At 32.9% G+C, this 72,089-nt stretch overlaps 5 protein-coding genes and 1 long non-coding RNA gene across 7 annotated transcripts; 3 read left to right on the top strand and 3 right to left on the bottom strand.

Moving 5' to 3' along the window:
- Nucleotides 1-31,907: 31,907 nt before the first annotated feature.
- LOC139863423 (uncharacterized) lies at nt 31,908-32,952 on the bottom strand. Its single transcript, XM_071852061.1, has 2 exons — nt 32,777-32,952; nt 31,908-32,574 (listed from the first exon to the last, which is right to left on the bottom strand). Exons 1-2 carry the CDS (start codon nt 32,950-32,952, stop codon nt 31,908-31,910), a joined length of 843 nt encoding a protein of 280 aa, XP_071708162.1.
- Nucleotides 32,953-33,394: 442 nt separating this feature from the next.
- LOC139862320 (uncharacterized) lies at nt 33,395-34,891 on the top strand. Of its 2 annotated transcripts, none has more exons than XM_071850914.1 (4): nt 33,395-33,551; nt 34,087-34,174; nt 34,348-34,413; nt 34,488-34,891. In XM_071850914.1, exons 1-4 carry the CDS (start codon nt 33,427-33,429, stop codon nt 34,572-34,574), a joined length of 366 nt encoding a protein of 121 aa, XP_071707015.1. In that variant the 5' UTR covers nt 33,395-33,426; the 3' UTR covers nt 34,575-34,891. The 2 variants fall into 2 exon arrangements, with proteins under 2 accessions (XP_071707015.1, XP_071707014.1); XM_071850913.1 differs by having other exon boundaries at nt 34,063-34,174.
- Nucleotides 34,892-34,970: 79 nt separating this feature from the next.
- On the bottom strand, nt 34,971-37,768 carry LOC139862318 (CASP-like protein 5A2). The gene is made up of 3 exons (XM_071850912.1): nt 37,304-37,768; nt 35,534-35,666; nt 34,971-35,436 (listed from the first exon to the last, which is right to left on the bottom strand). Exons 1-3 carry the CDS (start codon nt 37,516-37,518, stop codon nt 35,245-35,247), a joined length of 540 nt encoding a protein of 179 aa, XP_071707013.1. The 5' UTR covers nt 37,519-37,768; the 3' UTR covers nt 34,971-35,244.
- A 15,851-nt stretch (nt 37,769-53,619) lies between these two features.
- Nucleotides 53,620-54,525, top strand: LOC139861409 (uncharacterized). The gene is made up of 3 exons (XR_011763752.1): nt 53,620-53,841; nt 54,094-54,331; nt 54,485-54,525. It is a non-coding gene; the product is annotated as an uncharacterized lncRNA (long non-coding RNA).
- An 84-nt stretch (nt 54,526-54,609) lies between these two features.
- On the top strand, nt 54,610-56,271 carry LOC139862882 (ribonuclease MRP protein subunit POP4). Its single transcript, XM_071851515.1, has 6 exons — nt 54,610-54,682; nt 54,770-55,014; nt 55,090-55,158; nt 55,251-55,309; nt 55,443-55,544; nt 55,663-56,271. The coding sequence occupies exons 2-6, from the start codon at nt 54,830-54,832 to the stop codon at nt 55,758-55,760; spliced, it is 513 nt and encodes a 170-aa protein (XP_071707616.1). The 5' UTR covers nt 54,610-54,682; nt 54,770-54,829; the 3' UTR covers nt 55,761-56,271.
- Nucleotides 56,272-60,352: 4,081 nt separating this feature from the next.
- LOC139862172 (cytokinin riboside 5'-monophosphate phosphoribohydrolase LOG3) lies at nt 60,353-65,689 on the bottom strand. The gene is made up of 7 exons (XM_071850733.1): nt 65,363-65,689; nt 64,718-64,815; nt 64,475-64,505; nt 63,455-63,554; nt 61,009-61,079; nt 60,759-60,902; nt 60,353-60,675 (listed from the first exon to the last, which is right to left on the bottom strand). Exons 1-7 carry the CDS (start codon nt 65,480-65,482, stop codon nt 60,583-60,585), a joined length of 657 nt encoding a protein of 218 aa, XP_071706834.1. The 5' UTR covers nt 65,483-65,689; the 3' UTR covers nt 60,353-60,582.
- Nucleotides 65,690-72,089: the final 6,400 nt, after the last annotated feature.

Raw genomic sequence — 72,089 nt, 5'->3', positions numbered from 1 at the left:
CACACAAACAAGCGAACAGCAAATAGAATAAAGTGATCAGGAATGATCACTACGCCGACCTATAAATAAAGCAGGTCGATATAAATAACTAACTTAGGTCAAGTCTTAGTATGACAGCTATTGTACATGTTGCAAGTAGACATAGAACAATACTCGGCAAGCATCGGTTTGACTGGAACAGCGTACGGACACATACATTCTATTTTTAGAAAGTTTCTATTTTTAGCAGGTTTCCATTTTTGGAAAGTTTCTATTTTAGGAAAGTTTCTATTTTTGGAAAGTTTCTATTTTTGGAAAGTTTCCAAATTTAGAAAGTTCTATTTTTAGAAAGTTTTTAAGTTAGGAAAGTTTCCTTATTTAGAAAGTCAACAAAAGTCAACTGAAAGTCAAAGTCAACCGAAAGTCAACTCAAAAGTCAAACTTGGTCAAACATAGTCAACGTTAATTTGAAAAGTGTAAGTTATAATAATAACATAAGTTATAATGTTTATTAAAGTTAAAAGTGTATAATTATGTCATAACATAAGTTTAATTAAATAAAATGAATTATTAAAGTTAATATAAGTTGAAATGATATAATTAATATAACATAAGCATTTAATTAATTAATTAAATATTAGTTATAATATAAATATTATTAATTAATAATAAATTTTAAATCATATCATAAGTATTATTAATTAATAATGAATTATTAATCATATCATAAGTTTCTAAATATAATTATTAAATCATAAGTATTTAATAATTAAATCATAATTAAATAATAATTAAGTCTTATAATAATTAAATAATTATTTAATCTTCATTATAAGTCTTATAATAATATTCTTATAAAATAAATTTAATACTTATCATAAGTATTTTCCATTAATAATAAAAGTGTCATTAATCATAAGTTAAATTAAAATGTTAATTAAATCACAAATAATAATTAAATGATATAATAAATATTTATATCATAAGTCTTAAATAATAATAATTACTTCTTTTATCATAAGCAATTAATTAATAATGAATTTTATTATTTTTATCATAAGTTTTAGAATTAATCATAAGTTTTAATTCAAAAGTTCATCGGGTCGTATCTTGAGCCCCGGGTGTCGATTTCTGGCGAGCCTTATATGCATCTCCGCCTATTCAAACCACCCGACACAATGGTGCACTCAAGAACTCACCAAGAACAGTCCACAAGTCGTGGTAATCAGCCATGACACCACTTGGACCTTCAATTTACTCAAAACCGTGTTTTAGTCGTACCGGGTGAACCGTGGCTCGGATTTAGGTGACCCGAACATGAAAGTTCGTCCCACCATCAGTCCTAACACACTAACAAACCCTAAAGACACCAAGGATGGTCACAAAGTCGGACGAAACCTGTTTCATGTCAATCCACATTTCAATTTTAACAAAATAGTAATTTGATCATAACTAGGGCTCCGGGAATCGAAACGACATGAATCCGGAGTCTAAAATTAATGTATTGATGAGAGGAACTCATTTAGATAGTTTATTTTAACTTTTATCTCAGTCACAAACCCAGAATACACAAAATAGCTGCTGTCCAGAATTTAACAAACCGAAAACATGCAATTATGAGTACATCTATGCATACAAACACCATTACAATAATCCACAAACATCATACTACTAAATAAACATAAAAATACAGAAAATAATTGAAAAATTGAAAGTTCTAGGGTTAGGGTTTATACGCTAATCGAGAAACGAGAAGTATGAACGCGTAGAGAAGAACGAGAGGAACGCGTTTATGCTATTCAATTGATGATCCAAGCTCCAAAAATTGATGAAGATGATGATGTTGGGGATGAGGGGCGACGGCCAAAGGGCAAGAAAAAGGGAGAAGGGAGAAAATATTTGGAGTTAGGTTTTTAGAAAATTTTATGAAAGTGTAAATGGGAAATAATGGAAAAAAAATCAAAGTACTCCCCCCTCTAAGGGGGGTTTGGCCGAATGGTGCAAGGGAGGTGGGCCCCATGGCCCAAAATTGTTAAATGTTTAAAGTCTTTTGGCCCGAAAGCCCAAACGAAACCCGAAACGCGAAAACGCACTTACGCGATTAAAAATTCGGAAAGATAACAAACGCGCGACGAAAAATAAATATAAATACACTATATAATAATATGATCTTAAAATATCATATTTAAAATATTTAGGATTTAAAAATCCCGAAAACGCGTCCGTTGGTTTAAAAACCGAAAAGATTCGCCGGATGGAAATCCGCGAGACGTAGAAACGTATAAATTAAAATATGAATACAAATATTCACATAACACATAATAATTAATATATATATATATATATATATATATATATATATATATATATATATTACAAATAATAATATAGGTCATAGAAATGACGTGGCACACTAACAGTTAACGGTCGTTAAATAATTAACTGAAAAAGATAACGAAAAAAGTAGGGTCGTGACACCTCGAAACATGGTTTTGGGTGTGTGTTGATGCAACGAACGAAAGTCATTGCTTATGCTTCTCGACAACTCAAAATTCATGAACGAAACTACACGACACATGATCTCGAACTCGGAGCCGTTGTCTTTGCACTTAAAATGTGGAGACACTATCTTTATAGAACCAAGAGTACTATCTTTACCGATCACAAAAGTCTCCAACACATCTTCGATCAAAAGCAACTAAACATGAGACAACGAAGGTGGATTGAAACCTTAAACGATTACGATTGCGAGCTTCGTTACCATCCCTGAAAGGCAAATGTAGTAGCCGATGCCTTAAGTTGAAAACAAAGAGCGGTGCCTCTTCATGTTCGAGCTTTAAACATCACCATCTACACCAACCTTAATAGCCAAATTCGGGTAGCCCAAGATGAGGCTCTCAAGGATGAAAATATTTCACACGAGCTCTTGAACTTTCTCGTCTCTCGATTCGAAACTAAGGAAACCGGACTCCGATATTTCGCCGGAAGGATTTGGGTGCCTAATTATGGGGACCTACGAAGCCTTATTTTAGATGAAGCCCATAAGTCACGATACTCGATTCACCCCGGTGCCAATAAGATGTACCATGACCTTAAAGGACAATATTGGTGGCCGAACATTAAAAGAGACATTGCTACTTATGTCGCCAAGTGTTTGACATGTTCCAAAGTCAAAGCCAAACATCAAAGACTGTCCGGACTACTTCAACAACCCGAGATCTCGCAATGGAAGTGGGAAAGGATAACGATGGATTTTATCACCAAACTACCAAAGACGGTTGGCGGTTATGATACTATTTGGGTTATTGTTGACCGACTCACCAAATCCGCGCACTTCCTAGCCATGAAGGAAACCGACAACATGGAGAAACTCGCACAAATTTATATTAAAGAAATCATAGCCCGACACTGTGAAGACCCGTCCTAATCCATCCGGACGAAGTCCATATCGATTATAAACGATTCACAACAGTTGATTACATCGCGAGGTACTTGACCTCTATATGATACATTTTACAAACATTGCATTCGTTTTTGAAAAGACAAACTTTCATTACATCGAAAGTTGACAGGCATGCATACCATTTCATAATATATCCAACTATAATTGACTTGATAATAATCTTGATGAACTCGACGACTCGAATGCAACGTCTTTTGAAATATGCCATGAATGACTCCAAGTAATATCTATAAAATGAGCAAATACACAGCGGAAGATTTCTTTCGTACCTGAGAATAAACATGCTTTAAAGTGTCAACCAAAAGGTTGGTGAGTTCATTAGTTTAACTTAAACAATCGTTTCCATCATTTTAATAGACCACAAGATTTCAGATTTCCATTTCTCATAAACATACGTCCCATGCATAGAGACAAAAATATCATTCATATGGATTGAACACCTGGTAACCGACATTAACAATATGTATATATAAGAATATCCCCATCATTCCGGGATCCTCCTTCGGACATGATATAAATTTCGAAGTACTAAAACATCCGGTACTTTGGATGGGGCTTGTTGGGCCCGATAGATCTATCTTTAGGATTCGCGTCAATTAGGGTGTCTGTTCCCTAATTCTTAGATTACCAGACTTAATAAAAAGGGGCATATTCGACTTCGATAATCCAACCATAGAATGTAGTTTCACGTACTTGTGTCAATTTCGTAAAACAGTTATAAAAGTTGCGCATGTATTCTCAGCCCAAAAATATAAAGGGTAAAAAGACAAATGAAACTCACGATACTGTATTTTGTAGTAAAAATACATATGACGTCATTGAACAATGCAGGGTTGGCCTCGGATTCACGAACCTATATCAATTGTGTATATATTAATACGTATAATGTAAGTTACAAAATTTCATTTATTAATATGTATTATTTATATATTATAGTTTTGTAGAATTTATTCTAACCTTTATTTTAAAACGTATACTTATATTATATTTTAAGTTATATTTATATATATATATATATATATATATATATATATATATATATATATATATATATATATATATATATATATATATATATATATATATATATATATATATATATATCTATTTTATGTATATATATCTATAATGATTTACGTTTATATAAATAGTGACATTAATATATTTATATACATATATTTGTGGTTAGTATTGTATTTATGAAATTTTATTAGTTTGTTATGTGAATTATTAATACAATCCTAGTATATACCATAAGTATATATATAGTGTACAAAAGATTTATTTGTTAAAATAATAATTTAGATAATAATGATTTACTAATAATAATAATAATTTTATTAATAATGATAATACTAATAGTAAAAAAAATGAAAATGATAACTGTTAATGATACTAATAATAATAACTCTAAAATAATATTAATACTAATACCATACTTATGTTAATAATAAGGGTTCTAATATTTATAAAATGATAAATGATAATCATAATAATACTAGTAAATATTAATGATGATACTGATAAATATGATATTATTAATTGTAAATGTACTGATGATACTATTATTTATAAACCGGTACAAATTCTAATATTGATGATAATAATATATTTTTATTTCCTTCATAATAATAATAATGATAATCATAATCATAATCCTAATGATGATAAAATACTAAAATGATAAGTTTATTACTAATAATAATATTATTAATACCTATCATAATAATAATAGTAATGTCTATAATACTTTCAAATATGATAACAAGTATGATACTAATAATAACAATAACAATAACAATCAAAACAATCACAATAATAATAATAATACTAATAATAATTAATATATAATAACAATAATAAAATTAGAAAAGAAAACTACCTCACATGAAAAGAGTTTCAAAAAAAAAAAAAAAAAACTACCGTCCTCTGGACTCGATCTCGTGACCACATGCTCACACGCAAACACTCTCGACCATCCCACCAATTCTGATTCTCTGTACTAATATCGAATTTAAATTTTATATATAAACTGTTTTTCTTCTATTCCTCTTCTTCTCCACAAGTCTCATGGATTCAACAAAACATCAATAACCAAAAAAAAAAATCGGGGTTCCCTTTAAAGCTTCAAAACATTACAGAAAAAATAATAATTTGGGTTCTAAAATAATAAAAAAAAATACTAAAGGCCTACTGCAGCGTCGGTTCTTGGAACAAAACAAAAAAAATTGATTTCGTAATAGATAACATTATAGATAATGTTTATAACACGAAATAGTTTTCTAAACATGTATAAAAACTACTGGAATCGTCAATTTGATCAGAAACATATACACGAACGCGAATTTGTCTCAAGAACAATTGTTGACTTTTTTTAAACTAAACTTTGACTTCAAAATTCAAGATCGATATAAAGATTTGAGAGTTGAGATTTTGCAGATAGATTCAAAGAAAGATTTCTAACCTTTCTGCATTTTTAGATTTTGAAACTTTATTCGAAATTGAATTAAGAGAAAAAAAAAATTGGAACGTGCAGAGAAGAAGAAAAAAAAAAATATCGCTGTGCTCTTTAATCCCATTGGATTTCCTTTTTATTTGATTTGCAATTATACATAATCATGTTGTAATAATAGAGATCGGTTGATAAAAAATGGAGAAAATGTCAACACAGGTTCACGAGTTGGGAGCAGGAAAGAAACAAAAAAAATAATAATAATAGAGATAAAGGATACAGAGGTCACGCGTATAATATAGATCCCTACTGTTTTTTTTTAATTAATAATAATAATATATAATAACAATACTATTAATATCTAATAATATTAATAAAATTAATAATAATGATAAATATAATATTAATGATAATAATAATTGTAAAAATGATAATAATAATATAATAATAATAATAATAATAATACCATACTAATTATGATAATATTAATATTTTATCGATAATAATAATATTAGTAATAATAATCTAATTTATACATCCAATTTCATCTTTATATGATATAAAGTGATATTATGAATACAAATATTGATATTTGACGATACAAATAACATTACTACAACAACTATATTTGTATTTAAATTTAATTTATTAATATCATCTATTATTATGTAATATTTAATAATTATGTAATATGTATTGTAACATATACTGAATATTATATATTTATGCATTTTAATATAAATATATTATAATATTTATTTACATACTAATTATATTATACTTATGTATGTAATTATGAAAAATATAAATTTTTTATATATGTAAGTATTATATATATTTATTAAAATAGTACATTATTTCATCATAGATATATTATAAATTTCTACATATACATAATATAATAATTATGTATAAAATCATATATATATAGTTATATTTATGTATATATGTATACTACCATATATATAAAATCATGTTTTAAATGTTGAGTAGATGATTAATTATGTATATTAAACAATTAACTACAAAGTATAACATTGTACATTTAATATTTTGATAACGTTGGTAAAATATGTTTGAATCATTTATATACAATATACTATATATATTCAAAATGAAAATCTTTAGTTATTAAATGTTATCTTTTATAATAACAAAATTACTTAATAGTTCATTAATACTAATATAATTAGTTTTATATATAATTATTTATATTTACATTCTTAGTTACAATTAAAGGTTCGTGAATCGTCGGAAATAGTTAAAGGTCAAATGTTATCATGAAATAGTTCAAACATAATGAGACTTGGTTTAATAGACTTTGCTTATCGAGTCGAATCATATAAGATTATGTTTAAATTTGGTCGAAAATTCCCGGGTCATCACAGTACCTACCCGTTAAAGAAATTTCGTCCCGAAATTTGAGTGAGGTCGTCATAGCTAACAATAAATATGTTTTCCTGACGAATATGAGTTGATAACTTGAGTTTTATCATCATTGAGTAATATGGATAAAAATAATTCGATTATTCGAAGAGTGCAAATGAAGCTATTCACAAAAGGATGAAATGAGAAACAAAGATTTGTTTTTAACTTTTGACGTAGTCAGGTTTGAATTTAGAAAATAAGGCGCGTCTTAACTTTTGACATTGCCTTGGTTGAATTCCGGAATTTAAGGGATTTAAAGAAAATCTTGAAGATCTATAAAATCTGATTCTTCGGGATTTATGGAAATTAAGATCTCTTTAATTAAATACAGTGATCTGCCCCGATTACTACGTCTGATATTTCCAGTATAAATTAAGCTCTTCCTTTCCATTATTCTCACCATTCTTATACTTTCTTTCTTAGTTCATACATCCAAAAGATTCTGAAAATGATTAATCCAGTTCTGATCCTTGTCCTCATCCTTACTATCGCAACAATCATTCTCCTTTTCCAACTTCCACCAGAGGAATCTGCTTTCTTCTACTTCGCCCTCGGGATTATAATGTTTTTAATTCTCCCGTGTCTTTATGTTGCGATAAACATTGATATACACGGTTTGTAATTTATGTGTTGTTATCGGACTTTATATTCTCCCTTATATTTCAAAGCTCTATGCTTTTGTTTTCTCTTCCCGACTTCAAGTCAAGCGAATAATGGTCCAGAATTTATAGATATAGAGTTTCGAATGATTATAATGTTCTAAGCATGAAGGAACGTGATAGCACGATTTGATTTTCAAATTTATCAACATCACGGAAGATAGAACCATCAAGAATACATTTTCTTGATTTGTTACGGAGTTAAGTAGGATGAAAGAGTTATGTAACATGGCACATGATGACGTTATGATCTGTGAATCATCACGTTTCATTTAGAAACTCAGCATGACTTACTGTAATATAATCACGTTGATCAAGTGTCATTATATTATACTAACTCATGCATCAGTTCCCATCATTACTACAATAACATTCATATTTTAAGCTTGAAAATTTACAGAATATAGAAACTATAGTTTCTATATGATGTAATACTGATAGCACGAAAAGATTAATGATTTCAGATAAGAATAGTTATAAAAATATCTCCAGAAATATGGAGGATATTTATAATGAAAGGTACGATAATATCTCAGAATATCTAAGATCAGAGGATGATAGAAACTATTGTCTGCAAGGGTTTAGAGTAAGGAGCAAGTTATTCACTATAGACTTTAGCAGACATTGAATTATTTGGATTCTTTGAAGTCAAACTTATTCTTTGTGATTTATCCACGGCTTTCTTCATAGTTTCGCATAATCTGCTTTTCGGTACTATATTTTCTATTGAATGTTTCCAATATATTGATACACAGGAAGCACGAAGAGGTATATAATTTCGGACGAGAATATTTATGAAAATATCCTCAGAAATATCAAAGATATTGATGATGATATTTTGGAATTTCTAAGTTCGACGGTTGATGGAGAAAGATTTTCCGCAAGATTTTAACATGACTTCGGAGCAAGATATTCTCTAAAGATTTCAACGGATCCAGAATTACCTGAATCCTTTGAATATAGGATTTGGTCCTTGTATTTGTCCTTGGTCTCCTTCATGGGTAACTCAATATGTTTTTCAATACCCAATTTTCTATCGAGCGTTCCTAACACTCCTTTCTTTATCATCAAACTTTTGTCCGTTTAGACCATCTACCATTTTTCCGTTTCCTCTGCATTTAATGCTATGATATCTGAATCATCGGTTATTAATCCGAGGTGGTTTCAGGAGAATTGTGTTTTTAGATGATTAAACGCTGATGGTAATATGATGGAATATGAAAGGTTACCTGGTAACAATAAAAGAGCACGCGTATATATAAACGTTATAATAAGGTTGTTTCGTACGAAAAGTCGAAGTTGACTTGTTGGAGCTGTGACAAAATTGGCTAATTTTGAAAAGGGATCGCAAAGTTGTTTTTGTTAATAAATGCCAAAGGATCTGACGCGGCTATGTGTTGAACTTTTACTCAATTGCCGAGAGTTTCTCAGGTGCATAACTATATGCATAAATCTTTCCTTCCGTAGATGAAGTGCGGTTGATTCATCCTATCGATTGAGGTGTTTTCAAGAATCATGAAAGGTTTGAACGCAGAATGTAATCGTGAAGATACAAATGAGGTTTAAGACGAAATCAAGTGGCAAACTTGAAGAATTGTTTAGTTTCATATGTTATATTCAATATTTTAATTCATTTTAATTGTCCAATATTATTAGTCCACAGTCGATAGTCCACAGTTGACAGTGCAATCATTCATATATAGTTTAATATATAATATTTGAATTAATTAATACGTATCGTGACCCGTGTACATGTCTCAGACTCGATCACAACTCAAAGTATATATATTATTATAGAATCAACCTCAACCCTGTATAGAGAACTCGATCATTACTGCATATAGAGTGTCTATGGTGATTCCAAATAATATATATAGATGTGTCGATATGATATGTCAAAACCTTGTATACGTGTCCCGATATTTAAAGTGCGTAAAATAAATAACAGAAATTAAATGACGATAAATAAAGTGCGTAAAGTAAATAACAGAAATTAAATGACAATAAATAAAATTGCGAGAATATAAATTGCGATAAATAAAATGTAATACGGAATTAACAGTTAGCTAGAAACAGTTAGCTAGGATTTTGTTAGCGTGGTTTCTTAATAAAATTTAATATTGTTATTTAGTCTGTTTCTAATCAATTTTTATTGTGTCCATTATTTCTTCATTATGCCACTTGTTGGATTCTGATATGTCAAAATTCAAATATGAAATTGAATTTGAATGAAAATAGTTATTCTTTGGTGAATGGATAAGTATCCCGGTGGTTGTAAATAGGATAGTGAATAACTGTTGAATCAGATTCGAAGAATATACAGTGTAACTTATTAATGTGAAATTTAAATATTCCTCGGGTATTACCTACCCGTTAAAATATTTTTATTATTAACAGTTTGTACAAAAGAATTTTTAATTACAATCTTTATGAAAACATATATACATATATATTTTCTTCAAATGTAATCATGAATTTAATGAGTTAACATGATATTAAACTCATTTAGTTTTCAGTTGGAACTAGAATAAATAATCTCTAAAACATTAGAGATTACATAATCACCATGTCGAACGAAGATAACTGATGTAGAATGTCATGTAGAATGATGATTATACTCGAGGTATAGATTGAGATGTTGAGGCATGTGATATTGAAATTTGGGTTGTTGGTGGTACTGTTGGTGCCGGTGATTTGGATGAAGCTGGTACGTTTTGCACCATATTTTCCAAGACTACAACTTATGCGCGAAGTTCGTTAACTTCTTCTATTACACCGGGATGATTGTCGGTTCGGACGAGCGGATGAATGAGGTTTAGAATCTGAGATAGTATATGATCGTGATGAGATACTTTGGAAATGAGAGAGAAAATGGTGTCTCGAACAGGTTCGCCGGTAAACGTTTTAGGTTCATTGTCAAGAGGTGAATTTGGTTAGTGGAAATGATCGCCTTCTTCGCGTTTCCATTGATTAAGTCGACTACGAACCCATCTCCAATTCATTCAGAATAGATGATGGCTAATTGATCGATTCATTCCGGTTACTCTGCTTTCGGAGCTCGAGTTGAAATCCATATCGAAATAGCTGTCGGAATAACTATCGAAATAGCTATCGAAATCTGATGGACTCGAACTGGTTGAGGGATTCATCTCGTACGATCAGATGAAGGATTTTCGATAAGAAATAGATTATAGGATGTAGATTAGTACCCTGCAATACATAATTTACATATGCATATATAATACTAAAATCCCATAAGCTACGGAGGAATCTACGGAAGCTATCAGGCAAAGGTAACAATAAAAGATACGCTAAGATATGAATTTAACTATACACTGTCTATGCAATAAAGGCAGTAAGACGTGTCTTAGACTTTAAGGATGATAAGCAAATAATTTTTCGATACTAAATGATAAGCAAAACTTTTGACATGCAAACACGGTCGAAGTCCAGACTCATTAATGCATTCTAACGACTATCAGTTAGACTCACTAATGCAAAACCTGGTTCGCTAAGACCACCGCTCTGATACCAACTGTGAAGACCCGTCCTAATCCATCCGGACGAAGTCCATATCGATTATAAACGATTCACAACAGTTGATTACATCGCGAGGTACTTGACCTCTATATGATACATTTTACAAACATTGCATTCGTTTTTGAAAAGACAAACTTTCATTACATCGAAAGTTGACAGGCATGCATACCATTTCATAATATATCCAACTATAATTGACTTGATAATAATCTTGATGAACTCGACGACTCGAATGCAACGTCTTTTGAAATATGCCATGAATGACTCCAAGTAATATCTATAAAATGAGCAAATACACAGCGGAAGATTTCTTTCGTACCTGAGAATAAACATGCTTTAAAGTGTCAACCAAAAGGTTGGTGAGTTCATTAGTTTAACTTAAACAATCGTTTCCATCATTTTAATAGACCACAAGATTTCAGATTTCCATTTCTCATAAACATACGTCCCATGCATAGAGACAAAAATATCATTCATATGGATTGAACACCTGGTAACCGACATTAACAATATGTATATATAAGAATATCCCCATCATTCCGGGATCCTCCTTCGGACATGATATAAATTTCGAAGTACTAAAACATCCGGTACTTTGGATGGGGCTTGTTGGGCCCGATAGATCTATCTTTAGGATTCGCGTCAATTAGGGTGTCTGTTCCCTAATTCTTAGATTACCAGACTTAATAAAAAGGGGCATATTCGACTTCGATAATCCAACCATAGAATGTAGTTTCACGTACTTGTGTCAATTTCGTAAAACAGTTATAAAAGTTGCGCATGTATTCTCAGCCCAAAAATATAAAGGGTAAAAAGACAAATGAAACTCACGATACTGTATTTTGTAGTAAAAATACATATGACGTCATTGAACAATGCAGGGTTGGCCTCGGATTCACGAACCTATATCAATTGTGTATATATTAATACGTATAATGTAAGTTACAAAATTTCATTTATTAATATGTATTATTTATATATTATAGTTTTGTAGAATTTATTCTAACCTTTATTTTAAAACGTATACTTATGTTATATTTTAAGTTATATTTTATATATATATATATATATATATATATATATATATATATATATATATATATATATATATATATATATATATATATATATATATATATATATATATATATATATATCTATTTTATGTATATATATCTATAATGATTTACGTTTATATAAATAGTGACATTAATATATTTATATACATATATTTGTGGTTAGTATTGTATTTATGAAATTTTATTAGTTTGTTATGTGAATTATTAATACAATCCTAGTATATACCATAAGTATATATATAGTGTACAAAAGATTTATTTGTTAAAATAATAATTTAGATAATAATGATTTACTAATAATAATAATAATTTTATTAATAATGATAATACTAATAGTAAAAAAAATGAAAATGATAACTGTTAATGATACTAATAATAATAACTCTAAAATAATATTAATACTAATACCATACTTATGTTAATAATAAGGGTTCTAATATTTATAAAATGATAAATGATAATCATAATAATACTAGTAAATATTAATGATGATACTGATAAATATGATATTATTAATTGTAAATGTACTGATGATACTATTATTTATAAACCGGTACAAATTCTAATATTGATGATAATAATATATTTTTATTTCCTTCATAATAATAATAATGATAATCATAATCATAATCCTAATGATGATAAAATACTAAAATGATAAGTTTATTACTAATAATAATATTATTAATACCTATCATAATAATAATAGTAATGTCTATAATACTTTCAAATATGATAACAAGTATGATACTAATAATAACAATAACAATAACAATCAAAACAATCACAATAATAATAATAATACTAATAATAATTAATATATAATAACAATAATAAAATTAGAAAAGAAAACTACCTCACATGAAAAGAGTTTCAAAAAAAAAAAAAAAAAACTACCGTCCTCTGGACTCGATCTCGTGACCACATGCTCACACGCAAACACTCTCGACCATCCCACCAATTCTGATTCTCTGTACTAATATCGAATTTAAATTTTATATATAAACTGTTTTTCTTCTATTCCTCTTCTTCTCCACAAGTCTCATGGATTCAACAAAACATCAATAACCAAAAAAAAAAAATCGGGGTTCCCTTTAAAGCTTCAAAACATTACAGAAAAAATAATAATTTGGGTTCTAAAATAATAAAAAAAAATACTAAAGGCCTACTGCAGCGTCGGTTCTTGGAACAAAACAAAAAAAATTGATTTCGTAATAGATAACATTATAGATAATGTTTATAACACGAAATAGTTTTCTAAACATGTATAAAAACTACTGGAATCGTCAATTTGATCAGAAACATATACACGAACGCGAATTTGTCTCAAGAACAATTGTTGACTTTTTTTAAACTAAACTTTGACTTCAAAATTCAAGATCGATATAAAGATTTGAGAGTTGAGATTTTGCAGATAGATTCAAAGAAAGATTTCTAACCTTTCTGCATTTTTAGATTTTGAAACTTTATTCGAAATTGAATTAAGAGAAAAAAAAAATTGGAACGTGCAGAGAAGAAGAAAAAAAAAAATATCGCTGTGCTCTTTAATCCCATTGGATTTCCTTTTTATTTGATTTGCAATTATACATAATCATGTTGTAATAATAGAGATCGGTTGATAAAAAATGGAGAAAATGTCAACACAGGTTCACGAGTTGGGAGCAGGAAAGAAACAAAAAAAATAATAATAATAGAGATAAAGGATACAGAGGTCACGCGTATAATATAGATCCCTACTGTTTTTTTTTAATTAATAATAATAATATATAATAACAATACTATTAATATCTAATAATATTAATAAAATTAATAATAATGATAAATATAATATTAATGATAATAATAATTGTAAAAATGATAATAATAATATAATAATAATAATAATAATAATACCATACTAATTATGATAATATTAATATTTTATCGATAATAATAATATTAGTAATAATAATCTAATTTATACATCCAATTTCATCTTTATATGATATAAAGTGATATTATGAATACAAATATTGATATTTGACGATACAAATAACATTACTACAACAACTATATTTGTATTTAAATTTAATTTATTAATATCATCTATTATTATGTAATATTTAATAATTATGTAATATGTATTGTAACATATACTGAATATTATATATTTATGCATTTTAATATAAATATATTATAATATTTATTTACATACTAATTATATTATACTTATGTATGTAATTATGAAAAATATAAATTTTTTATATATGTAAGTATTATATATATTTATTAAAATAGTACATTATTTCATCATAGATATATTATAAATTTCTACATATACATAATATAATAATTATGTATAAAATCATATATATATAGTTATATTTATGTATATATGTATACTACCATATATATAAAATCATGTTTTAAATGTTGAGTAGATGATTAATTATGTATATTAAACAATTAACTACAAAGTATAACATTGTACATTTAATATTTTGATAACGTTGGTAAAATATGTTTGAATCATTTATATACAATATACTATATATATTCAAAATGAAAATCTTTAGTTATTAAATGTTATCTTTTATAATAACAAAATTACTTAATAGTTCATTAATACTAATATAATTAGTTTTATATATAATTATTTATATTTACATTCTTAGTTACAATTAAAGGTTCGTGAATCGTCGGAAATAGTTAAAGGTCAAATGTTATCATGAAATAGTTCAAACATAATGAGACTTGGTTTAATAGACTTTGCTTATCGAGTCGAATCATATAAGATTATGTTTAAATTTGGTCGAAAATTCCCGGGTCATCACAGACACGGTGTACCCTTATCGATTATCTCCGACCGAGATGGCCGTTTTGTTTCTATATTTTGGCGTACTTTACAAGAAGCGTTGGGAACATGTTTAGACATGAGCACCGCATATCATCCACAAACCGACGGACAAAGTGAACGCACAATTCAAACTTTGGAAGACATGCTACGAGCTTGCGTTGTCGACTTTGGAAAAGCTTGGGATAAGCACTTGCCTCTCGCCGAATTCTCCTACAACAATAGTTATCACGCGAGTATTAACGCCGCACCATTCGAAGCTTTATATGGCCGAAAATGTCGTTCTCCTCTTTGTTGGGCCGAAGTAGGCGACACACAAATCACCGGACCCGAACTCATTCATGAAACAACCGAGAAAATCGTTCAAATCCGAGATAGGCTTAGGATGGCCCGAAGTCGTCAAAAGAGCTATACCGACAAACGACGCAACGACCTCGAATTTCAAGTCGGTGACCGAGTAGTGTTAAAAGTCGCACCTTGGAAATGTGTAATCTGTTTCGGGAAACGCGGGAAGCTAAATCCGCGGTATATTGGTCCTTTTGAAATCTTGAAGCGTATTGGAACCGTTGATTATCGTTTAGATCTTCCACCTCAATTGAGCTCCGTTCATCCTACCTTCCATGTATCTAACTTGAAAAAGTGTCTTGGCGAACCCGATATCATCATCCCTCTCGAGGAACTTACTATTGATGACAAACTTCATTTTGTGGAAGAACCGGTTGAAATTGTGGACACCTCCGTCAAGACGTTGAAACAAAGCTGAATCCCGATTGTCAAGGTTTGTTGGAATGCCAAAAGAGGACCCGAGTTTACTTGGGAAAGGCAAGATCAAATGCAAAAGAAATACCCTCACTTGTTCGCGGTTCCGGAAACGCAAGATCCCGAGGAAGAAACAACGACTACTACGCCTACTTAAATTTCGGGACAAAATTTCTTTTAATGAGTAGGTAAAGTAACATCCCGCCTTTTTTCCGTTAACTTTCCGTATAACTATTTCAAAGTCCGTTATATATTTATAACATCTCCCTTTGATACGCGTTTAAATTATCTTGTTTAGGTAATTCACGCACACGCAACCGAACTCGAGGGACTATTTTCGCCAACTGAGCAAGGATGTGACTAGATGGACTAGTCACACCCACCTCCTTTCATTTTCCATTTTCTTTCATACTTCCACATTTTTCTCTAATTCTCCATTACAAAGATTCATCATCTAAATCAAATCTAGCAAGCTTCAATCCAAACAAATTACATATTTGAAATCCTTGCAACTTCCTCTTCGATTCCATACCAATTACATCTCATTTGGGTAACTTTCTAAAATCACTAGATTTTGTGTTCTTGATGTTTTTAACTTATAAAGTTGTTAATTAGTGTCTATGGCTCAAGTCTAACATGAATATGTGATTTATATGTTCGATCTTGTTATTTTAAGCAACTAGCATGAACATGAACTTTGGTGTGTTTGATTTGGTGATTTTGTTGCTTGAATGTTGTTTAATGTTATAAATGCATGTATTAAATGTGTTCCTAACATCACTAGCTTCAATTTGATGTGTAGGTTGCTTTAGAAAACTTCATAAACTTGATTAGTGGTTTTGATGATGTTGGTTAGGGTTTGATAGATTTAAATGTGAATATTTAATGTATTGAATGCCATGAATTGTTGTTGGTAAGTAGTTAGTTGTATTGTATGCTTGATTACCTACAAAACGGCGTGTTATATGTATGCATTAAATGCCCGAATCAAGAATGTGCATTGATGAACTTGAACATTAATGATGAGCATTTATTTGATCATTTAATTTGGAAACTCGATATTTACAAATGATGTTTTTGATTGATGAAACGTGTTTAGTTGTGTTCCTCGTCAAATTACCTTTCCAATGATATAAGATACGTATTCTAAGTGTTTACGGTTTGTGATTTGTGCTAATTTGAAGATTGAATTTTGACTTGAACAATTGAAACTGACCAGGCACCAGACCACGTTAAATGTCGCGGCGCGGCCCTCCTTGGTCGCGGCGCGGCATTTGCCGTGTTTGGGTTCTGACCTACATGGTCAAAATTTGAAAAATGTTTGCTATGCTACGCACCTCCGATTCACATGTAACTTGTTCTAACATGCTTATATATGAATAAAAACCTCAGAAAAATAGTTCGGGACCCGACCCGAACGTGTTGACTTTTTCGTTGACTTTGACCGACCAAAGTTGACTTTTAATCAAACTTAACCAAATGTTTGTGCAATCATTCTAACATGCTTTTATACTTGTATCTTGCATGAAACGTGACAATTTGACTCACATGCTTTAGTAATCGAGTCGTAATGAGCCATAGGACTAATTGAACACTTTGACCGACCGTGTTTACCGATATTGATACAACCTATTTGTTTAGGTCAAGACTAGCATTCGTTCTTGCACACGTTTACTTGTTGAAGTATCTTTATATACGTGCACTCAAGGAGAGATCATAGTCCCACTTTTACTCTTTTGAACTTACATTTGGGATGAGAAAACATAAACGTTTCTTTTTACTAAGTGAACACAAGTACATGAAAACAAACATTCTACATACGAGTTTGAACAAAAATCCTCAATTCGATTATCATTAGTTACACTTGTCGGGTGTAAGCGAGAACTTATGTTATATGGCCATATGGGTTTGACAAACCCTCATTCAAACGGTGCTGCCGGCGCATTCGTCAACCCAAACGGCATGACAAGAAATTCATAATGACCATACCTTGTTCTGAACGCTGTTTTCGGTATATCTGATTCAGCAACACAGACCTGATGATATCCGGATCGTAAGTCTATCTTAGAAAAGAATGAAGCACCCTGTAACTGATCGAACAAATCGTCTATTCGAGGTAACGGATACTTATTCTTCACTGTTCTTTTGTTCAATTCACGATAATCAATACACATACGCATTGACCCATCTTTCTTTTTAACAAACAACACCGGAGCACCCCACGGTGAAGAACTCGGCCGGATAAACCCACGATCTAATAACTCTTGAATCTGTGACATCATTTCACGGATTTCAGACGGCGCTAATCGGTATGGAGCTTTTGCAACTGGAGTTGTTCCAGGAACCAACTCAATCTTATATTCGACTTCCCTTACCGGCGGCAGACCTGGTAACTCATCTGGGAACACTTCGGGAAATTCTGATACTACCGGAATATCGGCCACTGTTTTCTTTTCTTTCTTCGCATCAATCACATATGCAAAAAATGACTCACAACCCTTTGTCATCGACTTTTTTGCTTTCATTATGGTTATCAACGGAAAATTATACCCGCCCCGCTCCCCTCGGGCCACAACACGGGTTCTATCGGTCGAACAAAGGTAATCATTTTCCTATCACACTTAATATTAGCCCTAAGCGAGCTCAGCCAATCCATTCCTAATACTACATCAAAGCTAGGAATAGGTAACACTAAACAAATCACCGGGAAAGACTTCCATTCGATCTCTATACAAACCCCAGACACATATGTTGTGACGGGTGTGATCTTACCATCGGCTACTTCTACACTAACCATCTTGGGTAACACAGTAACTGGTAATTTCAACTTAGCACAGAAATCTAGGGACATAAAACACCTATTGGCACCACAATCAAACAATACGCGAGCAGGTATTGAGTTGATTAGAAACATACCGGTGATCACTTCGCCGGTTGCTACAACATTCTCAACCGACATCTGAAAAGCTCTAGCCTCTGCTGTTGGAGGGTTCTTCCTCTTCTGCCCACTCGAGGCAGTTGACCCTCCGGCTGATGCCGAACGCGCCCCTGACCCTGCCCCGGAACTACCACTCTTCGACGGACAACTAACCGCACGATGCCCTGGTTTGTGACAACTCCAACACACACTATTTGGATACGGACATGCTGAAGACTCATGCCCAACAACACCACACTTTAAGCATCTTCTTGTAGCCTCAGAACACTGACTACTGTGAGAAGATCGACACGTGTGACACCAATTCCCTTTACCTGATCCAGATCCAGAACTACTCTGACCACTTTTACCCCTCGATTTAAACCCACTAGACTTCTTGAATTTAGATCCTGATTGACCAGATACTTGCCCACCTTGTTGTAGCACATTACCAAACATTATGTTTCTGGCGGCCTGAACATCACTTTCTACCATCTTAGCCATCACAACCGCTTGAGACAACGACGTAGCCGTTCTAACAAAAGTTCGGTACTCTGGCAAAATGATATTAACAAAATGATGTATACGAGACGCTTCGTCTGGCACCAACTGTTGTACAAACCTCAGTTTATCCATATACTTCTCTACTACCTCGTCGATCGTCATTTGAGGTGTCATCTTCATTTCAAGAAACTCAGTCTTGATTCGGTTCATATCAAACGGATTACAATACTGTTCACACACCTTCCCATGAAACTGCTCCTATGTGATCATACTCACTTGTTCTTTCGGTATACTGGATATCAAAGAATCCCACCAAATCATAAGCCCTACCTTTCAACAATCGACTAGCATATGTCACTTTCAGCTCGGGTTCACACTGGCACGCTTCAAATACCCTTTCAATTTCTCGCAACCAATTGAGAGTTACAGTCGGATCAATACTTCCAGAAAACTCGGAGGGTTTGCAATCACGGAAGTTCTTATAAGTACATCTTTTGGGTGGTTGCATGTAAGGTTGTTGGAACATTTGCATTTAGTATGGGTTCATCATCATGGGATTTTGGTAAGTAAAAGTGTTTTGTGGTGGCATATAGTATTGGTTAGGTATTTGATTCTGATACTGGTTCTGGTGCACATTAGGTATCGTTTGGGATTGCGCGGTTGGGAATCCAGGTGGTGTATCATCATTTCCAGAATGCCTCGCCAACTCAAGCTCATTAATTTTGTCTTCAGCCTCTTTTAGCTTGCTTTCTAACTGAAGGATGTAACTATTCTGATCATCATCAGACTCAACACCCTCTTCTGGTGCTCTGAATGTTCCGGGGTTGGATGAGCCAGTTGCGTTCCTATCAGCCATACCTGTGCTACAAAAATAGTTCACACAAAAGCTTAGTGGATAACAGTTAGTTCAATCACAACTAACAAACGTATATCCTATTTTCATTTAGCCCCCACACCCACAGACATGTTTGACTTGCCTCAGGATTTTAGAACAAAATACGCTCACGTACTTGCTGCTAAACCTTGCTCTGATACCAACTTTTAACACCGGCCATTTTTTTTTTATACACAGCGGAAGACTTTATTAATAAACACAGTATAGGTCACGTCATTACATTAATCCATGTAATTAAGTTTAAGTTTACACCACGGTGTTACGTTATCAAAAAACATTATTTAAACAAAAGTCCACATCAGAGTCGGGTTGTCAAACATATCTTCTGCATCAGCACCCATCCCGACTAGCAGTACCTAAACCTGCAAGGGGAGAATATGTGGGGGATTAGCGCACCGCTAAGTGAATGGAATCTATCTAACAGATATAGCTTAAGCCACACACAAGCTATATACTAACAACAACACTTGCTAACTACCAACTAGCATACAATAAGACAATACGAGGATCGGCGGCTTGTACGAGCACACGACTCTCAGCTGATCGAGCCTGAGTCTATCGATAGTCCCTGCTACTCAATTCACAGTATAGTTATCCTGATGCAGGGGATGCATCATTCACACTATACTCCACAATCAGTAGCATATAGACCCAACCTCTCCTAGGCACGGTTGACCTCATACGGACTCTAACCTCTCCTAGGCACGGTCTCGAGTCCCCAGTCTCCCTAGGCCCGACTGGTGCCATTCACACAGTGTACACATAATTCACATACAACATCAGGTAAACGATATTATTCTATCATGGCAATTCCTACAATATGCATGGTAAAAGAGTCAACCACAGTAGCATGATATGCTACTTAAACTCTATACGTAGATAGACCCACTCACCGAATACCAGCAACTAGCTCAGATAATCTATCACTGAGCTGCTTCCTTATCCTTATCACCTGAACATAAGGCAAATCAAGTTAGTTTCTGTCTGTTAACACAAAATAACACAGTACAGAAAGCAGTCACAAAAAGCGCCGCTAAAAGTCCACATAACACTTATGCATTTTCAAAATTTACATCCTGAACACCAAAATACAAACGGGCAGCATAACGGCTAAAAATCAACACTTAGTAAAATATTCTGCCCTGGACACTCAGTCGGTCGACTGACACTGACAGTCGGTCGACTGTCGACACAACCGGTCGACTGACCTTCCCAGTCGGTCGATTCACTTGGTATTACATCAATCGGTCGAAGGTAAATCTCAGTCGGTCGGTTCACTCAACAATCGGTCGGTTGAACCCTCAGTCGGTCGACTATCGACCGACAGTCGGCCGACTGTGTTCATCTTCCTTAGAAACTGAACAAAGGCTACGGACTTCACGATGAAATCCTCAAATCTCGATCTAGAGCTCGTTTTAAACACCAAAATCGATCACAACTTGTTCACTACTTGTTATAGACTCAAAACCCACGACAATTTGACCATAACAACACTCAAATCACTTGTTTTGACACAAATTCAAGCTTTTTTACAAAACTCACACAAAACATGAATTGAATACAAAAACATATGTTTCTTACCTTGATAGACTCAGTAAACGATAACAAACATGATTCTAACACTAATTTGAGCTCAAGATCAATGTTTAAGGATTAGGGTTTGATAGATGAGAGGGATGAAAGTACGGTGTTTTTTGGTGAATTTTCTAGAAATGGGAAGAAAATACAGCACACTAGTCACTTAATTGGGTTTAATTCTCACATTGTGCAACACACGGGTATTTATCAGTTATCAGATATCTTTCGTACCTCGTTAGGCGGCCCTAACAGAGTCCAAATTAAATAAACAAACCAGTTCTGTAACCCTTGTCACAAACTGGTCTTAACCAATTAATAAAATAACACTATTCACATAATTAAAATAAAAGCATATAAAACACATAATAAAACCCTAAGGGCAAAAATAGTTCACTTACAACTAGTCCGGATTTTAGTCTGTTACAGTAGTGTTAAGTTATTGTTACATTTCTAAGTTTATATAATTCAAATATTTCGTGTCAGTGCAAGGAAGAAAAGTTGGGGTTTTGACCATGACTTCAGAGGTTTTTGAGGACCCATTTCACATTGCATTTGTGGGTCTGTGAAAGCTTAAATCTTGTGAAAGCTTAAATCTTGGAAAATGTTGGTAACTTATTTCTACTTTTTATCTACTCTTTATTTGCTTCAGTTACATAAATGTACCGTGCATTAGATTTTTCAACTCTGTTTTCGTAAAATTGTTTGTTATTAGTGTTTTTGAAGATATGAGTTTTGAGGAGTGTAAAGTAGTTCTGTCACTCAAATTGGTGTAATGTCATCTATTCACAACGTTAAAAAAGGTACCTAATTTGTTTTAGAATCTTCAACTGAAAATGGCTTCTGAAACTACAGTACCTATGTGGACTGATGGACTGAAATTTGCTAAGCTGTTTTAGTGACATTTGTTTTAACATATAACTACTAATACAAGTACCTGACAATGATGTGAAGTATAGTTTATAACTATTACTTTTCATGTACATTGTTGTGGAACAGTGGCGGATCTAGAACATCGTGTCACTGGTAGCACAAAAAAATTTCACTACTAGCTTTGCGACTTATTGATACAAATTTAATCGAATGTCAAAAGACTAACGTTTGTAAATTCAAGATTTTTATATATAACACAAACATCTTAGTAAAATTCTAATAAAAGAGCTTTTTAAAGTTTTTAGTTTTTTATATATTCTTCTTTGTTTGTTAAATAAGGTTAGGTCATGGGTTCGAGTCTCGCTATGCCCATCCTATTAATTAATCTGCCTCAAATATGGATATCCAGAATGACACCAGCGGGTTTTCTCTCGGATCCATTCAGGATTTAAACCGGTCCGTCTGCCCTTCGGGATGTTTAAGTTCCTGTATTGCGATTCGGGTTTCCTCCTGAACGCGTGTGTCTGCAAAGGATGATTGTCGTTAAAATAAGATTTAGTTTTATTTATACTATAATCTGCCTTTTTAAAAATTGTTTCATAGTCAAAGTGCCTTAAATCAAAATAAAATAGTATGGAGTATTTAGTTTCTTGGTAAAAACGTCTTGAATGAGCAAATGTAACGAGCTCGAGACCTGTAACCAAAGGGCTATTGGTCCAGCGGTATCGATCCTGGACATTTGCATATATTCGTGGATAATTCGTGTAGTGTGTGTGTTTACCTTAAAAAACTTCTTAAATCAAAATTAAAAGTCGATAGATAAAATACACGGTAGATAATAAATACTATAATTAAGGGGCATATACGCAATTTACTCCTTTAAAGTACAATTGGACCATATCTCTTTCTTAATTAAAAATAGATATTCAACAAAATTAAAGGGTATATGTGCAATTTACTCTTAAAAAGTACAAGTTGGACCATATCCCTTTCTTCTCCATATCTCTTTATTCTCCGTCTTCATGAATTCGCCTCTGTAACTTCCATAAATTTCTTTATTACCCATATAAAAATATGTAAAAGTTCGAATCATAGAGGTCACTTGACTCTATTTTCCGTCAATTTCTAACTCAATACAACAAACTTGCAACTCATTTAAATCAGTGGTTGCACTTTCATATTCTTGAAGAAAACACTGAAAAATTTACACTTCGTCATATAGATTGAGTGGTAGCACGTGCTACCACTGGATACAAGGTAGATCTGCCCCTGTTGTGGAAATTATGCACTAGATTCATTATATTATGTATATGTTATACTCTGTACTTTTCTGTAGTTTCATTGAATTCTGCACAATGTTAATGTGACATGTTGTTAAATGAGAATCAGTTACTAGAGATACTTTCTTGCACGCCCTTTGATCAAACTCTAATTTGTGTATGTATTTTTCTTTTTTCTTTAACTTTACTTTCTGCCAATATTCATGGTCTTCGTTGGAAGCTCAGGTATTCAATATGAAGAATTCATAGATATCTTCGTGCCAGGTCGTGAGTTCGTAGCGCGATCGATTTTTGCGAGACCTGCTGTGCAACCTCAAGAGTTAAATTATACATCTATCTTTTATTCACGATTCTCCTTTGTGTACCATCATCATTCAGTTGCCATGTTTTGATTGTATGCCTTTTGATTATTATGAAAATTGCCACAGCAACGCGCGGCCGAACCTATTGCTAGTTAGTACTACCAGTAATAACTTTAATAATACTTAATGAGGTTACTTAATAACAAATTGATAATAACATTAATTATAGTATTTATGTCTACATAATAATAATGATAATACATATCTTAGTCGTTAGTAAATATAAAAATAATAATAATAACAACCATATTCTTAATTATAACCATAATCATAATAACAATAATGATAAATGATAACTAATACTTAAATGATAAAATTTGTAATAATAAATACATCAATAATGTTAATATTAATAATAATAATATTCATATTACTTATAATCATGGTAATAATAATAATAATAATAATTATAATTCTAATAATATTTAGTAATAATAACACTAATAAATTATAACAATAATAATAATAATAACAATATTAATAATAATAAGAATTTTAAAAAAAGTTAAAACTACCTTTAATTCGAGTTGTAAAAAAAAATTATCTGCGCCTAGGATCGAACTCGAGACCTCTCGAATACCCAATAACATGTCAAACCAGCTGGGCTATTGCCCATTTTCTGTAAGAATACTGATTCCATATTTATTTAACCCGTACGTTCCCAGTTTCCATTTATCTCTTTCAATTCTAAACCAAACGACCAGGGATCAATCCATGTCATCATCGATTTATTCATTTAGTTTTAGGTTTATCAAACAACACAAAATCGACCTATATTGTTTTTGAACTAATTAAAACAGAAAAACTTTAAGTATCTGCAGTTTTAAAAAAAACGCGAAGAACACCCAAACCTTGATTATGAATTTGAGATGTTTTTAGACAAAAGTTACAACATGAAATCTGTTCTAAATACCTTCTATAAACTTTCTGTAACATCAATTTAATCTAAAACATCACAACAAGTTCGAATTTCTTGATGAACAGATGGTTGACCTTTTAAAAACCAAACTTTGACTCGTGAATTAAAACTCGATACAAAAAATTGGAAGTTAAAACTTTCCAGGTAGTTTGAATAGGAGATTTCAAACAACTCTGCATTAATGGATTTTAAAATGAAACTCAAATTCGAAATTTGGTTGAAAATATTAAGAACAGAGGTTCACGCTTTTATTTTATGTGTTTTTAGTTTTTAATCCTGAATGCAGTAGAGTATAACTTTAAATAATGATAAACATCCTATAACAGAAGCTTACTAAAGGTGATTGGATTTATTTGTCTGCATTGTATATTGATTTGGACGGTTAACAAATTAAAGGCAGAAAATTCAATCAGAGAATTAAAAATATTAAGCAAATCACTTAATTTCAATTGATGGTACGATTGTAAACGAGTTTTGAAGACAAAAACAAAAATCATATACAGTTTAGATATATATGTGTAACCGAATCTGATTTTATTTCGTACATAAGATCTTTTTAACTATTATTGATAATTAATAATTGTAATTTTATTAATAATAATCTAAATACAATTAATAATATAATAATAATATTAATAATAAAGGTAATAATAATAATAAGTCACAGTAATAATATTAATGAAAATGATATTAATATTAATAATAGTAATAATAATAATAATATCAATGATAATAATAATAATAATAATAATAATAATAATAATAATAATAATAATAATAATAATAATAATAATAATAATAATAATAATAATAATAATAATAATAATAATAATACTAATTATGTTAATATTAATAATGATAATAATAATATTAATAATCACATTTATATATATCAAATTTTATATCTTTATGTTACATATAATGGTATTAAAAATATAAATGTTAATATTAATATTGAAAGTGATAATAGTATTACTATAGTGACTATATTTTAATTTATAATTAAATTTAATATCTTTGTAATATAATATATTGTATGATATCATATACTGAATATTTAATATTTATATTATATATATATATATATATATATATATATTTATTTATATTTATATATATATATATATATATATATATATCATTATATAATTTTGTATGTAGATATGAATATATTAACAATGTTTTATATATATGATTATTATATATCTATTTACTATATTATATTATTTCATAATAGAAATGGATATTATAAATTTTAACACATAATATTTGTATCCTTCATATAATAATAATATAGTAATTATATATGTTTATATATATATATTCTTCTTAATAATACCCTTATTACATTATATATTATTTTACATATTTAATTCTACTGATTAATTTATATTTTATTATTTCACATTATAATATATACCCTTATCTTTATTTATATATATGTATATATATATATATATACATATTTATTTACACACAATTGTTCGTGAATCGTTGGAAATAGTAGAAGGGTAATTGAATATATATGAACATAGTTCCAAAGTTTTCGAGACTCAACATTACAGACTTTGCTTATCGTGTTGAAATCATATAAATATTAAGTTTAAATTTGGTCGGAAATTTCCGGGTCGTCACAGTACCTACCCGTTAAAGAAATTTCGTCCCGAAATTTGATCGAGGTCGTCATAGTTAACAATAAAAATGTTTTCATGACGAATATGAGCTGATAAATAGGGTTTTATTAATGTTGAGTAATATGGATAAGATAATTCGACTACTCGAAGAGTAAAAGTGAAGCTATCACGAAAGAGTGAAATGAGTAAATGTAAGTTGGTCTTAACCGGTGACGTAGTCACGGTCGATTTTCCGAAATTTAATGGATTTAGGGAAAATCTTCGTAATAAGATTTGATTCTTCGGTGATTAATGAAATTAGGGTCCTCTTTGGTTAAATGTGATAATCTGTCTCGATTAATCTGTCTGATATTTCACTATAAATCCACTCTCTTCGTTTCCTTTATATTTTGGAGTTCCATACTTTTGTTTTCTCCTCCTGACTTTAAATCCAGAATTCGTAGGTATGAAGTTTCGAATGAACACAACTAATATTCTAAGAGAGATTGAAATAGTACGATCTTGATTGGTTAAATTACCATAATTCAAGAGAAAAGATAGAACTATCAAGAAATTATGTTCTTGATATGTTTATGTATTAGATAGAATGCAAGAGTCGTGTAACATGGCACATGATGACGTTATGGTCTGTGAATCATCATATTTCATTAGAAACTCAGCATGACTTACTGTAATATAATCAGGTTGATCAAGTGTCATTATATTATACTAACTTATGCTTCAGTTTCCAACACTACTTCAAAACATTCATAATTTAAACTTGAAGGTTTACAGAATATAGAAACTAAATAGTTTCCTTTATGATGTAATACAGTTAGCGTGAAGAGATAAATGATTTCAGATAAGAATAGTTATGAAAATATCTTCAGAAATATCGAGGATATTTATAATGATAGATACAATGATATCGTAGAATTTCAAATATCAAGGGATGATGAAGAAGATTTGTCCGCAAGGTTTAGAGTCAGGAGCAAGGTATTCGCTAAAGATTTCATCAGAAACAGAATCATCTGGATTCTTTATGTACAAGTTTAGCCCTTGTGATTTGTTCAGAGTCTCCTTCATGGTTCGCTTAATTTGTTTTTCAGTATCAACTTTTCTGAGCTTTGCCAACATACTATTCTTTATCATCAAACTTCCGACTGTTAAAGTCGTTTACAGTTTTGTCCACATTTGATAATTGTGCACATAGCCGCTTTGTCCACATTTGATAATTGTGCACATAGCCGTTTTGTGCACATGGTGTGAGTTTTAGCGTGCCTATACTCATACGAGGATCAAGTGATGCCATAACCGTTTTGGAACACTTGGGGGTGATGCCATAGCCGTTTTGGAACACCTCGGGGGTTAGCATACCATAGCCGTTTTTGGGCGCTAACGGTTGTTACGAACATCGATGACTTGTTTCGCGAAGTCATTCCCTTGCGAAAAAATTGGTTAACCATGGTTTTTTAATGTTGCCGTTAGCATTTAATTATTATTATGATTATGTATGCTATCGATGTTGCTAGTTGTACGATTTGATGATGATATGCGATTATATGATGTTGTGGATGCGAGTAGGTAAGTTGTATATGCATGTATATATTTATTCTACTCACTAAGCGTTAGCTTACCCTCTCGTTGTTTACCTTTTTAGGCTCTGGCTTGGATAAGGGCAAATGTATTCGCTTGGATTAGTGGCTCTCGGGGGTTTTAGCTTTTGGAAGTTCGACAAAGATTTGGGTAGTTTAACCCCAAACACCATGCTCTAAGTGACGTTTGGAAATTAAACTTTTGTAGTCGAAACTTGTATTTTTGTACTGAAGGGTATTTTGGGCATATGTGGGCCCCACGTTGAAAAACTCGTTTTATTATTGGAATGTGTTAGTTTTACCTATTATGACATGTTGTAAAAAGCGTTTCGTCTAAAAGTGCCGGGAAGTGGGAGATCTTTAAACGGAAATGACAAATTTTGGACAGCGGGCTGACCGGCAGTCTGCGCGCCGCTCACCCAGTCTGGGCAGAACTGTTTTAATTTTTTATTTTTTTATTTCATGTTTTGGGTTGGTTAACGGGTTGGGTCGTTACATTTATGACACAAACCGGGAGTAATCCTGACTCCGCCACTAAATTATTCCATCACTAACAGTTAAATTTATTCAATTAAAGCTTGTACTAATTTATTCCGAGATCGAGTAGTTTAATTTAAGGTTTAAACTAGTTGTGGAGCCCTCGCTTCGCGCCGGAGGCTCCGTTTTGAATGCGAGTTAAAAAAAGTCTTGATCTATTTTGTAAAAAAGAATTTTTTTTCGACATCTAACATTGAAGGGTTGTTCCTTTTGTGAAAGTTTTAGCGTTCGGGTTTATTTTTAATTTTAAAAATAGTTAGTTGATCTATTTTGTAAAAAAGAATGTTTTTTGACATTTTTTTGGTAGCATTGAAGGATTGTTCCTTTTATGAAAGTTGCCTCTTTTATCTTTGAGGAAGAAAAGAAAAAAAAAAGGAAAATAAAGTTGGTTGTTTTTTTTGTAAAAAAAAATTTTTCAACATCTTTTGGTAACATTGAAGGGTTGGTTCTTTTACGAAATTTGCTTCTTTTATCGTTGGAGACAAAAAAAAAAATACTGTAGCACAGTAGTTGCCCATGTGGGTCTAACTGTTTGAGCGCAGTGTACAAGTCAGTAAAGTGTGGTGAGTGTTATTATTCAGTATTTTTTGTTTTAGTAATGAGATAAATAATAATTTAGAATTTATAATATAGGTATAAAGTGGGGGGGTTTGATTTGTGTTTTAATAGAAGCTAGAAGGTTAGTTTTGTGAAAAGCAAAATTGTAAATAGTACTATTCATCGCATATAAGACAAATTTTGTGTAATAGATAATAACTAGTTGTGGAGCTCTCGTTTCGCGCCGGGGCTCCGTTTTGAATGCGAGTTAAAAAAAAAATCTTGATGTATTTTGTAAAAAAAAAAATTTCGACATCTAACATTGAAGGGTTGTTTCTTTTGTGAAAGTTGCTTCTTTTAGCGTTCCTTTTTTTTAAAGTTAGTTGATCTATTTTGTAAAAAAAGAATGTTTTTCGACATCTTTTGGTAGCATTGAAGAGTTGTTCCTTTTATGAAAGTTGCCTTTTTTATCGTTGAGGAAAAAAAAGTAGTTGATTTTTTTTGTAAAAAATAATTTTTTTCGACATCTTTTGGTAACATTGTTTCAAAACATGTGTATCGGCAGGGACATGTTAGCTCTGTGTTAACTTTGTCAACCCATTCAGCGGTCCCCGGTAGCCCACTAGAGCCTGGCGAAACACCATCACCCGTTTCCCCACAGCATGCTAGGCCCGATAAACGAACCTGCATTGTCATTGTTTCAATCCTCGCATACGTGGGATCAAGGGATCATTTGGGCCCGGTAAGAATGTTTTTTGATCCAATTATTTGAAAAATCTCACCTAGTGGGAATCGAACCCTCACCTCCCCTAAGGGAGAGTGAGTCATTCACCACTAGGCTATTGGCCAATTTTTCTTTTGGTAACATTGAAGGGTTGGTTCTTTTATGAAAGTTGCTTCTTTTATCGTTGAAGACAAAAAAAAAAAGTTGAAATGACGAAAATATCCCCTAATTACTATTGATGAATAGTGTTACACGGTTTTGTCATAGATAGTATAGTAAATACTCCATGTTAATTAGCATCTAACCTAAAAACTCACCGAGGAAGGACAAAAGAGCCGAACCATCTTTAACAACGTCATCCTCTTGACGCACGTCCTCCAAAGCCACATCATCATTTTCACCCCGCAACACGTCACGGACCATTCTTATCACACTCAGACTATTTGTAGTGGTTAGGGGCGTGGGTTGGGGACGTGGGTTGTTTTTTGTACTTTATTGATGACTAGGACGTGTGGGTTAGTTGTGTGGAGTAGTGGTGGTGTGGGTGGGTTAGTGGAATGCTGATGTGGCATTTAATTTTTAATTTTTGTGTTTTATTTAATTATTTTATATTATTTTTTATATTTAATTAATATTTTAAAAGTATATTTTAATTACAACGGCTATATTTTGAACCTTTTTTTTTTTTCCTAACAGCTAGATTGCTTCACTTCATCCCCTATATATACAACCCCATTTCTCAAATCATAACACACACACTTCATATCGTCTAAAACTCTCAAATCATAAACACACACTTCGAAATGAGCCCGTTGAATGTTGTTGTTAAAGTTCACTACGGAGGTGAATTTGATAGCGAAATGAGGAATTATATCGAGTATGAAACACGAGATTATTACATGGATGTTCATAAGTGTCCAAGTTATATGTGTATGCTTGAGTTGCTACAACGAGACATTGACTACCCCACTAGACAAATCTGGTTTTTCAAAAAACCCAACTCTCGTGCCTCGTTACTAGAAGAAGATCCTGATTTGTTTGGTGCGATTGGGCGAGCCTTGTTACGTAACCAACCAATTAACCTTTACACTGAATGGATTGATGAAAGCTACGCCATTTCTGCAAGTGAAGATGAAGCTGCTCCTGAATCTCCAGGGTCTCAGCAACACGATCCACGTGAATTCGAAGATTGATGAATGTGTTCGCAGAAAATAGCCGTTAGGAAATTATGTTGTTGTTTTTTTTTTAGAAATAATGTAATCGTTTAAGTAATATTGAAATAAACGGCTATATCATTAAAATAGAAAACAATTCATTACATAATTATAAATTCATTAATCATAACATACAATAATTGAACTTACTTAAACGAAACATTACATAATTATAAATTCACTAAACGAAAATACTCATCATTAGCAGTACGAAAGTAAGGGGATAAGTTCCAAACGTGCTCGGTTAAATCTGCTTCTAACTTTCTGTGAACTTGCCTGTCTCTTATTTCCTTAACCCTTGCATCTCGATCCCTCAAATCCCTTTGTAACCGTCGTGGTGGGTTCCTTTCTATCATTCTTTCTTCTCTCCTACCTATAACAAATCCGTTATTTTCTTGAATCATGTTATGTAATACGTGACAGGCATACATATGTCTTCTAATTTTGTTGAAGTCCAAAGATCTTGCCGGTGTTTTTAACATTGCAAATCTACCCTGTAATACTCCAAATGTACGCTCAATATCTTTTCTGACACTTTCTTGAAACCGTTTAAATTTTTTTCGCGGTTCGTCAGTAGGAGAATGGGGTGCTTTGACCAACATAGCCCAATCAGGGTATATACCATCACCTAGGTAATACCCTCTATCGTAGTGATGCCCATTTACATCAAATGGTGAAGGAGGAGCGGTGCCGTCCTTTATACTGTTGAACAACGGTGAGGCATTTAAAACGTTAATGTCGTTGTTTGCACCTGCCATACCAAAGAATCCATGCCATATCCACAAATCTTGAGATGCGACTGCTTCAAGCATAATGGATGGTCCCTTTTTATCACCTCTAGTATATTGTCATTGCCACGCAACAGGACAATTCTTCCACTCCCAGTGCATATAATCAATACTACCAAGCATACCGGGTAAACCATGTTTTAGATATACCTTCGACTATTCGGAGAAATAATTGATGACTCATTCGAAAACGTCGTTTGAATTTGTTTTCCGGATACACCGGTGAATCCATAAAATAATCATTGAATAACCTGTCAGCCGCACTTTCACGATCCCTTGGAATATAAATTCGGGTTCGAGGGACTCGCGAACTACTAGCTTCTCCCTCCACTTCTTCTTCGGCCAAACTACTAACAAAGTTAACAATTTTTTCATCATCCGAATCGTCATCAATTAAAAATTGGAGCATCTTGAACGTTTTCTCCATAATGTATAATGTTTAGAGTAATTAATTTGAAAAGAAAAAATAAGATTGAAAGAAAGAATTTGTGTAAAATGAGTTAAAATTAAGGTATATAAATAGAATAAAAAATATAGGAATTTTTTTTTTTTTTTTATTATTTGCCAACGGATACTTCAAGCCCCCAACCAAACGGTGCCACGTGTCCCAAACTCCCCAACAATGCTGTTGCCTTCCCCGTTGGATACCGCCCCACGGCCCATTTTTTTTCCCCGGAAACGCCTCGATACGGCAGTGGGGGGCGGCGCCGGGTGCCACCTCACCCTCCCACGCCGTTGTTGATGCACCGATACGATGAGTCTCATAGTTGGTGTGTTCTTAATAAAAAAGTTTCATGAGAAACATTTTGCCTTTTACCTAATCTCCTTTTTACTACTATCACTTATTTTAGTCTTTACTTCAAATTCAATACTTCAATTCCGATTCACAAAAACAAACAAAATGTTAATAATGAGACGGCCGTTATTGGTGGGCGTCGTGATCGTTATGGTTCTCGGACTTTCAGTCTACTTAAAGCTTTGGACCATCGATTACCAAATTTCCTCCAATGAAACCGAATTAATTAGGTATATTTTTATACATACTTCTAATTCAATATCTGGACGATCAATTATCAATTTCATTCTTCTTTTTTTCCTTATTTGGATTGGAATTAATATTGATGAATTAGGGCTTTCTATGGCTTTTGTGTCTAATTTATCAGTAGTAGTCAAAATTTAAATCTGGAGTTTGATTGATATATAAATTCACAGTGTAGTATATATGTAACCCTATACGAGGATATTAGGGTTTATAATTAGGTCAATCTATCAATGTTGCTTTGCATATACCTACTATATATCATATACGTACAGTACATATCATGATCCTTGATAGGTATAGTTTTGTAACTAGTTAGCTAAAATGACTAAGTTTAGCTGTGCAAACGTAGCTTCAACTTGGTGGTTTGCATATGCGAAACATATGTTTGATCCGTTGTATCGATGCAATCTATACACCATGAATGTAGGACTAATCACTTAATTTGAATTTCTGAGTTTCAGCAATTGTAATTTAGATTTCATTAACTTACTGCAGACGGCAGTTTGATATTGCTAACAGGGAAGCAGTTGATGAATCAGCCGAGTGGAGACTCAGATTCGACGAAGCACAAGAACGAGCAACCAACTGTACAAAGGAGCTAAAAACTGTAAGTAGCGTTTACAATATCGTGTTCATGATTACATATGCTTGTTATCTGCCCGTGCAACTTCTGGTTTAAGATACATGTATTGCAGTGGCTCGAAAGTTTTCAAGATTGTTATCCACTTTCTAGACTATAAACTATTTTGAGGATTACTAAACTAGTGATTTTCTTAACAGGTCAAGGAGAGTTTTCGGAATAATAGTTCTGCCAGTATGAGCAAAAGGCTAGACATGTTGCAAAAGGTATGCTTTCTTATGATTCCGTATTTAAGAAACTTTTACGTTATACATATTTCTTATATTTTTCAATTTATCAGGAAAACATTAACTTGTTGGAACGAGTTGAAACCTTAAAACAAGAGCTTGAAGCTGAGAAGTTGAAGTGCAGTATGCAGAAGGTGTAGACATGTTTGACTAATTAAGGAGTCAATGTTTATAAAGTTGACCAAAATTGTTGAAGACACCCTTCTTATAGAACTAGTATTTTCAAGATTCAAATCAAGAGGCTAAGTACAGAATTCAGAGTGAGTGATACCTCATTGACATGATACAATTTGCTTAATGATTTAGATATTAGATGAATTGTTGCAGCCATTTTATTTAGATTTGTCGGCCGATTAGTGCGTTCGATTTGCAGTTTTGTAAGACTGGGGAAAAATCTTATATTTATTCGATGTTACACAGGAAAAAATTCTTATATCCCCTTTTGAAAACATGTAATGCATCTAGAAATAGTTGTTCAACTGTATTACTCAAACGAGTTGAAGATGGTTACCTTTGGTTTCTTTATCCTTGTTAAGCTTAGATAACACGTGTGATGTTTCGCAAGTTACACAATAACAAAGTAACCTAAAAACAATTTAATCTTGACAATAAACAATCAAAAAGGCCAATAACATGACCACAATTTGAATTTGTAGATATAAGTTCATACAAATTCTGACATCAAAACACTAGACATGTTACTCATATCAGCAATCAAAATTTTGCACCACATAGTCTTGAAAAGCTTAAACTCCATTAGAACTTTGCGAAAATAGAAACAAGATTTGGAGAGCATGCTGGTTCGGTTTGCTACCTTGATGCCAACGACCAAAAGTTCATGAAAAAAGATGGAGATACAGCAAACCAGCTTAGAAAAGCCATAGCTGTAGCAGCCATGAATCTTTTGCAATGATTTATGTCACATTTGTTAAGATCGTTGCTAATAAGGACTGTGATGCCAGCGCACGCACATGCAGCAGCAAAAGTAAGTGTCGAAATTATCTGTGACAATACATACATTAAAATTGACCATCAGGCTTCTCTAATACTTAAAATATACATTAATAGGTATTTTGCTAAAAGACATAATTTATCTTACCCCGTCGCCAATGGCGTACATTGTAATAAGTGCAGGATTCCTCAAGCTTCTTTTGACACAAAGCGCGTGTACATCGATTATGGCTAATGACAAGCTCCATAAACTTTGCAACCCAACAGCACCAACAAGATATCTAACGGACAATAATAAGATTCTCAATTAGTCAGTTTGAACACTCTAACCCATGCTTTTATATAATATAAATATTTCCTAAGCTTTTTAATGGCGTTGTAGCTGTCAAAAATATGCCATAAACCTAATAGAGATACCATCTCTGTAGTTTGTACCACACTTATAGGATGAATGGTCAGGTGAAATGCAATGAAGAAAATAGTGAGTTGAAATATCCAATGTAGTTAGTTTCAAGACTTGGCTAATCCTATACACACGGTAATAAGAACGAATTAAAACGTATATGAAATAGTAATAGACCACTTCGTTACCCTTTCTCATATCATTAAACCGGCCAAATATAGCGAAACTTTTATCTTATTTACCTAACTGGATGGAACCAAAAATTATGAAAACCAAGCTTAATGCATGTCACTATTAGACAAACTCCAAAACAACTCACAACATAAGAATTACAGTTAGACCGTCAATGAACTTTCTAATACATTACATTTGTATGGTCGTGAACCACATGGCAATATTGTAGGTATATCTTGTAAACTTGTATAATCGCGTTCATATCACAATTACAATTCCCCATGCGCAACCACCTACTTCATAAAATGCCGTACTTCTCCAAGCAAATACTTTGAAATGATAAATTCAAAAAGGATTCTCTAATTGTCAAATATCTAAAATATAAAAGGGACGAATAGGTATTTCTAGACTTCTAGCCACAAATAGAATCTAGTAAACTTAAATCAGTTGGCGAGTAAAAACATGTAGTTATGACTACAAATTCATCATTAAAGAGGTCAAAATATCCAAGCATAGGTACAACACAATAGTACAGTTTAATGTATACCAACATTTAATCACAAACAACTAGACAATAGTCAGCAAAGGTCCTAGTTCTCTAATCACAACCTGTGCTCATTCAGATGTCCTGAAAAACTCCAAGTCCTAGTGTCCTACAATTACTAACCGTCACATTTTGAAATCATCAACTCGTTTTATGTATCTTGAATACCAAATGTCTTAAAAGTTAAAACACTTTAAACATTAAGCTTTATTCAAAAAAACTGCCAAGCAGCTTGACTTTTAACAGAATGCACTACTCAAATACATACATGTACATTCTTATTTGAGTCTGATAACATAAACTCGGATTCAACTTTCAGCATTAAATAATTCATCAATTTTGCAGCATATATCTAATACATATAGCTTAAATAGCACATACTCCGTATACCTTATCGATAAATTTTCATGTTCTAAAACTACATACATACCAACCAATGTATTATGTATGTATATCAGTAAATCTGTATACGTATCGATAACTATATATGTAGAGTCACATAGACAAACTAAGATGTCAATGGAAGTTCATCTATTAATAGAATCAAACATAGCTACTCACTAAAGTTCCTACTGTAACTCTAAAATTCTCTCTAATAATCACATAATAAGCCACCCATTAAATCTCCAAAGATAAGCAAAACCCTAATCCTAACCAAAACTAAAAAGCTATTAATTTTCTTAAAGATGCAAACTTGATAAAATTTTTAGAATTTTAATCATGGGTATGTCAAAATCAATGGCAATTTTGACCATGCAAAAGTCAAAAAACAGTATGAAATGAAAAAAAAAAGGTACCGGAAAGCGGTGACGGAGGGGAAATCGGAGGTTGTAGACATGACGGCGAGAGAAACGACGGTGAAGATAAACTGACAGATACGGAGTGCGAGTCCGGCCGTCGTACCAGGCATCCCTTGTACGTCTTTCATCCTCACTCTTCGCGGCGGAACGACGTCGTTTCTACCATCAATTAAAGGCGGCGGCTCAACCGGATGCACCGCCGGCCGGCTCATGGTTATTGTTTCAAGACTCGGTAAACCACCCAAAAATTGTAACTTTTTGTTGAAATAAATCACATCTGTCTTGTATCGGTATCAGAATTACTGAAAATGGGAGTTGATACTGATACGATTATATGGAATTTGAGGATTTTGCTGATGAATTTTGGGTTTTGGAGTACTTTTTCTCAAAGTCGGATTTATTTTTAATGTTTTCAAGAAATTGATGGGAAGTTGGTGGTAATCGGTGGACAGTAATGTCAAAGAGAGGAATGTTTTGTTAAAGTTTATTAATTGCTTTATGCTACTATTATGCTATTTGCTTGAAGATTGTTGTTTTGGTTTGATTTGATTACTTTGTTAAGTCACAAAACACAAGTCTTCTTAATTTAATCATATCTTTTTTCTAGAAAATAAAATATGTTACAAATTTTGATTCACTTATACATATATTCTTAAATTGTCATAAGAAGATAAGTTTTACAAGTGCATATTATACATGAAAGAAAGTGAATCACTTGATACTTTTTGCATTTAATTATAACATGGAATGGAATATAATGAAATATGGAATATTATATGAGTGATAAGAAAGTGAAACATTAATTTGCTTAATTAGTAATTATAACAAATCGGGGTGTTTAAGAGTATTATATTGCATCATGATGTAAATGCAACTTTTTCGTTGTGTTAGAAAACAGGTGGTTATAAAAATAAGTGGTATATGACTTGACATTTAGTGTTTATGGGTTAGGTGTTAGTGATTTTATTATCAATTGTGAACTTAATGGATCGTAATAATTTAATTTATAGGATTGTATGTGACATATCATTTAGACTTCGATAATAACTCATAATCACCGTTAAATAAATTAATGTTATAATTCAGTAGGCTTATAACTACCTTTAGTGGTTTGATTCTTGATGTTATAATTCAGTAGGCTTATAACTACCTTTAGTGGTTTGATTCTTGATGTTATAATTCAGTAGGCTTATAACTACCTTTAGTGGTTTGATTCTTGATGTTATAATTCAGTAGGCTTATAACTACCTTTAGTGATTTGATTCTTGATTAAGAATACTAATAATGAAGTGTAAGAACAAAGATGATAATGGAGAAAGAAAGAAACACTTTGTAAGTGTGTGAAATGGTGCAAGTTTAATGCTTGCATTCATGAGTATTTATAGCCTAAAATCTCAATATAAAAATACATACTTTGTGTACCAAAATTGACTATATGTATACACCAAAATTGACTATCCATATCTATATTATTATTATTATTATAACACTCCCCCTTGGATAGCAATTTTATTTTGTTGAAGATCAACTATAAATTACTGCCTCGTTAAAAACCTTGCTAAAGAAAACTCAGTGGGAAAAAACTTTAGCTAAGGGAAAAAGAGTGCAGCATGGAGTTGACTCCCCCTCAAGTAGACATCGCTTCAGCTGTTACATCTTTTGAACATGTCTCATGCCAATGTTATGAACGTGTGTTCTGAAAATAGCAGTTGGAAGTGCTTTCGTGAAAAGATCAGCAGAGTTTTTGCTAGATTGCACATATCTCATTTCAATCTGGTTGTCCTTAATGAGATTTTGAGTGTATGAGAAGAATCTAGGTGGTATGTGTTTTGTTCGGTCACTTTTGATATACCCTTCTTTCATCTGTGCTATGCAAGCTGCATTATCTTCATAGATAGTTGTTGGACTTTTATCGCGTTCTAGTCCACAAGAATCAGTAATGAGTTGTGTCATTGATCTCAACCAAAAACATTCTCGAGTAGCTTCATGTAATGCAATCACTTCGGCATGATTTGACGATGTAGCAACAAGTGTTTGTTTTTGAGAACGCCATGATATTGCAGTACCTCCATTTAGGAATACATATCCAGTTTGAGATTTAGCTTTATGTGGATCAGATAAATAACCTGCATCTGCATAACCAACCAAATCTTGTTTTGATTCGTTAGAATAAAATAATCCTAAATCAGTAGTTCCTCGAAGGTATCGAAATATGTGTTTGATCCCATTCCAGTGTCTTTTGGTAGGAGCAGAGCTGAACCTTGCCAACAAATTAACTGCAAAAGAAATGTCAGGTCTTGTACAATTTGTAAGATACATAAGAGCTCCAATTGCACTAAGATATGGTACTTCTGGTCCAAGAATGTCTTCTTGATCTTCACATGGACGAAATGGATCAGCTTCAACATTGAGTGATCTAACAACCATAGGAGTACTTAATGGTTTTGCCTTGTCCATATTGAAACGTTTCAAAATCTTTTCAGTATATGTTGTTTGATGTACAAGTAAACCATTAGGCATATGCTCAATTTGTAAACCAAGGCAATACTTGGTTTTTCCGAGATCTTTCATTTCAAATTCTTTCTTTAGAAGTTGAATGGCTTCATGGATCTCTTTATTTGTACCTATGATGTTAAGATCATCAACATAAACAGCTATGATCACATATCCGGATGTTGTTTTCTTAATGAAAACACAAGGGCAAGTAAGATTATTTGTATACCCTTTGCTTATCAAGTAATCACTTAATCGGTTATACCACATACGTCCCGATTGTTTTAACCCATATAAAGATCTTTGTAATTTAATCGAATACATTTCTTTGGGTTTTGCATTTGATGCTTCTGGTACCTTAAATCCTTCAGGTATCTTCATATATATATCACTATCAAGTGATCCATATAGATAAGCAGTCACAACATCCATGAGATGCATTTCTAAATTTTTAGAAACTGCCAGGCTGATTAAGTATCTAAAAGTAATTGCATCCATAACAGGGGAATAAGTTTCTTCATAATCAATTCCTGGTCTTTGAGAAAAACCTTGAGCTACAAGTCTAGCTTTATACCTTGTAACTTCATTTTTCTCATTTCTTTTTCGGACAAAAATCCATCTGTATCCTACAGGTTTCACATCTTTAGGAGTGAGAATGATGGATCCGAAAACCTTTCTTTTATTGAGTGATTCTAATTCAGCTCGTATTGCTTCTTTCCATTGAGCCCAATCATGTCTATTTTGACATTCAACCATAGATGTTGGTTCTGGATCATCATCATTATTCATGATGTCATACGCAACATTAAATGAAAATTTCTCATCAAGATTTTTCATTTCATTTCGGTTCCATAATATTTTTGAATATGCATAATTGATTGCAATTTCTGTATTGACATCATCAATCTCCTCTGCAGTAGGAGTACTGATTTGTGGTTCTTCTTGAACACTTTCTTTTACTTCATTATCAGCTGATTTTCTTTTTCGAGGATTTTTATCCTTTGAACCAATTGGTCTTCCACGTTTCTGACGTGGCAAAGATTCATGAGTGACGTTATTGCCAGCTTTTGGAATTTCAATTCGAGCTGGAGTATTTACTGCTGGTATATATGATTTTGTCACCGTTTTTGTATCTGTAAATGCATCAGGCAATTGATTTGCAAGTTCTTGTATATGCATTATCTTTTGAACTTCTGTCTCGCATTCTTTTGTGCGAGGATCAAGATACTTTAATTGAGGTTCACACCATGAAACATCATTTTCTTTATTTTTCATTTCTCCCCCTAATCTAGGGAACAATGTTTCATTAAAATGACAATCAGCAAAACGTGCTGTAAAAACATCACCTGTCATAGGTTCAATATACCTTAATATTGAAGATGTTTCATATCCAACATATATTCCCAACCTCCTTTGAGGACCCATTTTTGTACGTTGTGGTGTCGCAATTGGAACATACACTGCACAACCAAATGTTCTAAGATGGGAAATATTTGGCTCTTGACCAAAAGCAAGTTGTAGGGGGGAATATTTATGACTTGCACTTGGTCTGATGCGAATCAATGCAGCAGCATGTAAAATTGCATGACCCCATATAGATACAGGGAGTTTTGTTCTCATTATCAATGGTCTAGCGATTAACTGTAAACGTTTAATCAATGACTCGGCTAAACCATTTTGTGTATGCACATGAGCAACAGAATGTTCAACAACAATTCCTATAGACATGCAATAGTCATTAAATGCTTGAGATGTAAATTCACCAGCATTATCAAGTCTCACCCTTTTAATGGTGTAATCAGGAAAATGAGCTCTTAATTTAATAATTTGGGCAAGAAATTTTGCAAATGCCACATTACGGCTTGATAACAGACAAACATGAGACCATCTGCTAGATGCGTCTATTAGAACCATGAAATATCTAAATGGTCCACATGGTGGATGAATTGGTCCACATATATCACCTTGAATTCTTTCAAGAAACATTGGTGATTCTTTCTCAACCTTAAGTGGTGAGGGTCTAGTTATCAATTTTCCAAGAGAGCAAGATGTACATGGAACCATTGTATCATGATGGATTTTTCTATCCTTTAGTGGATGTCCATGAGTACATTCAATAATCCTTTTCATCATTGTTGATCCTGGATGGCCTAATCTGTTATGCCATAAACTGAATACACCAGGATCAATATATTTTTCGTTAACTACCATATGTATTTCTGGTACATTTATATGTGTATAATGTAATCCAGAACTAAGTCTTGGCAGTTTTTCAACCACATGACTCTTGTCAGTGATACTTAAATATTTCTCATTTTCTGTTGTCACTGACTGATAATCATACCCGTTAAGGTATATGTCGGAGAAACTCAATAAATTTCTGCTTGACTTGGGAGAAAATAAGGCATCATTTATTAAAAATTTTGTACCATTTGGTAGTATGAAATTTGCCTTTCCTATCCCTTTTATCAAGTTAGCAGGTCCTGATATTGTATGTATAGTTCCTTCCGTTGGTTTTAGATCAATAAAATATTTCTCGGATTTAAGTATAGTGTGTGTAGTTCCACTGTCTGCTATACAGAGATCTCCACCACTTGATTGATGTTGTATTCCAGCAAAATTCATATTGAACTTCATATATAAGAAATAAATAGTGAGTACATTAATATTACACAATATTTTAAACGCAAATAGATAGTACTGAAACATTTAGCAAACATAATGACAAAGACAGACGATATTAAATCGTTTATTTTTCAAAAGACACACAACTTAAACATTCAAGAAATCTTCATATAAATCAGATGGTTTCTCAGTGACTGTTGGATCGACGTTATTCACAAAGTTTACTTCCTTTTCTTTATCTTTCAGCGAATCCTGATACATCTTAACAAGATGTTTAGATGTTCGGCAAGTATTAGCCCAGTGGCCCATTCTACCACATCTGTAGCAAGATTCTTCAGAATTTTTAGAAGAATTTTCTTCAACATCTTGTTTAATGGGCTTGTTTTGTGGTTGATATTTATATTTTCGTGGATTACTATTTCTTTGACCACCACGGCCACGACCACGACCACGTCCACGCCCATTACCATTACCATAAGGATGGTTTCTACCATAGTTATGGCTTTTGGCATGATGATGGTGATGGTTATTATAACCACGACCTTGCCCGCGTCCTTGTCCCTGTTTATAATTATTTGCAGTATTTGCTTCAGGGATTGCAAGTGTACCAGTAGGACGGGATTGCTGATTTTTCATTAATAGCTCATCATTTTGCTCTGCAACTAAGAGATATGAATTAAGTTCAGGATATGTTTTGAACTTTAGCATTCTCAAATTTCTTTGCACTGTGATGTTTGCAGCATTCATTGTGGAGAAAGTTTTCTCCATCATGTCTGCATCACTAATTTCATGTCCACAGAATTTAAGTTGTGAACATGTATTATACAGAGCTGAGCTGTATTCATTTACTTTCTTAAAGTCTTGGAACCTTAATGTTCTCCATTGTTCCATTGCAGCTGGAAGTAAAATTTCTCTTTGATTATTGAATCTGCTTTTGAGACCTTCCCATAAAACATGGGGATCTTCTACAGTCACATAATTATTTTGTAAGCATTCATCAATATGTTGATGAATAAAGCAACATGCCGTAGCTTGTTCTTTTTCAGAACAAGTGTTGTTTTCATTTATGGTTTCAAGAATGCCCATTGATTTAAGATGCATTTTTACTTTTATAACCCATGGCATGTAGTTGTTTCCAGTTGATTCTAAAGGAGTAAATTTAAGCTTTTCCAGATTCGACATTTTCTATTATCAAAAATTAAAACAAACATCATGATAAATTAGAGTCAATTTATATTCATAAGTATATAAACATTAAACATAAATTTAATATAACATAAATGATAAGTAGGTGACACTGTCGACCATGTGTAAGCAATCATAAATAAATGTTATATAACAAAAATATAAATATTAGTAAACATAAATGAAAATTTGGCGACAGTGTCGACCATATATTTTTTCAGGTGGTATAACCGACCTATATCATTCTGGTGGTATAACCGACCATATATCATTTTGGTGGTATAACCGACCATATATCATTTTGGTGGTATAACCGACCATATATCATTTTGGTGGCAGAGCCAACCATATTTAGTATTAAGATTATCGTGCTGATAACGTGTTATAATTCAGTAGGCTTATAACTACCTTTAGTGGTTTGATTCTTGATGTTATAATTCAGTAGGCTTATAACTACCTTTAGTGGTTTGATTCTTGATGTTATAATTCAGTAGGCTTATAACTACCTTTAGTGGTTTGATTCTTGATGTTATAATTCAGTAGGCTTATAACTACCTTTAGTGATTTGATTCTTGATTAAGAATACTAATAATGAAGTGTAAGAACAAAGATGATAATGGAGAAAGAAAGAAACACTTTGTAAGTGTGTGAAATGGTGCAAGTTTAATGCTTGCATTCATGAGTATTTATAGCCTAAAATCTCAATATAAAAATACATACTTTGTGTACCAAAATTGACTATATGTATACACCAAAATTGACTATCCATATCTATATTATTATTATTATTATAACAATTAAAAGGTTGTAATCCCTTTTTTTTTTTTTTTTTAACCAATGATAGTTGTTATGTTCTATTTGACATCGACCCTCTTCCCTATATAAATATTCAAATTCGAAAACTTGTTCAATTATAGCAATAGGTCTCTTAACTCTAACATAACTATTAATAAAAAATAAAAAAATAAAAACAAAAAGGTAAGAAGTTTTAATAAGGAAAAATGAAAAAAAGAAAAGAAAAGAAGCTAGTATTCATGAGCCTTTTCCTAATAGTATAAAAGAAAAACATGAAAAAATAAAAACAAAAAGTTCAAAAATTTTAGCAAGGGAAAACCGGAAAAATATAAAAATATAAAAAATTACTATTCACGAGTCTTTCCTTTCTCAATAGTATAAAATTCACCGAGTCTCCCTAATAGTAGAAAGGGTAATGTGATCTTAGGCTATGCTTGGTTTCTATAAACTAATGAGAAATTGAATGATAATGAGAATAAGGAATGAAAATGGCATTATCATTATTTTTGATGGGCTTGATTCAGAAGATATAATGTGAAATGAAAAAAAAAAAAAAAAAAACAGTTATTCTAAAAGAATAATTTTATACGAGTATTTTTATAAGGTACATTAGAGTTTACACCTAAATCCCTATATTTTAAGATTTTCACGTCTTATGTTTTACTTGAAAAATGACAAAATAGATAAAACAAAATACATTCGTTCAAACGGGTTTTTTAAAAACGAGAATGAAATTGATCGTCTACATACAAATCCATTGACACAAAACTAGGAAGTTATGCCCAACGAAATCATCAACTGAAAATATATACTCTTCGGCTCCGTCCAATTTTAATATTTCGAGTTTGATCCGAATGAAACCGGATCAAAACCTGAAATAATAAAAATATAAGAATTATGAATCCGACCGTGTATCTTAGTTTTAGGTCAATTCCTCCTCAATCATTGGTTTTCTCAATTCTACACGAACTGTCCTTACTCCTACATGAAACATGTTAATTGGAGAACTAGAAAGAACAAAAATAACATGTAAATTAAATAATTAATCTATTAAATCGAGCTTAAAAAATTACTAGGCTATATAAGCTGGAGCAACTTAGCCCATACATTTAAGCCCAATTTTGCATTTTAGCCCATACAATTCAACCCAAATATAGTGTTGATGGAAATAGGGCTTATCACCAAAATACCCATTTTTTTAAAGCTTGTTGACTGACAGCCCTAAAAAAAAAAAGTTTGACAATTTGCCCTCGCAAGGCGCAAGACACCTTGCGTCTATGCGACCTTGCGACTTTGCGACCTTGCGTTAAAGGCAAACGCAACAAACAGCCTTGCGTCCATGTGTTTTGCGTCTTGCGCCTTGTGTCTTATCCCGATAAGATTTTCATGATTTCGTGGATAAGATTTTGTACGATTTTTGTACTATTACGGATAACACTTTATTTCTTTCTTTGTTCTTATATCTGAAACTACATTCTGCACAGTTTCATTTTCACTTCATTTCCACATAAATCATATAATTTCAAGCGTCATTAAGGTAAGTTTTCACCATTTTTTCTCTTGTTGTTTTAAATAATGAGTTGTAGTGATAATGAAACCTTTGTTATTCATATATGTTGTGGTGGTTCTTTTCAATTTATTAATAACTTACCTATGTATTTGCCTCTAGATTGTTTTAGAACACGATTAAAACTCCCAGTTGCTCCCCAAAAACCTATTACTCGAAGAATATTGTTAAAAATGTTCTTAGAAAAATTAATTTGCCACCTAATGCTCCTATTTCAATGAGATATATTGTCGATAATCTTGTTTTTGATATTACTGATGATTATGAAGACTTTCGTGATTTTCTACAACATGCAATATCAAATGCTCCTATTGATATTTACATTGTCGACAAAGTTACAATGCATCAACTCCCAGAAAAGTTACAATCATTGCAAATCCTACCAATACACAGTGTCCATCAAAACCTACCAACACACGATGTCCAACAAAACCTACCAACAAGCGAGGCCCAAACAAACCTCCAGACACCCAATTTGGAAGAAGCACGACCTGAAGTACCACCTCCAAACACAGAAGAGTTTGATTTCTTCAACTATGGCGTTGAGAACGTATATAAAATTAAAAAAACAGATCACCCTTTTCAATCAGTTGTCGCGTCTAGTGATTCGGAGGAAGAAAATGACAGAGAAGATCAAGATGAAGATGAAGAAAAGGAAGAAAAAAAGGATGTATTCTGAAATATGCCACTTTTATTGAGTGAGCATGACCAAGAGACTGAATCTGAATCTATGAGCCAAATAACAACCAGTTATAAAGTATCCGATTTGATTAAAGTTCGACGGACCTTTTTAAACAAGGATGATTTTGTAAACCGCCTATACACAAAATGTCTTGAAGAAAACTTCCAAATTAAGCATGTAAAGTCAGACAAATCTCGATTCACCGCTAAATGCATGTTGCCAAATTGTTAGTGGAAATGTAGTGCATACAAAATACGCCACACTGACAACTTCATCGTAAAGAAATTGCATGACGTACACACATGTTCACGTACCCAAATTATGGGAAATAATAAACATGCAACCAAAAAGGTGCTAGGAAGTATTCTGATGGAATCGTTCAAAGCTGCAAATCGAGACTATAAACCAAAAGATATACGTGATGACGTTGGCAACCGTTTTCGGGTGAGCATTTCTTACAATCAAGCATGGAGAGCCAAGTGTCATGCAATAGAGATGCTCCGTGTCAGTATGGATGACTCGTTCCGAATGCTTTCCATTTATCTTCATAACATTAAGATTCATAACCCAGGAAGCATGACAAATGTGGTGACTGACAATGAAAATAGATTCGTGATGTGTTACATGTCTTTTGGCGCAGTTGTAAGTATCACTCATCCTAAAATTGTTTTATCTTAAACTAATAGCAATCTCATTTGATTTGTTTGCGTGCAGATTCGATCATTTGTCCAAAATGTTCGCCCTATTATCATCGTTGATGGTGCACATTTGAAAGCTGGATACTTGGGTACAAATTTAGTTGCTGTTGCAATGGATGCCAATAACGGAATTTTGCCATTGGCTTATGGAATTGGTGAAGGCGAGACAAACGAGGTTTGGTCATGGTTTTTTGGCAATCTAAGAGATCATTTAGAGAGTTGTGGTATGAGTAATCGCATGTCAGAGATTACCTTTATTTCGGATCGTGCTCCTTCAATAGCACATGGTATTTCAAATGTGTTTCCTGAGGCCTTTCACTCTTTTTGCGCACGTCATCTATTCATGAACATAAAAACGATGTCCAACAAATTCAAATATTTTGAATGGCACTATTGGAAAATGGTTAAGGCTTATCGTTAAAAAAAAAAAAAAAAAAAAAAAAAACTTTTTACTCATTGGCCGGAGGTCCACTCGGAAGCAATCTCTTTATTCGTCGAATAGAGAGAGGGATGACTTTCTCTACTTTTTGGGTAGAGAAAGGACTTGTTTCTATTTTCGGATAGGGGAATGATTGTCTACATCTCACCTCCCTCATACACCACTCATTGTGGTATTGGGTTTTGTTGCTGTTGTTGTTGTTGTTGTTTGTCAGATTTTCAAGATCATGTTAGTGTATTTGAACGAAGATTAAAAGCATCTCACAAGTATCTAAATGACGTTGGTTTCAACAAATGGTCCAGAAGTCAAGCTGATCATGTTAGGTATGCATACCTTACTAGCAACAGTGTAGAGTCTATTAACGCTCTATCCAAACATGCTCGCAAACTACCAGTTTGCATGTTATTGGAATTTTTTCGCGCTTCAATACAGGATTGGTTTTTCAAACATCACAACAAAGCAGTTAGTCTTACTTCAATGGTTACTCCATATGTTGAACGTAAATTAGGTCAGAGGACGAACAAATCAAGAAGATGGCAAGCATTTCCATCGACAAACAATCTAATAGAGGTGCGTGACGGAAGGAAAAACGGCCTCGTTAATCTAGAAGATAGAACTTGTACATGTGGGCAATGGCAATTATCAGGCATACCTTGCGGACATGTAATTGCAGCAGCACGACTCTTCGGAGTGGAATATGTAACATGTTATGTATCACATTGGTTCTTGTCTCAAACTTATGTAAATACATATTCCGAACACATCCTTCCTTTGCCCCATCGATCCGAATGGTCGGATCCAGGACCCAAGATCTTGAAAATTTTAAACCCCCCTATTCAAAAGAAAAGAGCACCTGGACGCCCAAAAAGTACCGATCGGATTCCATCTCAAGGTGAAGAAATTGAAAAGAGAGTAAGAACATGTACTCGTTGCAAGCAAGCAGGTCACAACCGAACAACATGTAGCGCTTCTTATGACCTAACCGGTGAATCTACTTCTCAGAGGGTTAAAAAAAACAGCATCAAAATCAAAGTCAAAGTCGAAAGAGAAAGTCGAACCTTCGCAAGCTTATCAGTCTCAATTTTATCAAACGTACGATTTAGACCAGAATTAGTTAGTTCATGTTTTAGTTTGTTGTTTACCAGTCTCATTTTGTTGTTTATGTTTTGTCTTTAGTGTAAAATTAATGTTTACTAGTTTAAATCTGTGTTACGGAAAGTTTTTGTGCTATTGTAAGGACGCAATAACACAAATACACAACTTGCGTTGGACGCAAGGACGCAAGACGCAAAGATATAAGCAGACGCAAGGTCGCAAGAAATAACTTGCGTCTGTCATTCAACCAGACGCATGAACGCAAAATACAACTTGCGTATGCCATTTAAAAGACGCAAGGACGCAATATACAACTTGCGTCTGACAAATAACCAGAAGCAAGGACGAAAAAAATGCCTTGCGTCTGTCCCAGAGGTTTTACATTCAAAAATTACATGTATAATAATAATAATTACATCTACAAGTTAACTACTTAACAACCTTTGGGTCCTTTGGTTCCTCTGGTGGTGGTGGTTCCTGTGTGTCAAAGCGTGCACGGAAGAATGTTCTTGTCATTCGAACCCTATAGTCCTTAGCAGCCTTTTTAGGGTCTCCAATGTTGTCAATCTGATCCCAACCAAAAACTATCCTCTCCATATGAAGGCAGACCCAAACACCACAATCACCATGGCCACCACTCTGCATTGGCACATACGGTGCATCCTCGATCATCAACTCGACATCTTCTTTGTTCTCATAATAGTCAACAATTTGTGAGTCCTGCTTCTTGTTAAAGTAATCAATAGCCTTCAAATATATCGGCAAGTTGTCTGACAAGTTTTTGAAGACAGCGTCGAGTTGACCTTTTGACAAACAACCCTTTAAACTATCATAGACAAATACTCTCTGTTCATCTAAGTTCAAAGAGAGTAGTATAAAATGCTCAGGATCTAAAAAATGAACTGGAATCAAAATCTGCAACAAAAGAAACATAAAAGATCAATAAGCAAGGACGCAAGGTTGACCTTGCGACCCACGCAAAGACGCAAGGTTGAACTTGCGACAGGCGCAAGGACGCAAAATGGACCTTGCGAGCAGACGCAAGGTTGATTTTGCGTCCGTTGTCAAGACGCAAGGATAAGCTTGCGAGGGTCGCAAGGACGCAAGAAAGAGTTTGCGAACGGACGCAAGGACGCAAGATCTATCTTGCGTCTATTACAGTTTACTCAAAATGGATAGTTTATATAAAAAAAAAGGACTAACCTTATCACATTCAGCCCAGTATGTATAAAGATCATCACTACCATCCCCAAGACCAATCAAATACATATAATCTGGGGGATTGGATTTAATGACCCCCTCTGCTTCAGGATTAGATGTATCCCCCTTCTCCTCCTCATTTTGAGTGTCATCATCATAAAAGGACTTGAATTTCTCCAGTTGATTGAGGAAACCCAATGGCATAATCATCCATCGAGAACTACATGTATAATCTGCAATCGAAAACTGAGGACTCGAGGACATCTGGCTAGCTCGGGGCAGAAATCTCTGCCGAAATCTCAACAGGAAGGTAGCCCATCCATCAATATGCTATAATCAGATCAAGTTGATTATGAATGTTAAAAAGCTAAAAACAAAACAAAACATGCATAAGTTTATAATTATTAACAAACTTATTATGTTTTCCAAATAACCAGAAAATGCTATTCCCAATAAACGTTTCCAAAACTCAGTATCAAGGAAGAGGAAGGTTTCATTTTGGAAAATGAACATGCAACGCGTATCTTGCTTATTGAGGATCAGTCCTTTCAAATCTTTTGCTGGCCCCACGTGTTTCCTTTGATCTCTCCATGCATTAGGTGGTGGTGGTTGCAAAGTTCCTTGATCGTTTACTAATTTATCAACCATGGACCAATTCTCCTCCTCACTAACCCAATCATTTTCCTTCCTTTTTCTCTTCTTTTCCTTTTTCAAAAAAAAAAAAAAAAAAAAAAATTAGTAATCAACACGCAAAGACGCAAGAATTGTCTTGCGTCTGTGTAATCAAGACGCAAACACGCAAGCTAAGTCTTGCGTCCAAGAAAGAAAAACACGCAAAGACGCAAGGTAATTATTGCGTCCAACAATGAAGAAGACGCAAAGACGCAAGGTGATCCTTGCGTCATTCACTAACCTCATTCTGGTCTGCTTGTTTTTCTGCTTCATTAACCAATGGCAAATCAACTCCTTGCTCAATCTCCTCAGACACCAGAGCCACGTTCTCATCTTGTTTATCAACAGCTTTTTCAGTAGGCTTTTCAGTTTTCATTGGCAACACATTCTCAGCTTCTTTAGTCCCTTGATGAGAAACTTTCAGCCTTTTTACTCTAGAAGCTACTTCGTCAGACAACTGTATAATATCTATGAGTCAGCAATCATACGCAAGGACGCAAGATATATCTTGCGTAAACAAAGACGCAAAACGCAAGGACTTATAAACATCAGGCGCAAGGACGCAAGGAAAACATTGCGTTTGGTGAATGTTACAGACATACATTCTCCAATGGTTTTTTGTAGTCCGGTGTTGTGATAGGGGAATTTAAAACATGAGTGGGCCTTCTTTCTCTTTTCCCACGTCTAACAACCCTCGGAGATGTATCATTGTCAGAGAAAGATCGGGGATCCACATATGCATCCTCGTTATCAACATACTATAATGAACAAAATGCAAAAAATAAGACAAGAAGCCATACGCAAGGTCGCAAATAAGTCCTTGCGTCTGAGTTAGGGACGCAAGTAAAACCTGCGCCTAAATTACAAACAAGACGCAAGGACGCAAGAAGGTACTTGCGTCTGATTTAACGTCATGCGCAAGGACGCAAGGAAAACCTTGCGCCAATATAACAGGCAAGACGCAAGGTCGCAAAACAACCTTGCGCCTAGTTTACCTGATGGTGTTCCTGGTGTTCCCGTTCTTTCAAACATTTTTCATGATCATCAAGCTTCTTTTTACAATCAGCCAACTCCTTTTCTTGATCATCCACCCTCTTAGTCAACATATTAACCATACGCAATAATTCCTGCAAATTGTTGCCTTTTTGTGTTGGATGAGGGTCCGAGGTCTGCTCTGACTCCTCCTGCAATAATTCCTTCAAACTGCCACCCAACTCCTCTTCAACTTGATTATCATCTTGTGTATTTTCCTCGTCTTCAACAACCTCTCCTTGAAAGTAAGAGGAACTCTGGATCCACCATTGACAACCTCTCTCTGTCTCAGATGGGTGCAGGGAACGAAAAGGTCTTTTTTTCTTCGGACAATCATCCTGAAATGAACTTATATTAGTAAAAACAAAAGGACGCAAGGACGCAAAAGTCATTTTGCGTCTAGACCCAAGAACGCAAAGAGCATCTTGCGAATAGACGCAAGGACGCAAGAGTAAACTTGCGACACACGCAAGGACGCGAGCATGATTCTTGCGCCTGTAACAAGTATAACCTAGGGACCACACGCAAGGACGCAAGGACATCCTTGCGACATACGCAAGGACGCAAGGTGTATCTTGCGTCCTCTTGCGATACACAAAACTGCTCTGTTCAAACAGAAACTGCTGTATATACACTATATAAAAAGCTCTTGGAGATATTAACTAACCATTATATGTAAAAGTTTTAGGTAGTCAGACACTGTAAAGGTTTCAGCAGATGAACGCTTCCAAAATAATGCTCTTGCTACTCCATCCTTATCAGTTTTGGTTGCAAAACTCTTAATGGTACGACGGTATGCCTCGAGGATCCAAATCTTAAATGCCCACATAAAACCAGCCAAAGTGTAAGCCTTTCCACCCCCACTCTCTAATTGGCTTTCTCGAACCTCAAAACCTTCGCTCACCGCTGAGTAAGTAGCATCCCAAATACGAGACCCCCATGGGTACGCGTTCACCTTATTGAAATCTTCAACCAACCATAGAAACTGTTTACTAACCACATGTTGCCCCTGCTTCCCCATAAACGCTCTCTCTACGATCAAAATTATAGCTAGTCGAACAATATCATCGTCACTAACCTTGGGAACCTTTACATCACCTTGTTTTTTGATAAGGATGTTTTGTATATCACTAACCAAAATGTTGCTGGCATCGGGACGCTCTGGAAAACAACGCCGTCTAATGGGTGCGGTCTTAGATTCATAATTTCTAAAAACTTTGTTTTAGCACATAAATCTAAGAACTATGAAGTAGATCGAATAATATAACATAGATCTAAGAAATCTAACCTGTTCTTGAGACATAGTGAACGATGATGGTGATTCGATGATGTTGGTGGCGTAGAAGCTTGCTTGTACTCGGGAAGATCGAAGATGGAAGGATGAAGAAGATCTAGTAACGATGAAGATGTGAGGAGGATGACGTGAGGATGATGATGAAGATTTTGCGAGTGATTTGCCAGTGTTTGGAGAATGTAAGAAATCTTGATAACGATCTTGCGAATGACGAGCGAAAGGGAACCAGAGAGGAGTTTGCGTATGTGTGTGGTTGTAAGGGAACAGTGAACGCAAACTGATCATTTAACTAGTTCTTTTAGGGAAACACGCAAGGTAGCAACGTCGCAAGGTCGCAAAGATGCAAGGTCGCAAGGACGCAAGGTGTCTTGCGCCTTGCAAGGGCAAATTGTCAAACTTTTTTTTTTTTTTTAGGACTGTCAGTCAACAAGTTAAAAAAAAAAAAAAAAAAAAAAAAAAAAGCCCATTTTGGGAAATAATATCATATTTTAAGTTTTACTCCGATATTTCAGGTTTTAAGATACAGTATTAGAAACTGCAATTGGTAGGCAAATACTCAAATTCTAAGGTTTTCATTCGAATTCGCCTTTGAATTTTAAAGCAGTTGATTTGGCGTTCATGTTAAAGACCTAAACACTTCAACTTCATGTAATTTTGTAGATTGAATTTTTAATTTTCCAGCCGGCGTAACCTCATCTCCGAAACCCTAGTAGACACACACCTTTGCTCTAAACCCTAATTAAATACTTCTGTTTCAGGTAACTTCGTATTCTTTATTTCCTGCTAGAACTTTGTAATTAAACGAACAGGTTTTTTTTTTTTTTTTTTTTTTTTTTTTTTTTTTTTTTTGTGTGTAATTGATACCTGATTCTGTTTCTCCTTTTCAATGCACTTTGATAATAGTGAAATCCCTAAATGTGTGTATGCTGATAACTGTTTGTATATGTAATTGCTGAAATATGTGTATGCTGAAATCTCTAATTTTTAATATGTAATGTTGTGGTATGTAGATATAGTGAAATATTTGTATGAATACTGCAATGAGTACAAACAACATTAATCCTTCGAACCCTGCATTCGAGGCAATAGCACGAAGAGAAGCTCACGCGCTTCAGTTACAACAACAAAAGAACAATAATAACCGATTTATACAAAATAACAAACTTGAAGCCTCTCCTAATTTGAAACGTACGAATCCGAACAATTCAACGTCAACAAATGCTGCTGCAAATGTACCTTCCAAGAAAGGTGAATGTTTTGTTTCTTCATCATTTGTTTTTGTATCTAAAATGGGTTAACTCAATGATGTATGATCTGTTTAATAGATGAACTATTTTATTACTTACTTATAGTTGCGAAAAAGTAATATCATGGTATATTGACTTTTTTTAGTGTTTACAGGTAAATATTCTTTCTCGGGTCAACCATCCACACGAGGTACAACTCTTGTTTTATTACCCTCAAAATTAACAAATCTGTAATTTGTTTGGTAACACGTATTCGCTTAAAACTGATCATACAGATACAGAAAGTTATCATCCTATATATAATCCGCTCTCCCACCCTGTACACGAGAAGCTAGCATTGCCAAATCCCGAGGCACGTTTATCTTATACTTTATTTGTATCATGCTTATTTTTTTGTTCTAGTTGGATGATTATTTCGGTTTGCTATAAACTTGTTTAGGGAAATGTAGCGGACAAGATTTTGCACGAAATTTTGCAAAGCGGCGAGTCTTCTCATTACATGCAAGGAACTAGACGATTGAAAATTGATAATCGGATTCATCTTGATAATAAAGTACAAGAACGCAACCTGTCTGGCATTGCAATAGAGGCTTTACAAAGCCACTCAAAGAGATCGAAAAAACACATGTCTATGAAACAACACAAAAAATGTGGATCTTTGGATCTTCCTAAAGACCTCTGCAAGTAAGTTTTTCTAATTGATTGTCCCAATTTGGCTGACAAGTTTGTTGAGATGTTTTTGTATGTGTTTTGTTGTAGATTTGAAAAGTTTAAACCGATGCATGAAATGTGGAAAAACTACATAACTGAACTTATAAAGAGTGTTGGGTAAGAATTACCTTTTCGCCATTTTGTTTAACTTCTTGTTATTAATGTCTTGAAATGGTTTAATATTGTTAAACTTATGATGAATCTTTCAGGACTAGTCAAATGGCTCAGTGTCTTCTTGGTGCGGATCTACACGGTGCCCATATTCTAGGTTAAATTTGTTGTACCCTGTCTCTTTATGTGAAATGATATTTACTGTTTGTAGCTTTTTAAGTTTTTTGAAAGTGTTAACTAAATTGAATTAACGTGTTATGTTTATTTATTTATTTATTTATTTATTGCAGTTGCAGACTGTAAGATGGCTGCTTTCAAGGGAGTGAGTGGAATCATGATACGCGAAACTGCAGAGACATTTGGAATAATAACCAAAGACGATAAATTTAAAGGTAATGATTTTATGTTTAATAAATTTGAGATGATTTGAGTTAAAGGGTAGTATATATGAGTTGTGTTATTATGTTAAATTAATTAAATTGAAATTTATTTATATTGCATATATGTCAGTTGTGCTCAAGAAGATTTCTGTATTTATGCTCCAAGTTGATTGCTGGAAGATCACACTACATGGAGATAAGCTCACTTCCCGAAAAGTCGGCCAATGATTCAGATTTTAAATATGCCAGGTCAATTGGTGTATTTTTCAATTTTGGTTAGTTTAATTTTTTAATTATATATAAACCTACCAATTAACCCATTCATATTCATACATTTGTTGATTTATTGATGAGTTTCTATCTCGACCTGAAATACTAACACAATTGAAGTGCGATGAGAATTTGGTAGCGGATATGGGTAATTTAGGTTTAGTTTTAGCAGATTTAGCAGCAGCATGATAGGTTTGGGTTTGTTGAATTCTGTAAATCTATGATCTTTGAGCGGATAGTAGTTGGTCTAGTTTTTCAAACTATTAATGTCGACTATTATTATTGGCAAAAATTGGAGTCATTCGTAAGGCATGTGTCTCTGGCTTTTAAAAGTTGTTAGTTATCGGCTGACTCACTATGTCTCGAAAACTAAGTATGTAAATGTGCAATAGGCGTAAATTCATCGTGAGTTTTAACAAATTCATTAAAGTTGAGCAGTAAGATTGTATTGTACATACTTCATATGTATAAATTTGATGAATTTATTAAATTTAGTTTTAGATTTTATCATTCACAAAGTGCTATAGTATGTTTATAAATTTTGTTTTAGATATCACAAAGTGCTATAAATGAAAAAATTGCACAGTTCGTCACTCATCTTTACTCCAAATTTCAAGTTAGCCACTAATGTTTATTTTGAACATGGTTGATCACTCAAGCATGCAAAAGTTTCATGGTTGATCACTTAAGTATGCAAAAGTTTCATGGTTAGTCACCCTTTCAAATTTCTATCAAAAAAACGTGAGGGTATAATTGTCCACGCACATAAATTTATAAAAATAAAAATAAAAATAAAATCTATATATTCATCACCAAATCTGTTCACGCCTCGTCCTAATTCACTCTCAAATCATTATCTCTGCAATCTTCAATTCATATGTATCTATATTCATTTATATACATACGATCAACTGTGATTTTCATCACCAAATCTGTTCACGCCTCGTCCTAATTCACTCTCAAATCATTATCTCTGCAATCTTCAATTCATATGTATCTATATCCATTTATATACATACGATCAACTGTGATTCGATCTGACAACGTTAAATACGAAATCGAAGCTAGATCTGTGATTTTCGAAAAAGAAACCCGGTTTGACTTTTGTTGACTTTTTAGTGGGTTTTGATTTCGAAGCGTTTTAGTGAAATCTGAAAAATTAGAAAGATCCATCATCATCTCCTGGTCATTTCCTCTAAATTTCATGATTTAATTCGTTTATTTGATCTAGTTTTGAGTTATTTTTGTTAGAAAAAAAGTTGCTTCATAAATCGAATTAGTTTGGCAATTTAAGAATGTTATGTGAAGAACTAGAAATGCAAAAGTGTTAGGTTTGATTTCACGCAGCTTTTAGCAAATTTTCAAGTGCTAATTCGCAGATTTGAGCTAATATTGCTCTATCACCACCGTCAACCACTGTATCGCCGCCATCGCTGTCGGATTCCTCAAAAACACCAAGAACACCTCCTTCGTGCGAAGGAGAAGGTGTTTCCTGCGATTGAGCACGTGTACAAGCAGTGTACGAAGCTATGGGGAAGAAAGATCTGGTACAGCAGCGAAACAGTAGTTTTTTTTTTTTTTTTAGTGTATATATCGTTTATTTTTGTGTGGTTGGTTCTAGTTGTGTTCTGTTATAGTGATAAGAAGAAAAAGGAAGAATTGTTTAATATTTTGACTTTTTGAGATGATTAGTTCATTCACTACCAGCTCTGATCTGAAGGGTGGTAGTTTTGTTGAAGCTCCCATTCAAGTAGCAAAATCTCAGATGAAGATGAATAGATTTTTATTTTTATAAATTTATTATGTTCGTGACGATTATACCCTCAAGTGTAAAACACATGATAAATTTTTTTTGAAAGAGTGACCAACCATAGAACTTTTGCATACTTGAGTGACTAACCATGTTTAAAAAAAAAACATTAGTGGCTAACATGAAATTTGGAATAAACATTAGTGATCAACGATGTAATTTTTTCGATATAAATTAGATTTTATCATTTGATGAATTTATTAAATTTAGTTTTAGATAGGTCACTGTCTGTTAATATGTTTATATAAATGTAATTATTGGTTTATTTGTTCGACGCATAGTAGACACTTAAAATAAGTGGTGCCATCGTTGGTTTACATATTACATCTCTAGAAAAGCACAGTAGTTGTCAATATAGAGTTGAAAAATTGGGACCATACTAGATCATCATATTGTCCCAAAAAAAAACATGTCATCGGTTTAATCAATTCTTGTCCATTGTTAAAACCTTAACACCAACATTCTACCATATAATATGGTCGAAACTTGTCTACTACAGCTGTATTTGGATCACAAATTTTAGGAGCTTATGAAAATTTACAAATGTAGAGCTTAGTTTTTTAATTAGTTTATGATTTAAAACTTTGTTTGGTAGCATTGAAAAAGTAGAGCTTATGATAAGGTGTAAATTTTACTAACCTCTCTAAAAGTAGAGCTTATGAATGATAGAATTACTAATAATACCCTTTTTATATTGTTTTACATGCTATATGTGGGTCATTTTTAGTGAATTCACACTATAAGGCGCTGCTACTTTATCAAATACTTTTTTTTTAAAAAAAAAGGTTCCTGCAAAAAGTATAAGCTTCTCCTAGCTCTCCTATATATGTAGTCCTTTCTCTTCAATCCATGATATGACAATAACATTTTTATGACAATGACATTTTTATGACAATGACATTTTTATGAAAGTAACTTGAAAATTTGACCTATTTGATGAAAAATCTACCAGCCATTATTAACTCGAACACTTGCAAACACATTTAACTTTCCGATTAGACTCAGGCCATGGTTCGGGTTTACGAGGCAACCCGTCAACCCAAAGATAACTTAGTAAATTTGACCCGTTCGTTCCAAAGTCGAACCACAAACTTATATTAACTCAAAACTCATCAACCTGTTTAATTATTTGGGTTGGGCTTGGGTGAATTGTTTGGGTTTTTGGGATAACCCGACAATCCAATAGTAACCGGTTTAACGTGAAACCAACCCGCAAACTGAGTTTAACAAAAAGCTAACATGTTAACCAATTAAATCGTTTACCTACATGGGTTATGATGATCAAGTTCAGGTTAGGGACATTCGACTTGTCGACCCATTTATCTAGTTATGCCGGGTTAAAGTTAGGTAATTTAGGCCATTCAACTTAACTCGACTCAATTTGTCACCCTTACTCTTGATGTTTAATTTAATGAATCAACATCAAGTATAAGTATTATTATTATTATACAATACTCTTTGCATTGTTTAGTATTCCTTTTTCCATTCTCCATTTTGAATCAAATGTTGGGAATTTGTGAGTCCCTAAATAAGATTTGGTAACCTAGTTATCACCTATTAATAAAAAACGGATTAACAAATGCAAACATGAAAAAAAAAAAAAAAAAAACATGATAAATGCAAGAAATTTAAACGACAAATGAATATAACGTGGTCGTATTCAATATGGTAACCTAGTTATCACCCACTAATAACAAACGGATTAACATAAGCGTACATGAAAAAAAAAGAGATGAAAATGCAAGAAATTTAAATGACAAATGAATGTAACATGGTCTTATTCAATGTTTTCAGTTGGTGTAATTCCCAACTAGAGAGAATTCTTATTAATTTTCAAAGATACAAGGTTTATAATTGAAACTAACAATTAGGAACCTAATCATAGTCAAACTTAAGCTCTAATAAAACTATTTTAAGCTTGTGTGCCACATTCATAATTTATAGCTGTCCTGAGAAATTTATATTCTCATAAATCATGATTTAATGATAAAATCAAGATATATTTCTTAAAATATCACGAGTTACATGAGAAGCAATGATTCTTTCTTAAATTGATGGCTCATCATTTTCTGGTATAAATAGTAATACTGAATATTTTACAAGGTAAAGATTCAAGTGATTTAAGGACAAAATCAAGATAGATAGATAGATATATATATATATATATATATATATATATATATATATACCAAAGGGCCATTGGCCTAGCGGTATCGAGGTGGCTCCTTCAACCTATAGGTTGAGGGTTCGAGTCCTGTGGTGGGCATGTATATATTCGTGTATGAGTGTGTGTTTGCCTTTAAAAAAAAAAGAAAAAAAAAGATATATATTCCTTAAAGTGTCAATATCTTTTACTGTTAATCATCTCAAAGAATGCCCTTTGGGACATTAAGTTACAAAACCCTTAGATTAAGAGAGATTGCAATTTCAATAGCATCAAATATTGTACATCACATTGAATTTAAAGGGAGATAAAAATAAGTGCAAGTTGCCCTAGCGGTATCGAGGTGGCTCCTTCAACCTATAGGTTGAGGGTTCGAGTCCTGTGGTGGGCATGTATATATTCGTGTATGAGTGTGTGTTTGCCTTTAAAAAAAAAAGAAAAAAAAAGATATATATTCCTTAAAGTGTCAATATCTTTTACTGTTAATCATCTCAAAGAATGCCCTTTGGGACATTAAGTTACAAAACCCTTAGATTAAGAGAGATTGCAATTTCAATAGCATCAAATATTGTACATCACATTGAATTTAAAGGGAGATAAAAATAAGTGCAAGTTGCCCACATGTTTTTTTGAGTCTTTTTATCTTAAAAAATTTACAAAAAAAAAAAAAAAAAAAAGAAGACTAATCCCCTTTACATCAAGATTCTAATTAGACCAAAAACCCTTTCAAAGTTAGCACCTTTTTTCACTACCACAAATCTTTTAATCAAAAAAGGCAAAAAGAAAAACACCCACATCTGATTTGGTCATCTAGAAATATCAGAGTCAGTGTACCCAAGTTGTTGCTCCATTTCCCAGCTTAGCTTTGATGCAACTCTTTCATGGCAAGGCACATATTCCTGTTATTAGACAATGAAACAAGGTCAAACAGTTGACTTTCAAGTTGGTTTGACCTCAAAAATTAAAACTTTTGGTGACATACCTCGAGTTTTCGGACCAGAATCTTAGCTGTCGGTGCCAACACAATGATGTGACGAGCACTCGGGCTGATGAAACCTTCCTCCACTGCTGTATCAATGAACGAGAGTAACGAGTTGTAGTATCCATCCACGTTCAACAAACCAACCTGAAAGATTTAGGCTTTTTAATCACTTTCTTAATGTTGGGTTGATCAAAATATATTTACTTGATTCGTAATCTAGGAAAAAAAAATATAAATTCATGCGATTTACCGGCTTATCATGTATGCCTAGTTGAGCCCACGTTATCACTTCAAGTAGCTCTTCAAGAGTGCCATATCCACCTGCATTTCATGTTAAAAAATATAACTTTTTTTTTTTCTTTTTGAAAATTCTAAAGTTTCCATTTTTCTACTCAAGAACTAATTTAAATCTGAACCCATTAATCAGAACACTCCTAATGTACGTCAAGGGTGGTTTGAAGAAATGCTTAGACATCACGTGCACTGGCACAAATCTAAAAATTGTAGTTACGTGTGTCCTTAGTCAAAAGCTCAACAAATTTTGCAAACTTTTGAGCCGTTTACCAATAACACATTTATTATTTATTATACATACAAAGTAAGAAAATATATTATCTCAAATTCACTCGTCTTTCTCTAACTGTCTTAAGATAGCAAAACCAAAGATGGCACCAAAGACATGCCGGTGCCAATGCTGGGATGCAATAACGACGTCCGCATTGGTACAGACCTCAATAGACACTTCTTGTTTGTGTTTTACAAACACATGCCATAAATAGTAAGTCTCAAGTTTTCAAAAGGTGTGGGACTTCAAAAATTTGGTCAAGTGTAGCCATAATTATATTTATATAATTTGCCTTAAATGGGATCAAAGTAGTGATTGAACACTCCAAGATTATAAATGCTACAGAAATAAACTGTCACAAAAATTGCTAATTTATGCAGAAGTAAAGTTATGAAGAGGGGTTTTGACCATAAAGCATCCTTAAAACAGTCACTTTCATAGCACTAGCTAAGTAGCTATACAATTTCTTGATATGATCACAAGGAATCAATAAAGTTGAATGAAATATATAGGGATAGTAAGTATAGTAATCATATAGTCAAAATCACAACTTGACTTGTGTACCGTAAAAAGCAACAAGTAGCTTCTGCATACATTAGTGTAACTCTGTTAATTGCAAAACTAAGAACTCTCTCTCTATTTCATTTTTTGAACATTACTGTATAATAGAACTTTCTTTGTAACCCAGAATCATATTTCTTGATTAGACCACTCCCAACGGTGAGCCATCGGTCCGCCCTCCTTGCACTTCCTCGAGGGCTCCATTGGCAATGGTATGCCCTCACAAGCCCTCACCTCGTCCTCACTTCTCTCGCCCTGCAAGTTTTCTTCCCCAAGACTTCTTCCAGCACGAGGAGATTGTCTCTTTCTTTAATTCTTTGCATTATTTACTTGTACCTCAGCATAAACACCTTGTACCTTATGTATTTAATTAATTTTGTGGGGTATGTGATGAGGATGAAGTATATCATGGTTGGCAATGGTGTGTTATGGGAGTGTTATGGGAGGAAGTGGTGAGAAAGGAGGAGAGAGAAAGCTGATGTGGCGCTGAGGAAGTGCCCATGACGGCGTCATGGTTGGGAGTGGTCTTAGGAATTTGAATGCTAAAGTAAGCAACTTGCTTCATTAGCATCAAATTGAAAGGTCAAAGTCAACTTATTACTAGTCAACTTGCTCTATATTATTGATATGTCAATGATTTACTATATGTCAATTAGTATAGTATTCCCTTTCAGTCAAAATAGGCAACAGTTTACACTGTTGTAAAAGTAGATGCAGCATTAATAAATAAAATTGATATATTTAATTATTATATTATCTCCCAAGCAATGAAGCAAATGCATCCATTAAACACGTATCTTATAAGTTTTGTTAGGAAGATATGTATGTATGTAAACAAACAAGAAAAAGGGAATTATATGTCCATTTTTAACTTATTGGACTACATTAGTTTTTTCTCATCTATAACAACATTTATTTCATGTTCCACAACCATTCTATTATTTTTTTATTATTATATACTCAATAATTATAATATAATTATAAATAAATACAATATAAGTTTTTTGTGGTTAGGGTCCTAAGTTCCTTGGAAGAGGTCTCAAGTTCGAATCTTGTTTGGGAAGAATATTTTCTAAGAATATTTTCTGACAACCCATCAGAGTATGGGGGTCAGATTACTTGCCCTCCCGGGTACCCGAACAGTTCTACCTTTTACCTTTTTTTAAATATAAGTTTTTAAATTATACAATAAATTTAAATTTAATATAATAACACATGCCATCAGACACTATATTGTGGGTCTTCTTCATTGCCCCACCTCTAGTAATATTCACATTTTTAATCATGTGACATAAAGATCCCACATACACTGTATTATAGATGTCAGATATAAACGTCACTAGAATTATATGTTGGGGCGTCCAAAAACGATAAAAAATGATCAAAGGGTATTATGCCGCGTAATACTCTCTTTTCAGATAACCCGAACAGAGAAAAATTCGTTTAATATAGATTTGGGATACACATTTAAATGAAAGAATAAGACAAAAGAGCCATAGATGAATTGTTAATGAGATTTTAGTGAAAGAATATGAGACATAAGACATGTAGTAGCAATGTTTATACTAACCTGGTAATGCAATAAAAGCATCAGAATGTTTTGCCATTTCTGCTTTCCTTTGGTGCATATCTGCCACTGCTTTCACTTCTCCTACTGTTTCACCAGTTAACTGCAAACCAATAATAATAAAAATAACAATATATTATTATTACTCTAAAAAACAGTAAATAAAGAAAACAAAAGGAAAACAATATTCTAGGGAGCAAGAGATTGAAGATTTATTATGATTTGAGTGTTGGACAGTAATTCAATGATGACTGTTGGAGAAATGGTGGACTTCCAATTATATTATTCAATATTTGCAGTACATTTTTTTGTTTTTTTTGTTTTTTACTTTTTTTTTTGTTTTTTTCAGAAAAACAATAATACAAATAAACGATTCGAAAATCAACGGGATAAGCCTAGTCAACAACAAAACAAACAAACAAACTAAACCAAACACATTCATAATTTAAGGCCCCCTGTTTGGCTCACGGAATCCAATGAGATCCGGCAGAATTGAAATTTTCTTTAGACACACGTCGTGTCTAAATTCAATTCCAATTCCGTCATAATCTCATTAGATACAGCCAGAAGCGCTAAATATATATTTATATATACATAATATTTATATATACATATTCAGCAACTAAATGCCAAGTAAGAAAGGTACAAGAGGTAACTGAATCAGGCTGAAAATATCAGGAAATAAATGACTCCAAAAAAGGAAAAAACATTTGAAAGGAAAAAATAGTATACATCCAAGTATCCAACCTACCCCATAAAATAATAATACCATTTAAATACTACAAACAAATGCTCATGAACAAACTAAACTAAGCATCCTCACTAAACTATCTTTAGCACTAATTACAATGATTAATGTTCATTTGGTCCCATGAAAACTAAAAATACAGGATTTGTTTTTTAACTTTCACTTTATAGATACGTATACAGACTTACAGAGTACCCTGTATTCTTAATTATTAATTAATTTTTTCATTTAAAATATGAAAAGGTTAATGACTTTTTATTGCTATTGAAACATACCTCTCGAGGCATGAGAGTTTTGGGAATAACCCTGCAATAGAAGAGAGACAATAACATGACAAAAAGTTAGTTGTAAACTTTTAATCAATGAAAACCCAACAACAAACACATTGATTCTGTTTCTTAATCATTCCTTTTTAGTCTTAATTACAAAAGAAACCTTTACTTTTTACAAGGTCATTATTTATGATTATGATAGTACTAAACACATTTTTTTGTCTATTTCTACTATATTAATTTTACCCAATAACATGGCGACCACCATCATGAACAGCTTGTGAGACCGATCCCATTAAGCCAATGCTACCTCCTCCATAAACCAGATCAATGTTTCTTGAAACCTACAAATAAGAATATTGATTAATGTGAAAACCATGTTTAAAATCCTTATTTTCAGCAAGCTTCTAGGTTTAAAAAAAATGGAGATTTTGACAAAGATTGACATGGGATTCACTATTACAACAAAATATTTATGTCTAAATATTGGTACTATATTTTAGTACAATAATAATATAATAATATAATGTATGTATACTATTTTAAGAACAAAATCTTTACTAAATTAAGAGTATCTCAGTGATATAAAAGCCTATAGAATATATTTGGTAAAGAATTTAGAAAATCATCAACATGCAAAGACAGAGACTTGCAACGGAAGTATAGAACCAAAACCCCACAATCTTGAACAAATCTAGAAAATAAAGATCAAATCTTTATTGTAGATTTAGAACCAAAATCTTGAAAAAGCACACATCTTTATTGTGGGTCTTCAAAAAATTCAAGAAATATGCAAGCAAGTAAAACAAGATTTCAAACAAAAAAAAAAACTTTTTGAAGAAACCCATTTTATAAATTACAAAAAAAAAAGTTATTAAAAATAAAAAATACCAATTCTTTTCCTAGCTCAATAGCAGCATCTTGATAGCTGCTCTTCTTGCCCTGACTACTTCCACAAAAAACACAAATCCTCTTAAACTTGGATACCTTCAATTCACTATCTAACTCCATTTTCAAGACTATCTTTTTCTATTTTTGAACTTTTGGGGGAAAAAATACTTCGAGAAAAAAAAAAAATATCAACTTGAAAGACAAGGATGTGGTCTGTTTTTTCGTAACCTTTCAAGATCAGCCCAAAACAGGTTGTGACAGAAGAGAGCAATTAAAGTGGGTTGGATCAATGGTATAAATTTAAAATCAAAAACATTTTTCAGTGGTTGGGGGTAAAGATTGGCTAGACTACTCTTCTCAACCGGGTTTGTATTTATAGAGTTTCTGGCACGTGAGTGCCCTCCTATTCCATACCCAACGTTGCACGTGTTAGGACCATATAATTATTTTAATTTATTTAATCTATATGAAATTTTTGCTAATTTTATATTCACAATTTATTTATTAGTACACTAATCCTTTTTAGAGGAGGTAACTAGTGAAATTACCCGTGAAATTACGGGTTTGTTTAAACGAAACAATTTAATAATATGTTTTAGGTATTAAGTGAACGTAAATGTTAAAGTTATTTAGTTTAATGACCCGTGAAATCACAGAGTCCGACTAAGAAACTCGCCAGTTGAACATTTTATCAAAAACCTAAAATGCATATTAAACAATTCACGTCCAATCATAAGATATAATATTGGTTGTCATTTTATTTTAAAAGTGTAAATTAAAATATAAATTTAGAATTGGTGTCCTTCTTCTTAGCGTTTATACCTTCTCGTACTCAATTAAAAATAATCTATAGTTAATATTATTAAATAATTCAAAATTATCTAATTTTAATAATTAAAATAACTATTAATAAGATTTAATAATAATAATTAATTAGTAAGATTTAATTTTAATTCAAAATTATTTATATTAATGACATCACCCACTATGTTTAGATTTTTTTCCTTTTTCTTTTTAATTTTTTCTTAATAAAGAAATTATCCTAATAATGACATCATCATTATAGCATTTTAATATTAACTATAGATTACTCAGCACACTCTTTTTTTAATTCATTCATCAATCTTGTATCTTACTTTCTATTAAAATTCTTAAATGATGATTTCTTTATTATGCATTTCTTTGTTAGGAAAAAAAAAAGAAAAATAAAAAAAATCTAAACCACTAAGGTGAGGTTATTAATCTAATTAATGATTCATTAAATTAATACTATTTATTTATTTATTTCATGTTTTTCAACAAAAAAATCATTTTCATTAATTATTATTATATTATTATTCAGAGTTCTCTTTACGAGATTAATTACGTTATATATGTATGCGAAATACACGTCTTAATAAAATGTTCTAATGTAGACTTTTATGACAAGGAAATAGTAATTGTGATGAAAATTGGAAGACGATAGTGATAGAATAAATGTAGTTCATTTATTCTGATCAAGTTAAGTACATCAATGTGTTTGTAAAAATAATGAGAAGTTTCTTAGTCGGAATCCGTTGGGTCATCAAACTAAATGACGTTGGCGTTTAAATTTACTTAATACCTAAAATATACCATTAAACTGTTACGTTTAAACAAACATGTGGTTCCACGGGTCATTTCACTAATATTTTTTATTTAAGTATAACTATAATACCGTTAAGTAAGAATGTTTATAGAATAAATGGTGTAAATTATTGTTATCTATATTTCAACAATTATCTCCATACATAGTGTATATAAAACTTTATCGTCATGTTCATTTTTGAAAGTACACAGTAAAATTGAGACATCCGTAAAAGAAATAGTGAACAATTGATTCGGGAAGGTGGGAGTAACTATTATTGAAGACTTATTTCTTTACGAAAATAACATAATTTAAATACAAATAGATCTGACGTTAAGTTATAAATTATGAGAAGATCGATCTATGTGAGCTACATATTGAACACGACAATAACTAACATTGCACAAATTATGAAGTACTTCAACATATAATTGAAATCAAAACAACTGGAGCAACTAAACTCGCATCTTCTCATGGCACGAACCAAAATATCCATCATATAGTGAATTGCCAAATGTATTTGATGCCGTGAAGCTTGTGACAATTTGAAGAAAATGTAGGCCTCCTTTAACCTGCAAGAGTCTCATCCTACCGAACATCTAAATACATAACATGGGCAAACACCCGATACTGAAGACAAGACATCAATTGAAATCCAAGTTACCATAAAACAACCAAATATTATGATCCTACGACAGTGAATTCCTGTTCCGCCACAAACCTTAGGAGGGTGAACCCTCAAGGACAAAACATATCCAGAAATGTATGTAACAATTGAAGAGGGAATCAAATCTACAGAGCAATAGATTGCAGGAAAGCTCAGACAAATGTCGATGGAATTGCATCCAAAAACGACGACTCATCCGATGCAGAAGAAACCATAAAAGCGAGAAGCATGAAACCATCACGGATATATACACCGAAGCAAAGATTTTGAAATAAGAAGCTCATGAGATCCGAACAATATCAAACCGTTGAAATGCTTAAACCACCTGACACCAATAAAATCGTCAACCAAACATCATGTGATGATGTCATTATTTGTGATACCGCTATATTTTTTTTATACGTATACGTGGCGGAAGCATTTAATAATTGATTACCATTTACACGAACCAGTGTCACGTGACAACATATAAAATACATATTTTAAACGGAAGAGACGTAAATGTATGATGTTTACAAAGAACACATTTTAACTAATTAAAATCACATCAGAGTTGACTCATGTCAAACATAACATTCACATGCCAGTCTTCTCTCCAAAATGCATCATTTACAAAAGCTAACAACCTGCAGGGAGGAGATGGAGGGGAATTAACACGAAGTTAAGTGAGTATGACTAACTACAGACAATAGTATACAAGAACTATCATACTAATCATGTCACCAAATCTAATACACAAACATCACCCAAGTGCTGTCTACAGAGACTCTGGCGGCTTGGCCAAACCATTAACCACCAGCTGATCGGACTGGGGCTTACCAGAAGTTCCTCCACCACCGTGCGTATATATATATATAATCTACACGCGACGGACGCGTCATTCACATATATATACACCTCGGTTGTCTAGGCTACCACATGAGGAACCCAACCCGCAGGTTGATCTCTCCTACCGAGGCTACCACACAATAGGGACGCACTGGGCTCCAGCAGATAAACATCAACTAACATGCAGTCATCACAACATACTAACTAACCACACAACAATAAGTATATCTAACAAGCATGGCAATCATAATATAACATGCTACTCTATACTATGTTCTCCAGTTAGTCCCACTCACCGATTACTAGCAAATGAGAAGGTGTTCAGCTGTCTAATTACTAAACCTTCTCTTTCTCCTTTTCTCATGAGAAGGACATATACACAAGTTAGTTATAATGTCTCGATAACAACCAGACAACAAAACAATAACACCAAATACCAACACTTAAGCACTTAACGACTGGTCCACCAACCGTACGAGTAACACTCTCACTCGCACGTTTGAGAACACTCAACTGTGCGGTTGATAACTTACTCGTACGTTTATTCTATGACTGAACACCCATCAAAGAATTAAATGATCCGTACGGTTCACCACACGAGTGACCAGTGACTCGTACGAGTCACATCCCAACCGTACTTATCATCTTACCCAAAACAATAGTTCTCCATAACCACTCACTCGCATGGTTCATAACACGGTTGATCACCCTAACCGTACGGGTGAAGGCTCACTCGTGCGAGTGATGAAGAACAGTAGTAGCAGCTGTTTAAACAGGTTTAAACTCAAAATGTACAACATAAACATCAATTCATACAGTAAGTTAACACATATCATCATATATTCACTATATGATAAGCCTACATCATAAACTTAATCAATAACGACACTAAACGAGTACAAAACAAGACATACACAATAAAATCCCTTCTTATGATCAAAATAAAGTTTTATATAGCTTTTTAAAACCATATCATTGTAAATTAAACTTCAATACGAGTCCAACGATAGTTTATTCATCGAAAACGGAGTTACGGTTTGAAAGTTACAGCCTTTTCAATTTTACCAAAAACTGCCTAGTGCTCACTAGCGCGGACGAGACCTCACTCGTGCGAGTGAGTCCTCAACCGTGTGGTTGAGCCTCAAATGCGTGGTCACTCGTACGAGTGACCTGTCAGAAGTGTGGGAGCTGTTAGAACATTCCAGCTCGCTGTTTTCGCGTTTTTTGACCCAAAATCATGATTTTTGCAAGTTCTGACACCAAAACTACTTCCAAAACATCATATAAACTATATAGAACATATTTCTAACATCAATTAAGTACAACAAACACTTAAGATCAAGAATCAAGCATCAAAACCTAACTTTTTTACTCAAGAACACAAAATCCAATTTAAGCAAGAATCAATACATGAATCAAAGAGAAGCTTACCTTAAATTGATTACAAAGTCACATAGAACAAGAAGATATGATTAATTTGAGCTCAAGAACAAGATCTAGCAATTAGGGTTTTGTTAGGTGAAGAAGATGAAGAACGAGGTGTTTGGAAAAATCTGGAAAGTGAGAGAAATGGTCTGCACTAGTCATCTTAATTGGGTTAAATTCCCACACTGTACAACACACGGGTATTTTGTCAGTTATCTGATATCTTTCGTACATCATTTGGCAACCTAAACGAAGTCCAAATTAAATAAACAAACCTGTTCCGTGACCCTTGTCACAAACTGGTCCTAACCACATCATCAACAAAATAATAAATATTAAATAAAAATTAAAGTATATATTAACTCAACGCAACTTAAGGGCAATTTAGTAATCTTACAGCTAGGCCCGATTGAGGATGTTACATTATTAGGCTAATTCCTTTATTATGAAAAAAATTAAAAAGAAAAAGAAAAAAATCTAAGCCATTAAGGTGATGTCGTTAATCTAATTAATGACTAATTAAATTAATTCTACTTATTTATTTCATGTTTTTCAACAAAAAAAATTCATTATCATCAATTATTAATTATTATAATATTATTATTCAGAGTTCTCTTTACGAGATTAATTACGTTATATATGTATATGAAATACACGTCTCAATAAAATGTTATAATGTAGACTTTTAAGACAAGGAAAATAGTAATTGTGATGAAAATTGGAAGATGATGGTGAGAAAATAAATGTAGTTCATTTATTCCGACCAAGTTAAGTACATCAATGTGTTTGTAAAAACAACGAGAAGTTTCTTAGTCGGAATCCGTTGGGTCATCAAACTAAATGACTTTAGCGTTTAAATTCAGTTAATACCTAAAAAATACCATTAAACTGTTACGTTTAAACAAACTCGTGGTTTCACGGGTCATTTCACTAGTATTTTTTTATTTAAGTATAACTATAATACCGTTAAGTAAGAAAGGTTATAGAATAAATGGTGTAAATTATTGTTAATTATATTTCAACAATTTTCTCCATACATAGAGTGTATAAAAAACTTTATCGTCATGTTCATTTTTGAAAGTGGACAGTAAAATTGAGACATCCGTAAAAGAAATAGTGAACAATTGATTCGAGAAGGTGTCAGAAGCTATTATTGAAGTCTTTTTTTCTTTACGTAAATAACATAATTTAAATACAAATAGATCTGACGTTGAGTTATAAATTGTGAGAAGATCGATCTATGTGAGCTACATATTGAACACGACAATGACTAATATTGCACAAATTATGAAGTACTTCAACATATAATTGAAAACAAAACAACTGAAGCAACCAAACTCGCATCTTCTCATGGCACGAACCAAAATATCCATCATATAGTGAATTGCCAAATGTATTTGATGACGTGAAGCTTGTGACAATTTGATGAAAATGTACGCCTCCTTTAACCTGCAAGAGTCTCATCCTACCGAACAACTAAATACATAACATGGGCAAACACCCGATACTGAAGACAAGACATCAATTGAAATCCAAGTTACTTTAAAACAACCAAAAATTATGATCCTACGACAGCGAATACCTGTTCCGCCACAAACCTTAGGAGGGTGAACCCTCAAGGACAAAACATATCCAGAAATGTATGTAACAATTGAAGAGAGAATCAAATCTACCGAGCAATAGATTGCGGGAAAGCTCGGCCAAATGTCGATGGAATTGCATCTAAAAACGACGACTCATCCAATGCAGAAGGAACCATAAAAGCGAGAAGTATGAAACCATCTCGGATATATACACCGAAGCAAAGATTTTGAAATAAGAAGCTCACGAAATCCGAACAATATCAAACCGTTGAAATGCTTAAACAACCTGACACCAATAAAATCGTCAACCAAACATCATTGTATCACAAAATTAAACTAATATGAGTTGAATCCGTTGGAAAATTATCACCGTAAACCGCAGACTAAACCTAACAAGAAAATTACCCTAGCTACGTCCAAAACCATGATCTCAAGGCTGCAAAACCATCAAAATCAACACTAAACCATTCTTTGAGCTTCTTCTAGCCGAGCCAAGCCTTAGTACAAAGTGTTTGTATTTTCAAATTTCATGTTAGATTGCAATAAAATTTTCTTTTATACTCATCAAATATCTAAGATTTGTTCAAAAAGTATTGAACAAAGATAGGTCATAATCAA

The sequence above is a fragment of the Rutidosis leptorrhynchoides genome, chromosome 8 (assembly GCF_046630445.1).
Source record: "Rutidosis leptorrhynchoides isolate AG116_Rl617_1_P2 chromosome 8, CSIRO_AGI_Rlap_v1, whole genome shotgun sequence".
In the NCBI taxonomy this organism is placed as follows: domain Eukaryota; kingdom Viridiplantae; phylum Streptophyta; class Magnoliopsida; order Asterales; family Asteraceae; genus Rutidosis; species Rutidosis leptorrhynchoides.
The sequence above is the reverse complement of the archived record's forward strand: the minus strand, read 5'-3'. Positions and strand labels throughout refer to the sequence as shown.

Bases quoted from the DNA above. Each gene is read 5' to 3' on its own strand.
- LOC139862882 (XM_071851515.1), top strand. From the start codon at position 54,830: ATGCAAGGAACTAGACGATTGAAAATTGATAATCGGATTCATCTTGAT. The intron at 55,159-55,250 runs GTAAGAATTACC...TGAATCTTTCAG, and splicing joins GAACTTATAAAGAGTGTTGG to GACTAGTCAAATGGCTCAGT. The intron at 55,545-55,662 runs GTAATGATTTTA...CATATATGTCAG, and splicing joins CAAAGACGATAAATTTAAAG to TTGTGCTCAAGAAGATTTCT.
- LOC139862320 (XM_071850913.1), top strand. From the start codon at position 33,427: ATGTTAATAATGAGACGGCCGTTATTGGTGGGCGTCGTGATCGTTATG. The intron at 33,552-34,062 runs GTATATTTTTAT...AACTTACTGCAG, and splicing joins AATGAAACCGAATTAATTAG to ACGGCAGTTTGATATTGCTA. The intron at 34,175-34,347 runs GTAAGTAGCGTT...TTTTCTTAACAG, and splicing joins GTACAAAGGAGCTAAAAACT to GTCAAGGAGAGTTTTCGGAA.
- LOC139862318 (XM_071850912.1), bottom strand. From the start codon at position 37,518: ATGAGCCGGCCGGCGGTGCATCCGGTTGAGCCGCCGCCTTTAATTGAT. The intron at 35,667-37,303 runs GTACCTTTTTTT...ATTGTCCGTTAG, and splicing joins CCCTCCGTCACCGCTTTCCG to ATATCTTGTTGGTGCTGTTG. The intron at 35,437-35,533 runs GTAAGATAAATT...GTATTGTCACAG, and splicing joins TGTACGCCATTGGCGACGGG to ATAATTTCGACACTTACTTT.
- LOC139862172 (XM_071850733.1), bottom strand. From the start codon at position 65,482: ATGGAGTTAGATAGTGAATTGAAGGTATCCAAGTTTAAGAGGATTTGT. The intron at 64,506-64,717 runs GTAAAATTAATA...CTTCTATTGCAG, and splicing joins GGTGGTCGCCATGTTATTGG to GGTTATTCCCAAAACTCTCA. The intron at 60,903-61,008 runs GTAAATCGCATG...TAAATCTTTCAG, and splicing joins TAGGCATACATGATAAGCCG to GTTGGTTTGTTGAACGTGGA.
- LOC139863423 (XM_071852061.1), bottom strand. From the start codon at position 32,952: ATGGAGAAAACGTTCAAGATGCTCCAATTTTTAATTGATGACGATTCG. The intron at 32,575-32,776 runs GTTATTCAATGA...ACAATATACTAG, and splicing joins CGTGAAAGTGCGGCTGACAG to AGGTGATAAAAAGGGACCAT.